The sequence below is a fragment of the Hordeum vulgare genome, chromosome 2H, assembly GCF_904849725.1.
Source record: "Hordeum vulgare subsp. vulgare chromosome 2H, MorexV3_pseudomolecules_assembly, whole genome shotgun sequence".
NCBI lineage: Eukaryota > Viridiplantae > Streptophyta > Magnoliopsida > Poales > Poaceae > Hordeum > Hordeum vulgare.
Window position 1 is genome coordinate 8,575,252 of NC_058519.1, and position 72,089 is coordinate 8,647,340.

Below are 72,089 nucleotides of genomic sequence, written 5' to 3' on the forward strand. Positions count from 1 at the left end.
TCAGAATTAGTGTCAAAGCTTGCATTGACCTAACCCTTTACGACGAACTCTTTTATCACCTCCATAATAGAGAAAATATTCCTTAGTTCACTAGTTACTAAGGATAACTTTGATCGCTGTCCGGTGATCCATCCCTGGATCACTCTTGTACCCGTTGACAAACTCATGGCAAGGCACTCATCAGGTGCGGTACACAGCATGGCATACTATAGAGCCTATGACTAAGGCATAGGGGACGACCTTCGTCCTTTCTCTTTATTCTGTCGTGGTCGGGCTTCGGGTCTTACTCAAATTTCACACTTTTACAACGCAGCCAAGAACTTCTTCTTTCACTGATCTATATTGAACTCCTTCAAAATCTTGTCACGGTGTGTATTCATTTGAAAATTCTATTAAGCGTTTTGATCTATCTCTATAGATCTTGATGCTCAATGTTCAAGTAGCTCAATCTAGGGTTTTCCTTTGAAAAACACTTTTCAAACAACCCTATATGCTTTCCTGAAATTCTACATCTATCATTTCCGATCAAAAACATGTCAATCACATATACTAATTAGAAATTCTATAGTGCTCCCACTCACTTGTTTGGAAATACAAGTTTCTCATAAACGTTGTATAAACCCAAAAGCTTTGATCATCTCATCAAAGTGTATATTCAAACTCCGAGATGCTTGCTCCAGTCCATAGAAGGATTGCTGGAGCTTGCATACTTGTTAGCATCCTTAGGATCGACAAAACCTTCTGGTTGTATCACAGACAACCTTTCCTCAAGGAAACCATCGAGGAAACAATGTTTTGACATCCTATCTGCAAGATTTCATAAATAATGCAGCAACTGCTAATATAATTCCAATAGGCTTTTAGCATCGCTACGAGTGAGGAAGTCTCGTCATAGTCAACTCTTTGAACTTGTCGGAAACATCTTTGCGACAAGTCGAGCTTTCTTAATGGTGACTTTTCATCATCATCGTATGTCTTTCCTTTAAAGATCTACCTATACTTAACGGTCTTACAACCATCAAGTAATTCTTCCAAAGTCCACACTTTGTTTTCATACATGGATACTCTCTCGAATTTCATGGCCTCCATCCATTTGTCTGAATCCAGGCCCACCATCGCTTCTTCATAGCTCGTAGATTCATTGTTGTCCAACAACATGACCTCCAAGGCAGGGTTACCATACCACTCTGGAGCAATACGTGACCTAGTCAACCTACGAGGTTTGTAGTAACTTGATCCGAAGCTTCATGATCACTATCATCAGCTTCCACTTCAATTGGTGTAGGCGCCACAGGAAAAACTTCCCGCGCCCTGCTACATACTGGTTGAAGTGACGGTTCAATATCCTCATATGGTTTCCACCATCCTCCCACTCAATTCTTTCGAGAGAAACTTTTTTTCAAGAAAGGACCCATTTTTGGAAACAAACACTTTGCTTTCGGATCTGAGATAGGAGGTATTCCCAACTGTTTTGGGTATCTTATGAAGATTCATTTATCCGCTTTGGGTTCGAGCTCATCAGGCTGAAACTTTTTCACATAAGGGTCGCAGCCCCAAACTTTTAAGAAACGACGGCTTAGGTTTCTCCAAACCATAGTTCATACGGTGTCATATCAATCGAATTACGTGGTGCCCTATTTAAAGTGAATGCGGTTGTCTCTAATGCCTAACCCAAAAATGATAGTGGTAATTCGACAAGAGACATCATAGTATGCACCATATCCAATAGGGCGCGGCTATGACGTTCGGACACACCATCACACCATGGTGTTCCAGGTAGCATTAGTTGTGAAACAATTACCACATTCTCTTAAATGTGTGTACCAATCTCGCAACTCAGATATTCATCTCTACAATCATATCGTAGAGATTTTATCCTCTTGTCGTGACGATCTTCAACTTTACTCTTAAATTATTTGAACCTTTCAATAATTCAGACTTGTGTTTCATCAAGTAAATATACCAGTATCTACTCAAATCATCTGTGAAGTAAGAACATAGCGATATCCACTGCGTGCCTCAGCACTCATTGGACCGCATACATTAAAATGTATTATTTCCAACAAGTCACTTACTCGTTCCATCTCATTGGAAACGAGGCATTTAGTCATCTTGCCCACGTGGCCTGGTTTTTGCATGTCTCAAGTGATTCAAAATTAAGCGAGTCTAAACAATCCATCTACATGGAGTTTCTTCATGCGTTTATACCAATAGGCATGTCCCTTATTTGTCCGTTCACGCAACCACGCTCCTTATTTTCTTTCTCATATGACCGATCATTCACACGTGATTGGTGGAGAAGAAGAGTGGGAAAGAAAATAATGAATAAAAAAAGAAAAGATGATCCGGGATGGGAACATGTCATACATGGCGGACTGACCGGACACATCCGGACGCTTCCACGGGTCCTCATATCCTTCCTATATTTGTCCTTAATATAAGGGTTCACGAACAAACCAGACATATAGGATTGATATACGAGAATTTTGGTTGAATTATTTTTTCCTTGTCTGATCATTGACCGGACACTTTCATAGACGTATGAAGAATCGTTTGGGGGCGTTTGGTTATAGATACTCTAACAAATAATTAACCAATTGTTTTGAAGGGAGCAAAGCAACCACTTGTTCACGACATGTTCTTTTGGTGGGAGACAATTGTGGTCCACGGACACGAGCCCTCGATCGAGAGCTTCGGTTGTAGACAAATATGTCTACATCTGTATGCATGCAGTCCTTAGTGAATGAAATCTCTAAAAAGATTTATATTTAAGAACGGAGGGATTAATAAATAAACTTGAATCAGATAAAAACATGCTGATATCTTCCTTTGCACGCGGGAGAAACGCGTTTCCTCCTCGCAGAGAAGATAGAGATGTCGGCATCGCGGAGTACAAGAGATTCCCCGCGGAGAAGAAAAAGTAGTATAGTACTCCCTCTGTAAACTAATATAAAAGCATTTAGATTATTAAAATAGTGATCTAAATGCTCTTATATTAGTTTACGGAGGGAGTAGTATAAGGGCATCTCCAATGGTTGTAAGATATTTGTTGGTAATTTTGACACATAGAATTTTTGATGATGTGTCATGCAATAAATAAGGAAAGAGAACAAGGTTGTATGTAAATTAACCAACACACTTGCACAAGCTCCAATGTAGAATGAGAGAGCACATTATTTATTACCTCGCATCTTATTGATCAAACTAGATACAATCGATTGAAGTAGTTGTATGTTAAGGCGTTGGCTGATGACATGGCATATTTTACCAACAAGCTAACCAACAACCTGTTGGAGATGCCCTAAAAGAGACTGGAGTCAAGTCAACGTCGTTTGCTTTGCTCTCTCTTGTCTGTCTGTGCAACAAGCAACGCGTTTACCTGACTGCAAGATGGTGCATCTTGCGCGCGCGTTACCTGCAGGTACGTACTCTACGCTCTCCATTAAAGGTTACAAGCTTTCGCTGGATGGATGGGATCCTCCTCCTGCACCCCACCTTCGCCGCCGACGAGCAAGCAAAGCAACCCTGCTCCATCATCGTCTTCCGTTCATTCCTTCAATTCTCCAGCTACACTGAGGTCAGTGCTACGACCCCATCATCTATCTTGCTTAATCCGTTGCTTTTTCCTACATACCTATAGGTAGGTTCTACAAAAAGTTGTATCCACTAGTTCACTCTAGCGATCGGTCGGCTAAAATCATGTTAAGAATAGGATTTTCCCTCCATGGCCGCCTGAATGTTTTTTTTTGGTTCCAGTCAAATCGCCCTCCTCCACTGTCGGCTAAAATCAAGATCCGACGGTCCAGCAGCCATCTTCTTCCCCAGCAACAACCCTCTCCTTCCTCTGTTTTTCTTGCTCTTGTGGGTGCTTGCCCCTTCCTCTCCACCTGCTCGCCTCCCAAGAGGTCTGTTTCTCAGGAAGAAGAAGAGGATCCTCCAGTAAGCCTGTTGGGTGGGAGATAGACGCAGCATGGATTTCATCAAACTCGAGGTGCTCCAAGACATCACAAACAACTTGGCAGATGACCGGAGAGTCGGAAGCGGTGGGTACGGAGTTGTTTACAGGGTATGATCCACTAATTCTCATATCTTCTATCTCTACCTTCTCACATAGTAGTATAACGTAATGAACTGGAGGATCTGTGCCATGACAAGTGATTGATTTCATCAGGCGACGCATGATGGGCAAGAGATTGCCGTGAAGAGGCTGCATCAATTGCACGGTCTCAACGACAAGCAATTCGACAGCGAGTTTCGTAACCTTCTTAATATACGCCACCAAAATGTTGTGCGGCTAATTGGCTACTGCCACGAGTCTCGGAACAAATACATGAAGCACAAGGGGGAGCTTATCCGCGCTAAAGAGATGGAGCGAGTGCTCTGCTTCGAATATATGCACGGCGGAAGCCTCGATAAACACATTCAAGGTAACACTACTCCCTCTCTCCCAAATTACTTGTCGCAGGAAATGATTTATCTAGTAATATTTTTAGCCGTAGATACGTCCATTTTTGTGACAAGTAATTCGGGTTGGAGGGAGTATTAGTGTGGATATAAGTATTCTGTATGCAATGGACTGAAGGTTATCTCTTTGGTAGTTGCTTCATCTTGATAGGACTCAAATAGTCCCCACTCCCCAAAAAAAAAATCTTAGAACATGTATGGTTGACAATTGTCTACATACTATATTAGCTTGCCTACGTACTATATTAGTTTGCCTATCAAGATGAATGATGGGAAAATCTAATGAGCTTCGTACGCACACATGCTCTCCCGTGCAGCGGTCGCGCGCATGTGTTATACTAGCTATTTGTATTTTAAAAATAATTTATCTTTCAAACTGTTATACCAATTAATGATCCGCTTTCACCACTGACTTTATCACGACGAGATCTTTAAAACTAGATCCCATGTTAACATGTTTCGATAATTTTTGCTTTCGTCGGTACTTGTCAGATTATTATGACTTACTTGTCATATTATTTGTTATATAGTTCTGACATTAAATTAACTTGGTTATCACATTCATGAATGAGTAAAAAACTTGGTTCATTATACTTGTGCTGATTCAAGCATTAGCTTTTTTGTTATTAGTGCTTTAATACCCATTTTTTAGCTTCACAGAACATTGTAATACTTAAAAAGTATAAAATTATTGTCATGGTAACTATGTATAATTTTTGTGACAACTGTACATCCGTAAGATGACAACTATGATGACATAAATGTGGCAACTAGGAACGACGAAAAAAAATCAACGAAACGTGTCAATAAGGGATCTTATTTTGAAGGTTTTGTCGAGACGAACCTAACCGTGAAGGCGAATCTCCAATCAAATCATTAATTTGTGAGATAAAACATTTTTAAGATTGACAATAAATATGCATAAGATGTTGACTAGGACTCCAAAACGTTTTGCATGCATGCGTTGTCAAAATGCTCATTTTTCGTCATTGAGATGCATCCAAGAGTACACGTTTTTGCCGTTAGTACATTCCTGAACCTAAGAGCCGTATTTATATAATTTTTTAATCCAAAAACATGCCCTTAAACGCGATTTGCACATTGATCAGCCAGCCGCCGCACGGGAAGGCAGCCGTGCGGCGCCGCTACGTAGCGAGCTCCATGAATGATTCAAGGCGAGAGAACTTGTTCCGAGAAAGAAAGCAAGTGTGCGAGAGGAGACACACGAGGCGACTAGGGTTCCCCTCCTTCACTTCCGCCGCCGGCCTAGCCCCCGCCCCGTCCCCTTCTGTCCACCTCCTTCCCCCGTCCAGATCCTCCCTCGCGCCGCCTCCCCGGGAGGTGGCCGGGGCGGGGTTCGAGCTCCTCTCCCGCGGGCTCCCTCCTCCCCCGTCTCCCCCGGCGCTGGCGGCGGCAGCGGGCCTTCTTGTCCCCCCGTGCGCGTGCTCCCTTCCCGGGGCAGGGAGGCGGCGGCGGTGCAGCCCGGTTTGGTTGTGGTCCGGCGGCGCTGCGGCGGCGGCCGGCGGCAGGTGTGGTGTTGGCACCGCTCCTTGGCGGCGGGGCGGCGCGGTGGTGCAGGGTGGCCGGCGTCGCACCCCCGCCCAGATATGGGCTCGGCGGGCCCCATCTGGGTCCTAGAGGGCCGCCCCCGGCATGCCTCGTTGTCTACTGTGTGGTGAGGAGGAGGAGCAGCTCGGATGTGGGGCGGCGGCACCCACGGTGTACCTGCAACAGCGTGAGGGCGGGAGCTTTACGGGCCTATGAGGGCTCGGCCGGGCCTGTGGGACCACGGGCCTGGTGTGCTCCTGCTATTGCGCCAGACGGTTATTGTCGCTGACGGTGGAGGTTGAGCCCTCCCGCGTGCCTACGGTGTTGTTGCCCTAGTCCCGGCTCCGAATCATCGTCGTGATGTCCTCACTTCACGGTGTCGTGGTGAGACGGCGTGGGGGTTGGTTTGGTGGCAGGCTCCGGAGTGCCCGAGGTGCGGGTTGGGATCAGGGGAAACCCCTGTCGGCATGGCCGACACCGGCGCGGTGGCGCCTGTGGGTGCCACCTGACCTTCCGGGAGGGCGTCGAGGGCTACCCTTCCTCTCGCCTCGTCGTGTACCGGGGGAAATCCTTGGCAGCAGCGTCGTCATCATCGCGATCCTTTTTTGAAGGTGTTAATTGGTGCCGGCGCTTCAGAGTCTTGGAGCCTAGTGGAGGATCCCCGGTGGATGCAGCGGTCACAAGGCTTCTTCTTTTTTGTTGATCCGCCGTTGTCGCCATTTATTTCTTTTGCTCTTTCTCTCTCGTTTTTTTTGGACATGACTGTGCTGCTTCCGCCCGAGCACCTATTCCTGAATGGTTCGGTTGGTTGCTTTGTAATACAAAACGGAGGGAAACCCTTTCTCAAAGATGAATGATTCAATACTTCATTTCAGATGTGTTTTTTGCTACTACTAATTGCAGATGAATCTTGTGGGCTTGAGTGGCCAACATGTTTCAAGATTATTAATGGGACCAGTGAGGAACTACATCACCTTCACACCTCGCAGGGAAAACCTATTTTCCATCTGGATTTAAAGCCTGGTAATATTTTGCTGGATGAAAGTATGACACCCAAAATTGGAGACCTTGGTTTGTCAAGGCTCGTTGCTTCAACAAAAACACGACAAACAGAGATGCGTGATGGAACGCTGTAAGTAGATCGATCGCACTCCATGGCATTTATTTATTCTAAATTATTTCCCATGTACTCCCTCCGTTCCTAAATATAAGTCTTTTTAGAGGTTTCACTAGAGGACTACGTACGGATGTATATAGACATACTTTAGAGTACAGATTCACTCATTTTGCTCCGTATGTAGTCCCTTAATAAAATCTCTTAAAAGACTTATATTTAGGAACAGAGGGAGTATGTCTTTGACCAATTAGCCATATCAATCCAGGGATTCATGCCACAGGAGTACGTTGACAGTGGCTTGATTTCAAAGAAGTTTGACGTGTTCAGTTTGGGCGTCATAATTATAAAAATGTTGGCCGGGGAGAAGAGCTACTATCGTCGTTCTGAAACGTCTCCCGAACAGTTTTTTTTTTTTTTTTTTTTTTTTTTTTTTTTTTGCGTAGGCCCGAACAGTTTATTGAGCGTGTAAGAAAAGTATTCTCTTCTTATGCCAATAACCCATATACATATCTTTCGATACGTATGTTAGCTCTATTTTTAGCTTTGCAAACTTTCTTGTATCTTTATGCCCCAATTATGGATGCAGGTAAGAGAAAACTGGATGAAGAAGTTGCAGGCAAAGCCTGGATATTCCTCGCAAGAAATAGACATACTAGGAGTGACTTCATGTGTTGAGGTTGCAGTAAAGTGTGTGGACATGGACCGAAGCAAAAGACCATGCATCCAGCAGATCGTCCATGAACTGGAGGAACTAGAAGCTAAGCTTAAAACAATTTCACTAGCTCCTGATGTGTCAAAAACTGTCCAGGTACGTTTCACCACTGGGAAGACATGGGAGCCACTCCTCTGCTTTGCAAGGTCCCTGCAACTTTTCCTTAATCTTTTGCAATCCTCTGTTTTGCATGGTCCCTGCAACTTTTCTTTAATCTTTTGCAATCATCTGTTTGTCAAAATTATGTTGAATTTGTATCTGCTTAACGATGTTTTCTCTAACTGGCCACACTAATTTACCACTTCTTCTTTCCCTTTGCAGCGAAGCTGTGACACGAACATTCTCTCGGTGGATCCAACCATGGAGGTGCGGTTCCTCTTTGAGCTAAGGAAGGAGGCGTCGTGCTGCCTGCAGCTGACCAACAAGACGGGTGGCTTCATCGCATTCAACATATTGATCAATGAGAACAATTACATTGTGCGGCCAAGCCAAGGGACCATCCCGCCGTGCTCCAGGCGTTATGTCGTCGTGATGCTACGGGCGAAGGAGGCGGCTCCGCCGTACATGCGGTGCGATGACATGCTCCTCGTGCAGAGCACTGGCGTTAGCCAAGATCTTGGTGATATGAACTATCGAGAATTGTTCAAGACGGCCATGGGGAATGAGGTGGTTGATGTGGTGAAGCTGCCGATCGCTTATGTTACATTGGACCAGTAGTAGAGCATTCTCCACCAGGAACTGAGAATAGCTCAGGTGGTAAAGCGCCGTGTTAGTAAATTCACACAGTTCTTGAGTTGTTGTTTGTTGATGGGTGTTCTCTTTTAGGTCTTGAGTCGATTGTTTGTTCTTCGATTATGCTGTCTTCGATTAGTTGATGTGGTGCAACTCCGATCGTTTGTTATTCGATTATATGTTATCGTCCATTGGTTGACGTGGTGCAGCTTCCGATCATTTATGTCATGTTGGACCAGTAGTTTCCTCCATCAGGAACAGAGAATAGCTCGGTTGGTAAAGCGCCGTGTTGGTAAATTCAGATAGCTCTTGAGTTGTTGCTTGCGTAAGGGTGTTCTTTTTAGTTCTAGTTGATAGTTTGTTTTGGGATCCCGACATTCACCACATACGTGGCATACTAGACATCCGTTCACATATCATGTGAGGCGTATGGAGGAGGCAGCCCACACGGGCTGTGTGTGGGCGAACAATAAAATTGCCCACATATGTGCGTGCAGCTACTTCATACCACCCGTTCAAATAGTATTCCCTTCGTCTCGTTTTATAAGTTATCTTACGAAAATCAAATAATCTCAGAACACTTAGGCAAGGTGCATTAACTGTCACCCCGTTTTTTGTTTTCTCACATGATTAAAGGAATCACCAATAAGAAATATGGGGCAATGTATGTTTTTGATGACTTAAGACTAATTAGCACGACATGCACTGGTCAATTCATTGCATGCAATGGTATTAATTAACAAATCAATATTAACTTCTCTCTTTTTCCTCTTCGTCTTGGTCGCGATGCACAACCTAAGATGACCTATACATCGAGACGGAGGGAGTACTACTCATCATCACCCACACGTGTGGCACGAAGCAAATCTGCCCACACATCCTGACGCAGCTATGTTAGTTATCTGCAGGATGACATTTTAGTTACCCTCAAGGATGACAACTCTAGTTACCCGAGATGGTAAATGTAGTTGTAAAAGCATGGCAACTCTTTCTGTTTTGGTTAAATATAGATACCCGTGGGATGGCACTTTAGTTATTAGTTTCGATGTGTGTTTACCTACTTGTTGCATGAAGTCCAATCATAGTTGCCATGTATGGTAGATCGTAGTTGCCATGTGTGTTTACCTGGTTGCCAGAAACGCTCAACTACAGTTGCCATCTAGCAAAGAATCATAGTTGCCATATGTGTTTACATAGTTCTCACATACGCGCAACTGTAGTTGCCATCTAGCAACGTACGAGCGTCATGTGAGTGAAGAATAGTTCGCCCACACGCATGGACCAGGTGGTCCCTGTGTGGGCAGAAACTGCTTCGCCCACACGGCGCAACTGGCAGCCGCGTGTTGTGGGTCGTGTGGGCGAATTCTCCAATGCCCACACACGATGATGCCTACGTGGCACTGAAATTTTAACAAATCCTTTAAGATACATTCAAAACAGAATCAACGTGCATGGACGCGTGTGGGCGAATTGCAAACTCATCCTTGTACTGTGTTTGTACGCGATAAGAATGATACTCTTCCACTCGTGATGAGCCCTTCCTTGCAGATATATCATTTAGGAGAGATTTGATTGCCCCCCGCCTTGTGCCATGGCAACATTTTCTATTTCATTTGGATTCTATTAACTTGACACAATGAAGGAATGTGTTTTGGTGAATCTTGCCACATCTGGATCCTTCATAGTTTACTCTATGTACCGCGCACTCTCATACAAAAAATTTCACTGGATAACAATAAACAAAACTGGAAATCAAAGATGTCACTAAAGTAAATAGTTTCATGTGATATCTTTGGAGAGTAGTTGTGCTAACTAAAGACAACCTCGCTCGACACAACTGGAAAGAAAGCAAGAAGTATGTATTCATGACGAGATAATCAAATATTCTTTTTAATGCAAGTTTGCCTGCTCTACATGGCCAGTCGTCCAAATAGGTAAAATTTGTATCCATCAACAAAGGTTGTCAATATATATGGCCACTGACTTGATGAAATATCAAATACGTTCAATACACTACTACTGGTGGGAACATCTGCCTTACTATGGTCTATGGTTGCTTTGTCTATGTCAAAATGATTGTGATTTTAATGACAGAATCTCTTCTCCTATTCAGGTTATTTACTATTGTACGCATTGGCTTTGTAGGTAGTATCAATTGATGTTCAAGACGGTGTGTGATTGGAATGGATGGCCAGTGAGGTTTTTACCCGACATGGGTGGTAGCATAATCCCTGAATCGGTCCATCTTCTCCGTCGACATAGGCATAGTTTCGGTCTGGTATGGCTTTACTGTTGCCGCTTTGTCATTTCTATATAACTAGTGGAAAACGGGCCTTTGGCCTGGACCCTTTAGTCCCGGCCTGCCTCTGGGCCGGGACTAAAGGCCCGGCCACGTCGCCCCAAATCGCAATGCCTCCCACGAGGCTTTAGTCCCGGCCCATAAGGAGCCTTTAGTCCTGGTTTGTGTCCCAAACCGGGACTAAAGGGCTACGCAGTGTGCAGCCCGCATGTGCGCCATCTTTCAAACCGGGACTAAAGTCCTCTGCCTATATATAGCACAGCCCCCCTCTCCCCTCTTCCTTGCATTTTTCTTGGATGAAAGAGTGTGGGTGTGCGCTAGCTCTCCATTTTTTTTATGCACTAGAGGTGTTTGTTGAAATGTGTGTTAGAGCGATGCCGCTTCAGTTCACCGAACACAACTACGATATGAGATGCCTGAGCCACGCTTAAACCTCTTCCTCTTTATTTCTACTTATTCTAAAATGTTAGCAACTATATTTCCTCGTTTAGACCGTGCGGTACTAATTTTTAGGATCGTGATTTTATTTGATATACTGTCGTATAACGCAGATGAGCCATCCATGGATGTACGGTGATCGACGCACATCCGCTTACAGAGAGGGCGTGCATTCTTTTCGAGATGCAGCCGATGCGAACAAGCATGGTGGTGGCTTTATGTTTTTTCCATGTGTTGAATGTCAGAATGAGAAGGATTACACTTCCTCAAGAGTCATTCAGAGCCACCTGCTTCGGTCCGGTTTTATGTCGGGCTATAATGTTTGGACCAAGCACGGAGAAAGAGGGGTTATGATGGAAGACGACGATGAAGAAGAAGAGAACGATGATGACAAGTACCGATCTATGTTCCCTGAGTATGCTGATACCGCAATGGAAGACAATGAAGAAGAAGATCAGGATGAAGAACGGGAACCAGATGAGCCCGCTGATGATCTTGGCCGGGTCATTTCTGATGCACGGCGAGGTTGCGACACAGAAAAGGAGAGGTTGCAGTTCGAGCAGATGTTACAGGACCACAACAAATTGTTGTACCCAACTTGTGAAGATGGCCAGAAGAAGCTGGGTAGCACACTGGAATTGCTGAAGTGGAAGGCAGAGACCGGTGTGACCGACTCGTCATTCAAAAAGTTGTTGGTACTGATGAAGATGCTTCCAAGAAAGAACGAATTGCCCGCCAGCACGTACGAAGCAAAGAAGCTTGTCTGCCCTCTAGGATTAGACGTGCAGAAGATACATGCATGCCCTAATGACTGCATCCTCTACCGCGGTGAGAAGTACGAGAATATGGATAAATGCCCGGTATGCACTGCATTGCGGTATAAGATCAGAGAAGATGAACCTGGTGATATTGAGGGCGAGCCACCCAGGAAGAGGGTTCCTGCCAAGGTGATGTGGTATGCTCCTATAATACCATGGTTGAAACGTCTGTTTAGAAATAAAGATCATGTGAAGTTGTTGCAATGGCACATGGAAGATCGTATGAAAGACGATAAGTTGAGGCACACCGCTGATGGTCGGCAGTGGAGAAAAATCGAGAGAGAGTTCCCGAGATTTGCAGCTGACGCAAGGAACTTATGGTTAGGTCTGAGTACAGATGGCATGAATCCTTTTGGGGAGCAGAGTTGCAGTCACAGCACCTGGCTCGTTACTCTATGTATCTACAACCTTCCTCCTTGGTTGTGCATGAAGCGGAAGTTCATTATGATGCCAATGCTTATCCAAGGTCCAAAGCAACCCAGCAACGATATTGATGTGTACCTAAGGCCATTAGTTGATGAACTTTTACAGCTGAGGGCCGAACCAGGTGTACGCGTGTGGGATGAGCACAAACAAGAGGAATTTGACCTTCGAGCGTTGCTTTTCGTAACCATCAATGATTGGCCTGCTCTTAGTAACATTTCAGGACAGTCAAACAAGGGATACAATGCATGCACGCACTGTTTGGATCAGACAGAAAGTATATATCTGGACAAATGTAGGAAGAATGTGTACCCGTACAATCGTCGTTTTCTTCCGCCCAAGCATCCCTTAAATAAAAAAGGCAAGCATTTCAATGGCAAGGCAGAACCCCGGGGAATCCTGTCATCCGTACTGGTGCTGAAGTATTTGATATGGTCAAAGATTTAAAAGTAATCTTTGGAAAGGGTCCTCGCAGCCAACCTGTTCCTAACGGCCCTGATAAGTGCGTACCCATGTGGAAGAAGAAATCTATATTTTGGGAGCTACCCTACTGGGAAGTCCATGAGGTCCGCTCGGCAATCGACGTGATGCACCTGACGAAGAATCTCTGCGTGAATATTCTAGGCTTCCTGGGCTTGTATGGGAAGTCAAAAGATACACCGGAAGCACGGGAGGACCAGGAACGTCATAAAGGAAGAGATGTCATGCATCCAGGGTAGTTTCAAGGGCGTGCCAGCTACGCTCTTACTAAGGAAGAGAAGGAAATCTTCTTTGAAGTCCTTTTCAGTATCAAGGTCCCGACTGGCTTCTCGTCGAATATAAAGGGAATCGTAAATATGAAAGACGAAAAATTCCAAAACCTAAAGTCTCATGACTGTCACGTGCTTATGACGCAATTGCTTCCAGTTGCATTGAGGGGAATTCTACCGGAAAATGTTCGCCTGGCAATTGTGAAGGTATGTGCATTCCTCAATGCAATTTCTCAGAAGGTAATCGATCGAGAAAGTCTATCAGGGTTACAGATTGATGTGGTCCAATGTTTGGTCAGCTTTGAGTTGTTGTTCCCGCCATCCTTCTTCAATATAATGACACACCTCCTAGTTCACCTAGTCGAAGAGATTAGAATTCTCGGTCCTTTGTTTCTACACAATATGTTCCCCTTCGAGAGGTTCATGGGAGTCTTAAAGAAATATGTTCGTAACCGTGCTAGGCCAGAAGGAAGCATCTCCAAGGGCTATGGAACAGAGGAGGTCATTGAGTTTTGTGTGGACTTTCTTCCTGACCTTAAACCGATTGGTGTTCCTGAATCTCAGTATGAAGGTAGGCTGACAGGAAAAGGCACACCAGGAAGGAAAGAAAAAGTATGTATGGACGGGCATTCTTTCTCTCAAACACACTACACAGTTCTACACAATTTCACCGTGGTGGCTCCATATATCGTGAGACACAAGAATATTCTACGCTCCGAAAACCCGGGGAAGGCTGACTCTTGGATTAAAGGGGAACACGAGAAGACTTTCGGCAGTTGGTTGCAGACACATCTCATGAATGACGACACCGTTGGAGATCAGCTGTACTGTTTGGCCAGGCCACCATCTTCGACTATATGTACTTTCCAAGGGTATGAGATAAATGGGAATACATTTTACACGGTTTCCTAAGATAAAACGAGCACCAACCAAAATAGTGGTGTCCGCTTTGATGCAACAGACGAGAATGGGCACTGTTTGGAAACATATTACGGGTACATAGAGGAGATATGGGAACTTGACTATGGACCTACTTTTAAGATCCCTTTGTTTTGGTGCAAATGGGTGAAGCTGACAGGAGGCGGGGTAGTTGTAGACCAAAAGTACGACATGACAACAGTGGATCTCAACAATCTTGCGTACATGGACGAACCATTTGTCCTAGCCAATGATGTCGCTCAGGTTTTCTATGTGAAGGACATGTCTACAAAAACGAGAAAAAGAAATCAACAAAAGAAGATATCGTCCGATGAGCCAAAACGCCACATAGTTCTTTCAGGGAAAAGAAACATTGTGGTAGTAGATGACAAGACAGACATGTCAGAAGATTATAATAAGTTTCATGAAATTCCGCCCTTCAAAGTGAAAACTGACCCAAGCATCCTACTGAATGATGAAGATTCTCCATGGCTACGACCGAGAAGAAAACAGAAATAATAGATAGGAATATTGGTGCAATAATGTAATAATGTATTAAACCTTTTATGTAATGCATGTATGGAATGTACTAAATTTCAAACACTTTTCATTTTCATAGTTTTGTCAAATTCCCAAATATGCAAAAAGAATTTTAATAAACCTTTGTAAGAGACGAGTTCTCGTTCGAAACGCTGATACTTCGAGAGAGATTGTCCGTTTTGTACACGAAGTGCATCCAGTTTTTGTCGTAGCCCTCTCAACTTTTTAACACATGCTATGTGGGTGAAATGATGATAGCATGCCAACTTTCAACATTTTCAGAGTCCATTTGTAGTGCTTTTCAATTTCAGGGTCAACTAGCTCAAAAAATAAGTAAATGCACGAAATATACCAAATGAAGTCAGAAATTGTTGAAATTTTGTGATGTGCCTTTGAATGGTGAATTTTGAACACACAAGAAGTATGGAGTTCAAATAAGTTCAAAAAAATGAAATCCCTTTGTAAGAGATGAGTTCTCGTTCGAAACCCTGATACTTCGAGAGAGATTGTCCGTTTTATACACGAAGTGCATCCAGTTTTTGTCGTAGCCATCTCAACTTTTTAACACATGCTATGTGGGTCAAATGATGATAGCATTCCAACTTTCAACATTTTCAGAGTTCATTTGTAGTGCTTTTCAATTTCAGGATCAACTAGCTCAAAACAAAATAAGTAAATGCACGAAGAATACCAAATGAAGTCAGAAATTGTTGAAATTTTGTGATGCGCCTTTGAATGGTGCATTTTGAATACACAAAAAGTTTGGAGTTCAAATAAGTTCAAAAAACTGAAATCCCTTTGTAAGAGATGAGTTCTCGTTCGAAACACTCATACTTCGAGAGAGATTGTCCGTTTTGTACACGAAGTGCATCCAGTTTTTGTCGTAGCCCTCTCAACTTTTTAACACATGCTATGTGTGTGAAATGATGATAGCATGCCAACTTTCAACATTTTCAGAGTTCATTTGTAGTGCTTTTCAATTTCAGGGTCAACTAGCTCAAAAAAAAAGTAAATGCACGAAGAATACCAAATGAAGTCAGAAATTGTTGAAATTTTGTGATGTGCCTTTGAATGGTGCATTTTGAACACACAAAAAGTATGGAGTTCAAATAAGTTCAAAAAAATGAAATCCCTTTGTAAGAGATGAGTTCTCGTTCGAAACCCTGCTAATTCGAAAAATGCGGATACTGACGATCGAATCTCGGGCAAGTAACATACCGAAGGACAAAGGGAATGACATACGGGTATCAGAGCTAGGTTTCCCATGCGATGTTACCCAACAGTGGTATCAGAGCTAGGTTCATGCGTAGATGTCTTCTCGAGTAGAACACAAAAGTTTTTATGGACGGTGATGTGCGTTTTGCTACCCTCCTTAGTCTTTTCTTGATTCCGCGGTATTGTTGGATTGAAGCGGCTTGGACCGACATTGCTCGTACACTTACGAGAGACTGGTTTCATCGCTACGAGTAACCCCGTTGCTCAAAGATGACTGGCAAGTGTCGGTTTCTCCAACTTTAGTTGAATCGGATTTGACCGAGGAGGTCCTTGGATAAGGTTTAATAGCAATTCATACATCGCCATTGTGGTGTTTGCGTAAGTAAGATGCGATCCTACTAGATACCCATGGTCACCACGTAAAACATGCAACAACAAAATTAGAGGACGTCTAACTTGTTTTTGCAGGGTATGCTTGTGATATGATATGGCCAACAATGTGATGTGATATATTGGATGTATGAGATGATCATGTTGTAATAGATAATATCGACTTGCACGTCGATGGTACGGCAACCGACCGGAGCCATAGGGTTGTCTTTAAACTAACGTTTGTGCTTGCAAATACATTTACTATTTTGCTATGATGTAGCTTTAGTAGTAATAGCATGAGTAGCACGACAACCCCGATGGCAACACGTTGATGGAGATCATGGTGTGGCGCCGGTGACAAGAAGATCGTGCCGGTGCTTTGGTGATGGAGATCAAGGAGCACGAGATGATGGCCATATCATGTCTCTTATGAATTGCATGTGATGTTAATCCTTTTATGCACCTTATTTTGCTTAGAACGACGGTAGCATTATGAGGTGATCTCTCACTAAAATTTCAAGACGAAATTGTGTTCTCCCCGACTGTGCACCGTTGCTACAGTTCGTCGTTTCGAGACACCACGTGATGATCGGGTGTGATAGACTCAACGTTCACATACAACGGGTGCAAAACAGTTGCACACGCGGAACACTCGGGTTAAGCTTGACGAGCCTAGCATGTGCAGACATGGCCTCGGAACACATGAGACCGAAAGGTCGATCATGAATCATATAGTTGATATGATTAGCATAGGGATGCTTACCACTGAAACTATACTCAACTCACGTGATGATCGGACTTGAGCTAGTGTAAGTGGGTCATGAACAACTCAAATGACTAGAGAGATGTACTTTTTGAGTGGGAGTTTAGCAAGTAATTTGATTAAGTTAAACTCTAATTATCTTGATCATAGTCTAAGTCCACTTTGAATATATTTGTGTTGTAGATCATGGCTCACGCGACAGTCATCCTGAATTTTAATGCGTTCTTAGAGAAAGCTAAGTTGAAAGATGATGGAAGCAACTTTGTAGACTGGGCTCGTAATCTTAAGTTGATCCTACAAGCTCGGAAGAAGGATTATGTCCTTAATGCTGCGCTAGGAGATGAACCACCCGCTACGGCTGACCAGGATGCTAAGAACGCTTGGTTAACATGTAAGGAGGACTACTCAGTAGTTCAATGTGCACTCTTGTATGGCTTAGAACCGGGACTTCAACGTCGTTTTGAGCGTCATGGAGCATATGAGATGTTCCAGGAGTTGAAGTTTATCTTTCAGAAGAATGCCCGGATCGAGAGGTATGAGACCTCCGATAAATTCTATGCTTGCAAGATGGAGGAGAATTCGTCTGTCAGTGAACATGTGCTCAAAATGTCTGGGTACTCAAACCATCTAGCTGAGCTGGGGATTGAACTCCCGCAAGAGGCTATCACTGACAGAATTCTTCAATCACTGCCGCCAAGCTATAAGGGCTTTGTGTTGAACTACAACATGCAAGGGATGAACAAGTCACCCGGCGAGTTGTTTGCGATGCTGAAAGTCGCAGAGTCTGAACTCCGTAAAGAGCATCAAGTGTTGATGGTGAATAAGACCACTAGTTTCAAGAGAAACGGCAAAGGCAAGAAGGGTAATTCAAAGAAGAGCGGCAAGCCTGTTGCCAATCCGACGAAGAAACCCAAAGCTGGACCTAAGCCTGAAACAGAGTGCTACTATTGCAAGGGTATGGGTCACTGGAAGCTCAACTGCCCCAAGTATCTGGCTAATAAGAAGGCGGCCAAAGAAAAATCAGGTATATTTGATATACATGTTATTGATGTGTACTTAACCATCTCTCGTAGTAGTGCCTGGCTATTCAATACCGGTTTTGTTGATCATATTTGCAACTCGAAACAGGAACTGCGGAATAGGCGAAGGCTGGCGAAAGATGAAATGACGATGCGCGTAGGAAATGGTTCCAAGGTTGATGCAATCGCCGTCGGCACAGTTTCACTTCAGTTACCATCGGGATTAGTTATGAACTTGAATAATTGTTATTTAGTGCCTGCGTTGAGCATGAACATTATATCTGGATCTTGTTTATTGCGAGACGGTTACTCTTTTAAGTCAGAGAATAATGGTTGTTCTATTTCTATGAGTAACATCTTTTATGGTCATGCACCCAATGTGAGAGGATTGTTCATATTGAATCTTGATAGTGATACACATATACATAACATTGAGACCAAAAGAGTTAGAGTTAACAATGATAGCGCCATGTTTTTGTGGCACTGCCACCTAGGTCATATTGGTGTAAAGCGCATGAAGAAACTCCATACCGATGGACTTTTGGAGTCACTTGACTTTGATTCACTTGACACGTGCGAACCATGCCTCATGGGCAAGATGACTAAAACTCCGTTCTCTGGAACAATGGAGCATGCCAGTGACTTATTGGAAAACATACATACCGATGTGTGCGGTCCGATGAACGTGGAGGCACGTGGCGGATATCATTATTTTCTCACCTTCACTGATGATTTGAGTAGATATGGTTATGTCTACTTAATGAAGCACAAGTCTGAAACATTTGAAAAGTTCAAGCAATTTCAGAGTGAAGTTGAAAATCATCGTAACAAGAAGATCAAGTTCCTACGGTCTGATCGTGGGGGTGAATATCTGAGTTTCGAGTTTGGTGCTCACTTAAGACAATGTGGAATTGTTTCGCAGTTAACACCGCCTGGAACACCACAGCGTAATGGTGTGTCCGAACGTCGTAATCGTACTTTGTTAGAGATGATGCGATCTATGATGTCTCTTACTGATTTGCCGTTATCATTTTGGGGTTATGCATTAGAAACAGCTGCATTCACTTTAAATAGGGCACCATCAAAATCTGTTGAGACGACACCATACGAACTGTGGTATGGCAAAAGGCCAAAGTTGTCGTTTCTTAAAGTTTGGGGATGTGATGCTTATGTCAAAAAGCTTCAGCCTGAAAAGCTGGAACCCAAAACGGAAAAGTGCATCTTCATAGGTTACCCAAAAGAGACAGTTGGGTACACCTTCTATCTCAAATCCAAGGGCAAAGTGTTTGTTGCTAAAAACAGAGCTTTTCTCGAGAAGGAGTTTCTCTCGAGAGAATTGAGTGGGAGGAAGATAGAACTTGATGAGGTTGTCGAACCTCTCATCCCTCTGGATGGTGGCGCAGGGCAAGGGGAAACCCCTGTCGTTGCGACACCGGTTGAGGAGGAAGTTAATGATGATGATCATGAAACTCCGGTTCAAGTTCCTATCGAACCACACAGGTCGACGAGACCACGTGCTGCTCCAGAGTGGTACGGTAATCCCGTTTTGTCAATCATGTTGTTAGACAACAATGAACCTGCAAATTATGAAGAAGCAATGCTGGGCCCAGATTCCAACAAATGGCTGGAGGCCATGAAGTCCGAGATAGGATCCATGTATGAAAACAAAGTGTGGACTTTAGAAGTACTACCTGAGGGCCTCAAGGCTATTCAGAACAAATGGATCTTTAAGAAGAAGACGGACGCTGACGGCAATGTGATCGTTTATAAAGCTCGACTTGTGGCAAAGGGTTTTTCACAAGTTCAAGGAGCTGACTACGATGAGACATTCTCACCCGTAGTGATGCTTAAGTCCGTCAGAATCATGTTAGCAATAGCTGCATTTTTCGATTATGAAATCTGGCAGATGGATGTCAAAACGGCGTTTCTTAACGGTTTCCTTAAGGAAGAGTTGTATATGATGCAACCCGAAGGTTTTGTCGATCCTAAGAATGCTAACAAGGTGTGCAAGCTCCAACGATCCATTTATGGACTAGTGCAAGCATCTCGGAGTTGGAACAAACGCTTTGATGAGGTGATCAAAGCATTTGGGTTTATACAAGTGGTTGGAGAATCTTGTATTTACAAGAAAGTGAGTGGGAGCTCTGTGGCGTTTTTAATATTATATGTGGATGACATATTGCTGATTGGAAACAACGTAGAGTTTTTGGGGAGCATAAAGGATTACTTGAATAAAAGTTTCTCTATGAAGGACCTAGGAGAAGCTGCTTACATTCTAGGCATTAAGATCTACAGGGATAGATCGAAACGCCTGATAGAACTTTCACAAAGCACATACCTTGATAAAGTTTTGAAGAGGTTCAAAATGGAACAGTCTAAGAAAGGGTTCTTGCCAGTTTTACAAGGTACGAGATTGAGTAAGACTCAGTGCCCAGCAACTGATAAAGATAGAGAGCATATGAGCACCGTCCCCTATGCTTCAGCCATAGGATCTATCATGTATGCAATGTTGTGCACTAGACCGGACGTTAGCCTGGCCATAAGTATGGCAGGCAGGTTCCAGAGTAATCCAGGATTGGCTCACTCGACGGCGGTCAAGAATATCCTGAAGTACCTAAAAAGGACTAAGGAGATGTTTCTCGTGTATGGAGGTGACGAAGAGCTCGCCGTAAAGGGTTACGTCGATGCAAGCTTTGACACAGATCCGGACGACTCTAAGTCACAGACCGGATATGTATTTATTCTTAATGGGGGTGCGGTAAGCTGATGCAGTTCCAAGCAAAGCATCGTAGCTGATTCTACATGTGAAGCGGAGCACATGGCTGCCTCGGAGGCGGCTAAGGAGGGTGTCTGGATGAAGCAGTTCATGACGGATCTTGGAGTGGTGCCAAGCGCACTGAATCCAATAACCTTGTTCTGTGACAACACGGGTGCCATTGCCTTAGCAAAGGAACCACGGTTTCACAAGAAGACCAGACACATCAAACGACGCTTCAACCTCATCCGCGACTACGTCGAAGGGGAGGACGTAAATATATGCAAAGTGCACATGGATCTGAATGTAGCAGACCCACTGACTAAACCTCTTCCACGGGCAAAGCATGATCAACAGCAGAACTGTATGGGTGTTAGATTTATTACAATATAATTCGCATGATGATGTGAGGGCTAGATTATTGACTCTAGTGCAAGTGGGAAACTGTTGGAATTATGCCCTAGAGGCAATAATAAATATAGTTATTATTATAATTCCTGTATCAAGATAAACGTTTATTATCCATGCTATAATTGTATTGAATGAAGACTTATATGCATGTGTGGATACATAGACAAAACACTGTCCCTAGCAAGCCTCTAGTTGGCTAGCCAGTTGATCAAAGATAGTCAGGGTCTTCTGATTATATACAAGGTGTTTTTGCTTGATAACTGGATCACGTCACTAGGAGAATCACGTGTTGGACTAGACCCAAACTAATAGACGTAGCATGTTGATCGTGTCATTTTGTTGCTACTTTTTTCTGCGTGTCTAGTATTTGTTCCTATGACCATGAGATCATATAACTGACTGACACCGGAGGAATGCTTTGTGTGTATCAAACGTCGCAACGTAACTGGGTGACTATAAAGATGCTCTACAGGTATCTCCGAAGGTGTTCATTGAGTTAGTATGGATCGAGACTGGGATTTGTCACTCCGTGTGACGGAGAGGTATCTCGGGGCCCACTCGGTAATACAACATCACACACAAGCCTTGCAAGCAATGTGACTTAGTGTAAGTTGCGGGATCTTGTATTACGGAACGAGTAAAGAGACTTGCCGGTAAACGAGACTGAAATAGGTATGCGGATACTGACGATCGAATCTTGGGCAAGTAACACACCGAAGGACAAAGGGAATGACATACGGGATTATATGAATCCTTGGCACTGAGGTTCAAACGATAAGATCTTCGTAGAATATGTGGGATCCAATATGGGCATCCAGGTCCCGCTATTGGATATTGACCGAGGAGTCGCTCGGGTCATGTCTACATAGTTCTCGAACCCGCAGGGTCTGCACACTTCAGGTTCGACGTTGTTTTATGCGTATTTGAGTTATATGGTTGGTTACCGAATGTTGTTCGGAGTCCCGGATGAGATTACGGACGTGACGAGCGTTTCCGTAATGGTCCGAAAACGAAGATTGATATATAGGATGACCTCATTTGATTACCGGAAGGTTTTCGGAGTTACCGGGAATGACGAATGGGTTCCGGGTGTTCACCGGGGGGGGGGGGGGGGCAACCCACCCCGGGGAAGCCCATAGGCCTTGGGGGTGGCGCACCAGCCCTTGGTGGGCTGGTGGGACAGCCCAAGAGGGCCCTATGCACCAAGGAGAGAAAATCAAAGAGAAAAGAAAAAAAAAGAGGTGGGAAAGGAGAGAAGGACTCCACTTTCCAATCCTAGTTGGACTAGGATTGGAGGAGGACGCCTCCTCCCCTTGGTGCGCAGCCCTTGGGGCTCCTTGAGCCTCAAGGCAAGCCTCCCCTCCCTCCTCCTATATATATGGAGCAATTAGGGTTGATTTGAGACAACTTTTCAAGGGCAGCCCGACCACATACCTCCACGGTTTTACCTCTAGATCGCGTTTCTGCGGAGCTCGGGCGGAGCCCTGCCGAGATCAGATCACCACCAACCTCCGGAGCGCCGTCACGTTGCCGGAGAACTCATCTACCTCTCCGTCTCTCTTGCTGGATCAAGAAGGTCGAGATCATCGTTGAGCTGTACGTGTGCTGAACGCGGAGGTGCCGTCCGTTCGGCACTAGATCGTGGGACGGATCGCGGGAAGGTTCGTGGGACGGTTCGCGGGGCGGATCGAGGGACGTGAGGACGTTCCACTACATCAACCGCGTTCACTAACGCTTCTGCTGTGCGATCTACAAGGATACGTAGATCGGAAATCCCCTCTCGTAGATGAACATCACCATGATAGGTCTTCGTGTGCGTAGGAAATTTTTTATTTCCCATGCGACGTTCCCCAACAGGCTGGTCCTGAGAATTTTGGGGCCAGGACGAAAATAGAACTCGGGGCCCTTATAATATATGTATATATGATACCGAGTCTCTCCCTAATAATAAAGCACCTATTGCTTCTGTCGCCCGTCATTAAAATTACCCCTAAATTTGATAAAAATTACCCATCAATGCCATCCGTAAGTATAAAAATGATTCACTTTTCGAATTTCAGAAAACGCCGCCCTGTGTTGTGTTTATAATGTACTGATATATAGATAGACCTGTACCAGAGGACTAGCGCTATGGTCAGAGGTGCGACCCTCCAGTCTAGAGACCAGGATTCGATCCCTGGTGCACCACTTTTTCTCTACCTTTTTCTCATTTTTTTCATGGACCGGCCCATGTGCAGCTCAGGGCATCCTGTTTAGTATTTTTTCTTTACTTTTTATTCCTGTTTTAGTTTTTTCTTCTCTAAATTAATTCCAGATTTCAAAAGAACAAAAAATTTAAAAGTTGTCAGTTTGAAATTAGAAAAATGATAAACTGTTTGTGTATTTACAAAATATTAAAACAAGTCATAAAACGTTCATGAGTTCAAAAATTGCTCACATATTATAAAACAAATCACGATTTCATATAAATTGTCATGAAATAAAAAATGTTCATGATTTTTTAAAATGATTCGATATTCAAAGCATATTCAGGAATTTAGAAAACATGTCTATCAACTTTTAGAAAATGTTTGTAAAAAATAATACACATATGTTAATAATGAACAAAACTAACTATGGCTTACATAAAGGTTTTATTAGGAAACCTCTAGAGATCATTTTATGATTTTATTTAGTCCCTCACGTTGGATAAAAAAAGGTTTCCGTGTTTTGTAGTTTGCTTAGCTAAAAAATATTTTTTTGTGACGCCTTAACAAATCAAGCTGTGATGAGCATCATATTTTTAGTTTTTGAAATTACATTTTAAAAGTGCCTTATCTCATCATTACATCACTCAAATATACTTTGTGAAATAACATTTTAAAAATCCTTATGCCATTATTGCATTGGATTCATACCTTTTTATATCTATCACACCTGCATAACCTGATAGTTTTTCTTCCGTTGCAACGCATGGGCACTTTTGCTAGTAGATAGAAATTTTTTAGAGATATACCATTTTTTGACGGGTGAGACATACCTTCTCTTGAATCGCTCCCCCGTGATAATCAGTCGGTACGGTGCGGCCTTCTCTTGACGACTTGGGGTTGCTCGGGGTGGCCGCTTGTGGGCAGTGATGAATCACAAGGATGCATCCATCGCAGGCAAAGGTAAGGATGCTATGTAGTGGTAACCTATGACGAAAACTTACGATAGGTCATGTTTCTTAACAATACCAACATAAGTATGGCACATATGTAAAAAATTGATGAATTGTCACGTCAAACCAACTATTTAGATGGAGTAATCTACAACAAATTCATGTTTAGACTCCAGGTTCATGCGGTGAAAATTAAAACTTTGATGTATGCTTTGTTTCTTTTTATTTTGCTGTAGTATGGCTGAACTGTATCGTGAACCGTTGTTACCTAATAAAAATCTTTTAGAGGGAATGTTGATTGGTTGAATTAAGTGATTAGTCAAGCATCTTAGTTTATCCCTAGGAGTGTAATAAGTCACAAAATTGCCAACCGGCACAAAACATGGTTTTGTAGTTGACAATAAAGTACGAATCTGTGGTGTTTTTCTTGATTCTTAACTGCAACAGGGCACCAAAGATTTTCTTTTTGAAACGAGAAATAGGAGGACTTAGGAGAATACAAGATAGGGTAAGAAAAAACAAAACTTGATATTTGATGAACCTTGTTTGATTTTGTTCTGGATAACCTGAGCAGAATCGAGCGCTTGCGTCACCTGTGCCGGAGACCTCAGCCGCCGACGGCCATGAGAGCCTACCTTGGACTTCGCGTGCGCAAATGCTTGGGCCTCCGCTGTATAAGGCCTACATGACATCGGTCGACGTGCTCGGATTTCTTTCCAATAACGTGGACGGGATAGGGCTGCCGCTATCCGTTTGCCACATATATTTAAATTTATTTATTTATTATTTACTTTTTCCTGTATTTATAAAAGATTCATTGCGTGTTACAAAAGTATCCAGCATATATTAAGGAAATGTTTACGGTATATTTACAAATAATTTGCTCGTGTATAAAAATGTTCGTCATATGTTAGAAATCTGTTCAGTGTATATAACACAAATGTTAAATATTTATTCAATATGTTACAAAAATGTTCAATGCATATTTTGGAAAATTACCCGATGCATATATTCATATTTTTTTTTTTGCAAAAATATATATTCATATTTGTTCAAAGTTTTTATCATATAATACAAAAGGTTCATTATGTATTATTTAAAATGTTCATCGTACAATAAGAAAAAAAATCATCATCTATGTACCTGGCTGTATGATTACGGCAGATGAACCGGCTCCTTTTCCGAAACGCTCCGCAGAAAAACGTGCTACCGCTTCTTTTTTTTTGTGTTTTGCCCTTTGTTTCTTTCCATGCACACTCCAGATCCCATCGATCAATGCATCGAGAAAATATTGGATAGCTAGCTATAGCGGGTATTCAAAGACGTATGCGTGCTTGCTAGCCGGTAAGCAAAATCGCGGTACCTTTCTTGCGTATATACTGTTAGAAAAACAAAGATAAACAGATGAAGGGGACCACAAAAAAAATTATGAAATCAACTTAGACGTGAGTTATTATCTCACATCTAAATATGATATAGTTGGACCATATATTCATGGCCATCGTATGTCAACGGGGCCACAGGAGCATCCAATCGGTGTCTCCCAGCCGTCTGATCTTTTTGACAGTGAGATCAGGTCCGTCAAGTCATTGCAAAGCAAAACTTCGGTGTATATATTTTTCACGCTTCTTGTTCCCGTTTTATGTTGGAAACATGTAGAAAAAATGTAGCAAACATTTTATGTTGCAGCTAATCGTTAAGAAAAACCATCGCGTAAATGCATCACCAAAGCCAACACTTGTAGTGTAAATAGTAAAAATGACCATGCACCATGAAGAGAATATATGCAACAAAGGTCTAAGACTAGAATGACGACTGCACCCTGTCACCCATGTGTTGCACCAAAACATGCATGAGCTTACAACGTTTTTCCGGCAAAAATAAAAATAAAAATAGCAACGATCTAGCTCGATGGAGCCCCACTATTAGTGAATCTACTCAGCCTGGACCCATCCAATCCTAACCAACTTCTTCCCCAAGCTCAATCGTGCAAAGAACTTTCATTTCTGGATCCAACATAAGCATGATAGATCATGATCTCAACCATGATGGCAAGCTTCATGACCCGCATTTGGAATATGGGAAAAGAAGCGATGGCGAATGAGCATGACCTGGACCCATGACATGGGACACTAACCTACATCCATAGAAAGCGACGACAGATGAAGATGAGCAAACATCGTGTGTTGGGTGCATCCCATGGGAGCGGTCTAGGAAAAGGTACGCCCAGAAGGAAGATGAAGTGGGAGGAGCAACGAGGAAGGAGGGCGAATTTCATCGTTGCAAACTAATAATGGGTGAGATTAGGCTCGCACGCGGGATGATTTGATCAACGGATTGGTCGAGTGGAGTGGATCGTTAACCTATATTCATGTCAATGCGTATCTCGTCCTTGGTGGGAAAGAATGCTAATAGAAGAGTGAAATTGATGCCCGCGCCCTTCCCCTTTCACTATGCCGTCTATCATTTTTTTCTGATTGGTTCTGGAATTCCTCAACCAATCAAGAATTCACAAGAACAACATGAAAAGGGCAATGCAATCGAAGTCGAGGACAAACTCACTATGGAGCTTAGTTTCAAGGTGTGGGTGATCATCGTTCTTAACGAACACATGTTGTCCAAGCATAGAGGGATTATTCTGGGTGCATCAGCAATGGCATGCAGAGGGAACAAGTTCAGTTATAAATACCCCTTTGGTAGGATTTTTCGTCCCGGCGATGGTGGTTGTATTGGCCCGTTGCTAGATGACTTTTTCTACCGTAGTGAGTGGTGGATGCGTGAAATGGCAGATTAACTGGGTAAATCTTATTCTGCGTACTTTTAGTTTATTGATGCCAATCACTTGGTCGGATCAAGGACGTGCCCAGCGAAGACGATGACCCCGGACCGTTCCTCCATGATGAGCAACGTGAACGGATGATCGGCGATGAACTCCACAATTTTCGGCGGCAGGCTGCCACCACGTAAGACTGCTATTCTCGCGGCTGGCTCCGTGCCTTCCTCGTTCACCTTGACCACCGCCCTGTGGACAACCTTGGTCAGAATGGCCCAGTTCGACTCCCGACTCACGACCTTAATTTTAGACTAGCAAAAGGACCCATGCGTTGCAACGGGAGAAAGAAATACCACACGCTCTTAATTTATAAAAAATGGTCTATAATCTGAGAATTTGCAGTTACGACACAAACAAAGATGGTCTTATCCTACAAAAATGCAGTTCAAAATTTCACATGTCTTCTATTTTAACACGGCTTGCATGTAGATTTAATACGTACAAAGAATCAGTCAAGTGACCTTCAGTTTCATCTTCAATCCTGATTTTGTTGATGTGTTCATCCCCAACCCGGATGAGTACCGGTATGAAAGAAAGACGAATAATGACTTATTTATTAAGATTGCATCCTAGATAGTATTTTTATTGAACGTTTAACAGATAAAATAATATCATATTTAAATTCTACATATTTTTCTAATCAAATTCCATATATAATATGTTAAATTTGGAGTTACGGTTTAAAAGATATGAGTATTTTAAAAACATTTAATATATACTATGAGTTTAATATCATAAACATCAAGGGCTTTTTTGTAAAATCACCTCGGTGGGTTTTCCGAGGGAAGTGATAGCCTCTTTATTATTAGGTAAAGATGTACTCCCTCCGGTCCTTTATAGTCTGCATATTAGCTTTGTCCGAAGTCAAAATATCTCTACTTTGACCAAATTTATAGAAACATATATCAACATTCACAGTGTCAAATTAATATTGTTAGATTCATTACGAAATGTAGTTTCATAAAATGTGTATTTGGTACTGTAGATGTTGATATTTTTTAATATATATTTGGTCAAACTTTTTAAAGTTTGACTTGATGCAATTCTAATATGCAGAGTAAAAAGGACCGAAGAAAGTACTAAAACTGCTGACTTGTGGGCATGGGATCCACGCACCTTTCCTTTCGTTACACAACACCCACCCCAACCCCACCACGTCCGTCCACCTTCCAATCGCATGAAAGGTTTAAATTTTCTTGTGAAGTCTGATTGTATTCAAAACACTAAACAATACTGCACAGTTTCATCCGTACAAGCACACCCGAACACACACAAATAACTAGAATAACAAAGAGCAACGTAAAACAATTAGTAAAACACGAAGATTTCCAGAGCTCTGTGTTATCATCCCTAACCTTCCGAGAAGACCCCTACAACACAAGCATGCAGTGGCGGAGGTAGAGGATGGCCAGGGTGGACCATGGCCAATCCCGAGGTTTTAAAATAGCTTTTATACCAAGAAAGGCTAAGAAAATGTATATGTACAGTATGACCCAACCTGACCCAATGGGCTAGGTCCGTCACTGCAAGAATGTGAAACCAGATCTACCAAGCAGATCATCATCTTGAACTACGGTATAATCACCTAGATAGGGTGGATAGGGCTACGCAAATCCTTATTTGTATGATTTAGATATAGTTCCTTGTATAATTTTCTTAATTGTATGATTGTTTGTTATAGGTAGTGTCATGGTTTTGATATCTGTGCACATTGGCCCTTGTTCGATATATGATTCGAATGTGGTATATTTTTTTTATAACTATCTGTTGCATTTCGTGTTTATGACAATCATGCCCATCAAGTTTACATAGATATTTTTATTTAGGAGGTATGTGAACCGAAAATTACAACAGACCCTCTTATCGAGAAATTAAATTTAATTGAAAAGGAAAACGAGTATTTGAAAGAAAAATTGAAAAGAATTGAAGAAGAAAAGATGGGACTAGAGTTGTATGTTGTCGATGTCGTCGATGATCACAAGATCAAAATGGATGCAATGCGTTTGAAAATTAGAAAGATTAGAAAATATACTGCACATCAACACATTTCTTGGGCAGTGCAGTTGTTGCAATGGTTACAGGCAACGATTAGCGATGCAATCGGGTCATCACAACAAGTGAACTTGGTAAGCCTACCACAGTGCTGGAGATGGCTGATCAGCGATAGCTGATTCTTGCATTAAACTTGGGGCTATGTCCTCTGCCAATTTTCGCTTCAATCTCACACCCGCCCGATTTGTCGCTAGAAGAATAATCGGCGTCGGAAATGATATACAAAATCTTCTCCAAGTTGTTTTGAAACCAGTCGACATCACTGATCCCACAGAAAGCCTGCACGTGTTAACAATAAAAGGGGTTATAAATTCATGACTTGCCTGAAATTTTCGTAAATCCCAGTTATATTTTAAGCCTTCAGATCAACATCCATCCATCCTCATCTCCAAGTCACTGCATATGTAACCTACTCCCTCCGTAAACTAATATAAAAGCATTTCGATTACTAATTAAAGTAGTGTTCTAAATGTTTTTATATTAGTTTACGGGGGAAGTACAAACTAAAAAGTTCCCTTGGCATTTGAGTAAATTTGCAATCATTCAGATACTGCAAAATTTAGGTGACGGACACTTGCAAAATTCCAAGCAACTAAGAATTAGAAAAACTGTGGGGGTGTCAAATCTCTGTTGATAGTAATTTCATTAAATCTCAAGTCTAGAAAGCAAGCCTTAGGATCTTTGAAGTAACGGGGGCTTTGGGATATCTAAGATAACATATGTTACTTCAGGTTTAATTACAATTGTGAAACTGTACGGTTGCACATTCCAAACACTAAAGTCACATACCATTTTTGAAATATTGAGGATGGACGATGGGCAACCAATCGATCTAGAAAGACAAATTTCCAGGTTGCTTAGAAACAGAAAAACGGCTGGAGTACTATATATGTACCTTATTGCGGTGCCAGAAACTACATGGTGTACTCCAGGCAACTATGTAATCCTTGTCTTGGCCATGTTTATTTTCCCCTCGGTAGACGACAGCGGCTACGGAGCCTGAGGACTCACCTGCCCGGTGGACGTGATGGAATGCTGCCCACTGTCCGTTGCCAATAGTAGCTGGGTAGGGTGCACTGCCTATGTGGCCAGCCCAGTCGTGGTTTGCGACTTGGTGGATGGTATCTCCGGTCTCATTATACAAACGGCACAACGTTGACTGTCCATTTCCATACAGGGACTTCAGACCCTTGACATACTTGGAAGCTTTGTTGTCCTTGTCATGCTCATCCACCAGGTTCCATGCCTCGCGTGCTCGATCTTCCCGTGCCTTGTGTTTGCCCATGTACCTTGCCATTTTATCCAACCTGTAGTTGTCGACTACTTCACCAAAGCAATTCTCTGTTTCGCGCACTTGTTCTCTCTCACGTTTTTCTTCTACTTCTGTTATATGAGTTTGCTGGCTTTCCTGCACATTTGGAGACACATATTTGACAACCACCCACTTTTTATGTAAACGTGTGTCTTGTGGATCACATAGTTCATTTGCGAGACCCAAGAGCCATAGCTTCCCACCAGGATAGGCTACTTGGTATGCTGACAAATTTTCTTTTTTATGAACGTGATTTTCTAGAAATAACATGTCAAGAAACTTTTAAATAATATTTTTCTGCGAGAAAAAATAGGTCGGAATAAAAACAAAGCTAATTGTTATACGAATGTTCAAAGGCACCTTCATTCGTGTGATTAAAGCTACCGCTGGATTGGAATACCCCCTCTGTTTGACAATGCAAGTCATTTTCCTCAAGAATTATTGTTTCACAATCTAACCCACTAAGGAATTGTAGGTTGGGTTTCCCTCAAATTTTAGAAGCTAAATATATATACCCAAAGGCATTACTTTATCAAATTAATAGTACTACAAAACATATAATGATTAGGTTAAACAAGGGTAATACATTATCGAGCATCCAATGACACACCAACAAAAACATGTATATTAGGGATTTAGAGTAAATAACTTTCATTTTATCCTTTTAATCATATTTTCCGTGGCTTAAATAATTTTACAGAACCAATCTTCCAAGCACATGTATTCCCAATGTTGCAAGTGTTCTTCTCTCTATTTATTTTTTCAGAATATCGTATGTCAGGATTAAACATATAAATTGTATGGACATTAGTCAAATATTTCTAGGCAGGAAATAATCATAGTAAAACACAGTTGTGCCGTTTAATGATCACACCTGGTTCGTTGTTGACTCAGGGTCCTTTAGTAATGCATCAGCAAATTGGCTTGCAGTTTCTGTCTCGTTTAGCTCATTAAGGATGTTTCCTATAGTCGGCCTTTTATGTCGGTCAACCTCCACACAACTTAAAGCCATTTCAATGCACCTCTTTACTTGTATGCAATAGGACTCGAGTGCATTCACTGATGCTGCCTGTAGCCTATTCCTCCAGTTTCTATGTACCTTGTGATTTTAAACATAAATGCAGTATATTAGCAATTTAGCATAATTAAGTATCATTTGTGAAACATATACAACCAATGACGATAAATGCAACTCCTTCTTACAAGCTCAGTGAATTGTTGGGAAGATATTTCAGCACTTTTTGAGTAGCCTGTGGGTCCTGCCATTATCTTTATGATTATAACACCCAAGCTGAATATGTCCAACTTATTAGAAATTACATGATGATTTATATATTCCGGCGGTAAGTACCCACTGCATGAAACATCATACATATTACTCATACCATGTGTCGAATGCAAACATAATTACTTGATTATAGAAGATTTCAATTGACATGGAGAACAACTTAGCTTACATTGTTCCTACAGAACTTGCAGTGATACGCGTTCGTTCGTCGATTAGCCTCGACAATCCAAAATCGCCAATCTTAGGCAACCAGTTCTCATCCAGCAATACATTGGCTGGTTTTAAGTCCAAATGAAACATCGGAGGTTCCAATTCCTCGTGAAGGTATTTCAAACCCTTGCAAATTCCTTTTATTATTGCATAGCGTGTGTGCCAATCATGTCCACTAGATTCGTCTATAACAACGAAGAGCGTCCATAGAAAGTTTATATTAAAATATGGTAGTACCTACTAATACAAGTAGAGCATTATGCATCATACCAGAGAGATAATCATTAAGGCTTCCATTTTGCATATATTCGAAGCAAAGCGCCCTATGTGTCACTTCACCAAGAACCTTTTTCCCATTGTATGGCACATATTCTCGTCGAGTTTCATGGCAATAGCCAACTAAACGCACGACATTCTGGTGTTGGAGACTTTCAAGGTTGTGATACTCCTTCTCAAATAGCTCATCATCAAGTCCTAGCATGGGATGAAGCATCTTCACAGCAATCTTCTCCCCACTTGTATGCAGTCCCTATTCAATGTCTTACATGCTTGGTCTAATTTTCGACTAATGTAGCGATATATATACAAGTGTAAAGCACAAACTGGTACTCATGTTTGAACATGTGGTGATGCAAACCATGTACTGCTATATGTTGTTTGTTGCACGACAGATGAGCACACAACAGTGCAAGATCAGGCACACATGTGAATACTAGTTACTAAGATCAAAAGAGAACAAAATAGTGCAGCCCGCAACTTGCACAATGTCTAATCTGTGTTGGCATGCGCCTGAATAAATAAGCATGGTTAATTTTCTACGTGATGGATGCAATTGCTCTTCTAGCGAGTAACAAACTACTCTCTTTTCCTCAATAGTAGACACAAATGAGAGCAATAATGATTTATAACCATATAATGTGCAGTGTGTCTTAATTCACATGCATGCTGCTACCGCCTGCGGTAACTGTATGAAATTGAGTTTGGAAACCATATTAATCGTACCAGATAGACTTTTCCGTATGTGCCTCTGCCAAGTTCCCGGTCCTCGGAGAAACCATTTGTCATCTGATCCAACAAATGGTATGCCAAACTCGGCACCACAGTTGCATGGTCCATGTTACCGTTTTTCCTGGGTAAAAAAAAGGGAAAATAAAGTGCTTCATGAGAGATAGTTCATGTTCATATTTACAGATACAATAAGCATTAGAAATTTGTGGCCATTTTAAATCCTCCTCTCCCTGATTGATCTTTATGGGCTATACCAGTACACAAGGGAGCTTGCAAAATCCGATCCATAAACAACACCAACAATATGTTATAAAGATGAAAAGATTGTGATGATCAAAATTGCCCCTGCTATTATTGTGCTATACAGCAGAAATAGGGCTACTTCCATCCATAATAAGTTCAGATTTGGCAATAAAACGCAAATCTGTGAAGATCAAATAGCAGTAGAAGGAAAGCAATGTCGAAGGCACAAACCTTGCAAAACAGGCCTGCAACGAGAGACGAAGGCGCTTGTAAACGTGCGTGCTTGAAGTGGAAGGAGAATGAGCAGCTAGCTCGGCCTTCTGTTAAAGATGGAACACGATCACATCACATCACATCACATCACATCACATCATGCAAACAGATTAAATTACGCAGTTGCATCCAAAACAGTCTACTTACCCGGCAGCCAAGTTGGGAGAGCAGGTGGCAGCTGAATCATGGTATATGCAAGTGGCTCTATTCATATGCTCCGCTACCAAGTCTCTGGTCCTCGAGGAAACCATTTATAATTTCTTTAAGAAATGCAATTGCAGAGACCATGGTGTCACAGATGCACGATCCATGTTTTTTTTTGAACTGGATGCATGATCCATGTTATTGCTTCTTCTCCTGGCGGGGAAAAAAGAAATAAATCTTGTATCAGACATGTTAACATTTTGGAGCTAGCATAAGCATTAAGAATTTTTATGGCCAGTTTAACTGCTCTTTCTACCTTGTTGAACTCTACCAACAGATCCATTCAGTATATAATAATGAATAGTTTGTGATGAACAATTATATTGCAAGCTACAGTACAATTTTTGAACACATATGTGATAACTAAAGGGGTATACTTAACCAGCAGGTTCTTAAACTTAGAGCCATCATGGAGTAAAAGGAGAGCAATGCCGAAACGATTAACTCGGCATCAACAGCGATGTTAGTCGTCAATGCCGCGTAGTTTGACAAAGTGGTCGATCATTGCAAGTAGGAAGATAAGGTGGACCCAACACTCGTAGTTGAGATGCATAATTGCATATGACAGGACGCAACCCCATTTAAATTAGCTAGTTGGCCGACACAAGGCTTAATTATACAGCTGCCCACAGGGTGGTCATTACACAATTTGCATCTTTGAGATCATGGTGAGCACTTGGAATCCAATGTGAAGTTTGCATGTTGAAATGAGGAGTAAGAGCATCTCCAGCCGTTCGGCCCCCCAGGGGGGAGAAATAGCGCCCCCTGGGCCCGTGCCGGCGATAAAATCGGCGTGGGAGCTCGGGTTCCCCGTCGCCCCTTCAAGGTCGCCCCCACCCGCCGATTTCGGCCCACTTTCAGAGAAAAATTGTACCAATTTTGACCCATATTTGGCATGCTTCGGCACAAATTCAACATATGCTTATTTTTTATCACATAGTTCATCACAGAAAATCAATACAAATCAAGAGAATTCAACAAGTCAAAATAGTTCACCAAATAAAACTCATAATTCATCACACATATCAAGCTAGGCGTTGACCTTGAGCCTCCATAGGTGCTCCACCAAATCGTGCTACGGTTGTTGATGCACCTGTGGGTCTCGGATCTCCTGACGCATGTTTAGGAAGGCAGTTCAGGTTGCCGGTAGCTGGTGATCAACTTGGGCAAGAGGACCCTTCTTGTAATATGGTTTAGTGTCAAACAGTGGCTCTTCGTGCTCGATCTCAATGATCATGTTGTGCAAGATGACACAGCAAGTCATGACTTCCTATGCTTGACAAAGTAGGAGTTCTTGCCTCCTGGCACAACGTTTGAGATAGTCTTCACAAATTTGGACCATCTCGGATAGATTCCATCTGCTAGGTACTATCCCTTGTTGTAGTGGCACCCATTGACCTCGTAATTAACCGGATGAGCGTGATATTCAATAAACTTGGCAAAGATATTCGAGCACTGCAGTACGTTGATGTCATTATGAGTTCCTAGCATACCAAAGAAGAAGTGCAAAATTCAGAGGTCTTGTGTGGCCATTGTCTTAAGTACCACACTGCAACCGCCTTTGGCGCCTTTGTACATCTCCTGCCAAGCAAATGGGCAGTTTTTCCATTTCCAATGCATAAGTACTGGTGGAAAAACAGGCTTCCGTCCAGCCCCATAAGTCGCGAAGCTGTAGGAACCGCGACTAATGGGACCTTTAGTCGCGGTTCTGGAGGTGAACCGCGACCAAAGGCCTGGGCCCAGGGCGCTCGGTGGCCAGCTGGTGCACGTGAGGGGCTTTAGTCGCGGTTGGCCAGGACAACCGCGACTAAAGGCCTTCGGGCACCTTTAGTCACGGTTTGCCATGCCAACCGCAACTAAAGCCCCTCCCCTATATATACCCATCCAGCAGCCAACACTTAGCCATTTGGAGCCATTCTCTTCACAAGTGGGTGTAGGTTTGCTTTTGGTTCCTCTTATGCACATAAGGTGTTTGATGAAATGCCCCAAGAGCATGAAACAAACATGACATGAAGTGTTGGAGCCACACTCCTCGATCGCGGTTAGCAACTTGATGAACCTTTGATGTGTCATTGATAAAATATGCATGTGTGTAGTTCATTGTTTAATTTATATTGTTTGTAGCTAGTTAGTTTAACAAATGCATGATGGTTAATTATATATTTTATATTATAATAATGCAGATGAATCGGCAATGGATGTACGTTAACCGACTCTCCGGCGAGTTCACTACGGGTTTGAAAGATTTCCTCGTAGTGGCTAATGCGAACAAGCGGGGGGGTTTTGTTATCTGTCCATGTGTTAACTGTAAGAATCAGAAGGGTTACTCTTCCTCAAGAGATGTTCACATGCATCTGCTTCGGCACGGTTTCATGCCAAGCTATAATTGTTGGACCAAGCATGGAGAAAGAGGGGTTATAATGGAAGAAGATGAAGAAGGGGATGATTTCATCGATGAAAGCTATCTTGCTCATTTCGGTGATACTTTCATGGAGGATGCTGAAGGTGAAGGGGAAGGTGAAGAAGAGGCACGTGATGATCCCGTTGATGATCTTGGTCGGACCATTGCTGATGCACGGAGACGCTGCGAAACTGAAAAGGAGAGGGAGAATTTGGATCGCATGTTAGAGGATCACAGAAAGGCGCTGTACCCCGGATGCGATGATGGTCTGAAAAAGCTGGGCTGCACACTGGATTTGCTGAAATGGAAGGCAGAGGCAGGTGTAGCTGACTCGGCATTTGAAAACTTGCTGAAAATGTTGAAGAATATGTTTCCAAAGGATAACGAGTTGCCCACCAGTACGTACGAAGCAAAGAAGGTTGTCTGCCCTCTAGGTTTAGAGGTTCTAAAGATACATGCATGCATCAACGACTGCATCCTCTACCGCGGTGAATACGAGAATTTGAATGAATGCCCGGTATGCACTGCATTGCGTTATAAGATCAGAGGCGATGACCCTGGTGACGATGTTGAGGGCCAGAAACCCAGGAAGAGGGTTCCCGCCAAGGTGATGTGGTATGCTCCTATAATACCACGGTTGAAACGTCTGTTCAGGAACAAAGAGCATGCCAAGTTGTTGCGATGGCACAAAGAGGACCGTAAGTCGGACGGGGAGTTGAGACACACCGCAGATGGAACGCAATGGAGAAAGATCGACAGATGGTTCAAAGATTTTGCAGCTGACGCAAGGAACATAAGATTTGCTCTAAGTACGGATGGCATGAATCCTTTTGGCGAGCAGAGCTCCAGCCATAGCACCTGGCCCGTGACTCTATGCATCTACAACCTTCCTCCTTGGTTGTGCATGAAGCGGAAGTTCATTATGATGCCAGTGCTCATCCAAGGTCCGAAGCAACCCGGCAACGACATCGATGTGTACCTAAGGCCATTAGTTGATGAACTTTTACAGCTGTGGGGTGGTGTCCGTGTGTGGGATGAGCACAAACAAGAGGAATTTGACCTACGAGCGTTGCTTTTCGTAACCATCAACGATTGGCCTGCTCTTAGTAACCTTTCGGGACTGTCAAATAAGGGATACAATGCATGCACGCACTGCTTACATGAGACTGAAAGTGTACATTTGCCAAATTGTAAGAAGAACGTGTACCTTGGGCATCGTCGATTTCTTTCGAAAATTCATCCAGTAAGAAAGAAAGGCAAGCATTACAACGGCAAGGCAGATCACCGGCCGAAGCCTGCGGAACGCACTGGTGCTGAGGTATTTGATATGGTCAAGGATTTGAAAGTCATCTTTGGAAAGGGTCCTGGCGGACAATCAGTTCCGAAGGGAGAAAAAGTTCCAAAACCTGAAGTCTCACGACTGCCACGTGATTATGACGCAATTGCTTGCGATTGCTTTGAGGGGGCTCCTGCCGGAAAATGTTCGAGTAGCCATTGTGAAGCTATGTGCATTCCTCAATGCAATCTCTCAGAAGGTAATCAATCCAGAAGTTCTACCACGGTTACAGAACGATGTGATCCAATGTCTTGTCAGTTTCGAGCTGGTGTTCCCGCCATCCTTCTTCAATATTATGACGCACCTCCTGGTTCACCTAGTCGAAGAGATTTTCGTTCTCGGTCCTGTATTTCTACACAATATGTTCCCCTTCGAGAGGTTCATGGGAGTATTAAAGAAATATGTTCGTAACCGTGCTAGGCCAGAAGGAAGCATCGCCAAGGGCTATGGAAATGAGGAGGTAATTGAGTTTTGTGTTGACTTTGTTCCTGACCTTAAGCCGATTGGTCTTCCTCGATCGCGGCACGAGGGGAGACTAAGTGGAAAAGGCACGATCGGAAGGAAATCAACGATATGTATGGACGGCCATTCTCTGACTGAAGCACACCACACTGTACTGACCAATTCCAGCTTGGTGGCTCCGTACTTTGAGAAACACAAGAATATTTTACGCTCGGACAACCCGGGGAAGCCTGAATCCTGGATTAGGAAGGCCCACATGGAGACTTTCGGCAGTTGGTTGAGAAAACATTTAATGAATGACAATGATGTTGTAGATCAGCTGTACATGTTGGCCAAGACACCATCTTCGACTATAACGACTTTCCAAGGGTACGAGATAAATGGGAATACATTTTACACGATCGCCCAAGATAAAAAGAGCACCAACCAAAACAGTGGTGTCCGCTTTGATGCAGCAACCGAGAATGGGCAAGAGGTCACATATTATGGTTACATAGAGGAGATATGGGAACTTGACTATGGACCCTCCTTTAAGGTCCCTTTGTTCCGGTGCAAATGGTTCAAGCTAACAGGAGGTGGGGTAAAGGTGGACCAGCAATACGGAATGACAATGGTGGATTTCAACAATCTTGGTTACCTTGACGAACCATTCGTCCTAGCGAAAGATGTCGCTCAGGTTTTCTATGTGAAGGACATGAGTAGCAAACCGAGGAAACGGAAAGATAAGAAAACGATCAGTACATCATGCGATGATCCAAAGCGCCACATTGTTCTTTCAGGGAAAAGAAACATCGTGGGAGTGGAGGACAAGACAGACATGTCAGAAGATTATAATATGTTTGCTGAAATTCCGCCCTTCAAAGTGAACACCGACCCAAGCATTAAGTTAAATGATGAGGATGCTCCATGGATACGGCACAATCGTAAGCAAGCAGGGACACAAGGGAAGAAATGATGTGTAATAATTTATTGTACCAAACTTTGTTGAATGGATCATGTGAATTATATTACCCGTGATGTGTTTGGTGTCCATTTTCGAATGATTCGAGATACCACTGATGATACATGAAATTTGGAGTGATTTAGTCATACTCCTGCCTAGGCGTATAATATGCATACTCGTAGTCTTCATAGCCGCCGTCGTCGTTGTACTGGTAGTCGTCGCCTTCTAAGTTGCCGCCGTCGTCGTCGCTGCTGTCGTCGCTGTCGTCGGGCGGCGCTCGTGGCTCGAACTGAGGGTAGCGCAGGCGGGGGATATCGCCGTCCGTGATGTAGTCCATGACGCTCTGCAGAGTCCGGCCGTACCACCATAGCCGACGGCCGGCCTCGTGGAAGTTCCCAGGAGGCAGACCGTCCTCCTCATACCTGGCGAGCGCCCTCTCACGCCGATTGATGAAGAAGGCGTCCCAAGTATGCTGGTTATCGGGATGCCAGCGGGGATTCATCCGCTGCTCCGGCGTGAGGTCGAGGTAGTAGTGGTTCGTGATGGCCGCCCGGCGCGCAGTACCCTGAGGGACGGGAGGGACCGGCACGCCGCCGGCGCTTAGGCTCCAGCCGGTGGGGACGCGGTAGCCCGGTGGACAAGGGTAGTTCGAGGCGCAAAGCTCCTCCACCTGCTGGTAGGTTAGAGTGGGTGCGGTGGAAGCCATGAGAGAGTGATGAGAGATTGTAGAGATGTGATAATGCTGGCCAAGCCGGGCTACATATATGTAGTGAGAAATGGCGGGAAAAATGGGAGCGGGAAGACAGGAGGCGGGAAGAAAGTGGCGGGAAGAAAGAGGCGGGAAGACAGGGAAGAAATGGCGGGAAGAAGAGGAATCCAGAGCTGGTCATCTAACCTTTAGTCCCGGCTGGTTGGTGCAACCGGGACTAAAGGCCAGACCAACCGCGACTAAAGGTCGTTGCGCGCGGGGAACGCAAAAACGAACTCTCAGCGGGCGGATAGGAGAAGAAAGGGGCGGCGCGCTCACGGCTCGGGCGAGAGGCCTCTCAGCGGGGCATCACAGCCACCGCACCAGGCTGGCGTGAGCAAGATGGGTCGAGGCCGAAGGCCGGCCCAGGCCGGGGGGGAGAGAGGCTGTGGCCAATGTTCCCTTTAAATGGATTCTCTTTTTTCTGTCCCGTTTTAGGGAGATTAAATGTATTGTCTCTATGCATATTTTTCCTACGAAAATATGCTTAGAAAACAGAAAATAAAATGTTTGAAGTTTCTATAAAAGCAATGATGATTTTTCTGAAAAGAAAAAGATAAAAGGTTCTGAAAATAAAAGAAGATTTGGGGGGGCCTTTAGTCGCGGTTGGTCTGGCGACCCGCGACTAAAGGTTACCCTTTAGTCGCGGGTCGCCTCCCCAACCGTGACTAAAGGGGGGGGGGGGCGCGGGAACGCAAAAAACCCGCCAAAAACCCTTTAGTCGCGGTTGGGGAGGCGACCCGCGACTAAAGGGTACCTTTAGTCGCGGGTCGCGTCCCCAACCGCGACTAAAGGGGGGGGCTATAAATACAAGTGCGGGTCGCCTCCCCTGCCGCTGTCTTCTCCATCTCTCTCGTCTTCTCCGATTCTCTGCCGCGCGCGCCGAAGGCCTGCCGCCGCCGTCGCCCTCGCCCTCGTCGACGCCGCCCGCCGTCGCCCTCGCCCTCGTCGCCGCCCGCCGTCGCCCTCGCCCGCGACTAAAGGGTTCACCCCTATCCTTTCATCTTTCCCGCGCCGCGCCCGCCTTCCTCGCTTCCTGTCGCCGCCTACTGCCCCCTCCGCTCGAAGCATTGCGCTCGTCGCTGCGCTCATAGCCGCCCTCGTCCCCGCGCCCATCGATGCCGACAGGGCTCGCAGAAATCAAGAACGAACATCTCATCCCGACGTCCCGTGGGTAGTTCGTCTTGGAAGAACGTCTTGGAAGAAAAAGAACAGAGACTATCTATTTAAAAGTTTCATCGAATATAAAAAGTTTCATCGAATATGAAAAAGAACAGAGACTATCAAATATGAAAAAGTTTCATCGAATATAAAAAAGATCATCGAGTTAAAAAATCATCAATTTAAATAATTAATCAATCTAAATTGAAAAAAATTAGCGAATTTGGAAAAGTTCACCATTTTTGGTTGAGTTTAAGACTATCTATTTTGGTTGAGTTATTGCAGGACATGATTTTGGGAATGTATCAATTATCTTTTAGATTATTTCAAGTTACTTTATTTGTGTAGTTTAAATTATGTGTGGGATCAATTGTGAGTATCAAAAAATCAACAGAAAACCAAGAAGAGAGGGAGTCATGGGACGAAAAAACAAAGGGAGTAGGAGAGGCAACGGAACCAACTCCTCTTTTAATAATGAGATACTTACATAATATTTACTCCCTCCGTTTTTAAATAATTATAGTCAAAAAAAGATAGTCTAGTTTTTTTAACTACAATTATTTAGGAACAAAGAAAGTATTTTCTTTTATGATTAAAAACTAGCAAATGAACCAGCGAATCGGCGGTCGGCCAGTGCAAAGCTGAAGCAGCAGGTTCACGGTCAAAAACTCTAGTTAAAACTTTTTCATGTGTCGGATATTCAGCCACAGCCGTCGGGAAGACTATGCAAGAACAAAGAAAAAGAAATAAAGAAAGGGAGGTCATCACTTCATCTTGAGAATAGAAGACGTCGGGAAGAAAACGCTCAGTTGATGCGACCGCTAGCATCCCACGAAGAGAAAACATATTGTCGAGCCCTATGATTTCTCGATGCACCTGCACAGTCCCGGGTCTCATACTCGTGTGGTTAGTACACACGGCAGTGATGAGAAAAAAAGTATGGTCCCGGGTCTCCCTCTCCGTGGCGCCGTCGTCTGCCGCCCCGTCTCGCGCTCTACCGCGACACCCTCTCCCACCCCTTCCTCGCCCCCTCCTTTTGCCACCGCCCTTTCGCCACCGCCACCGCCACCGCCCCCCTTCTTCACTTAATTAATTTGTTTTTACTACATGTTTTCAGGACTGACATAATGGCGGACGATAGAGCTGACCCGATTATGGACAACTATGATCCGGACGGTGAAGCACATATGTTCGGCATCATAAACGGCGATATTCTATATGTGCCGACCGGAGAAGAAGAAGATGATATCTCTTCTTATCTGAACCTTGACGGTGAAGATGAAGGGCGCCGTCAGCAAGATGATGCCGAACAAACGTCGATAAACGACGATCTTCAAATGGAAGTAGCAACCACCTCCGGCGCCGAGGTATATATATACATTGAGCCTCTGGTGATACAAACTAACTGATTTGAATAAATATGTGTGTACTAACGCGCGCGACTCTCTTTCTTATTTTAGCCCTCGGCCGGATCGTCGAAACAATCGAGTACGTCGTCAAAGCGTGGCGCAACCAAGACGATGAAACAAGGAGAAACATGCACCATCGAGGTTGTCGACAGTGCAACCGGTAGGCCGCTGGAGCCCCGCAAGAACGCCACCAAGTTTGTCAGCCAATGCGGAGCCGTTGTTAGAGACAACGTCTCGATCACCGTCCAGGAGTGGAATGAGCCAAAGAAGGCACGAATTGCTGCAGGTTTCACTTTTGTCGATAAGAGAACAAAAAAAGATTGCTTCAAGAAGCTTATGGAACATTTCGTTCTACCTCCGGAATACAACAAATTCGATGAGGAGGGTAACAAGATTGAGGAAAACAAGGAGAGGAGGAGGCTAGTCAAACAGTTCGCTCTTCATAAGATGGCCGACGCATTCCGGAAATTCAAGCAAAATCTAGCCCATGACTTTGTCAAGCAGAACAAGACTCCGGATTTCAAAGGACAATATGAGAAACTGAAACATGATTGGCCAGAATTTGTGAAGCAAAAGAAATCGGAGCAGTTCATTCAAATATCGAAAAAAAATAAGGAAAATGCGGCTAAGAAGGAGTACAATCATATTATGGGGCCAGGAGGGTATCGCATTTTGTTGCCTAGGTTGGAGAAGATGGAGAACGAGCTGAGGGCGCGAGGAATCCGTCCAGGTACGGCCATAATATGATTCAAAAAACCCGCCAAAAACCCTTTAGTCGCGGTTGGGGAGGCGACCCGCGACTAAAGGGTACCTTTAGTCGCGGGTCGCGTCCCCAACCGCGACTAATGGGGGGGGCTATAAATACAAGTGCGGGTCGCCTCCCCTGCCGCCGTCTTCTCCATCTCTCTCGTCTTCTCCGATTCTCTGCCGCGCGCGCCGAAGGCCTGCCGCCGCCGTCGCCCTCGCCCTCGTTGACGCCGCCCGCCGTCGCCCTCGCCCTCGTCGCCGCCCGCCGTCGCCCTCGCCCGCGACTAAAGGGTTCACCCCTATCCTTTCATCTTTCCCGCGCCGCGCCCGCCTTCCTCGCTTCCTGTCGCCGCCTACTGCCCCCTCCGCTCGAAGCATTGCGCTCGTCGCTGCGCTCATAGCCGCCCTCGTCCCCGCGCCCATCGATGCCGACAGGGCTCGCAGAAATCAAGAACGAACATCTCATCCCGACGTCCCGTGGGTAGTTCGTCTTGGAAGAAACGTCTTGGAAGAAAAAGAACAGAGACTATCTATTTAAAAGTTTCATCGAATATAAAAAGTTTCATCGAATATGAAAAAGAACAGAGACTATCAAATATGAAAAAGTTTCATCGAATATAAAAAAGATCATCGAGTTAAAAAATCATCAATTTAAATAATTAATCAATCTAAATTGAAAAAAATTAGCGAATTTGGAAAAGTTCACCATTTTTGGTTGAGTTTAAGACTATCTATTTTGGTTGAGTTATTGCAGGACATGATTTTGGGAATGTATCAATTATCTTTTAGATTATTTCAAGTTACTTTATTTGTGTAGTTTAAATTATGTGTGGGATCAATTGTGAGTATCAAAAAATCAACAGAAAACCAAGAAGAGAGGGAGTCATGGGACGAAAAAACAAAGGGAGTAGGAGAGGCAACGGAACCAACTCCTCTTTTAATAATGAGATACTTACATAATATTTACTCCCTCCGTTTTTAAATAATTATAGTCAAAAAAAGATAGTCTAGTTTTTTTAACTACAATTATTTAGGAACAAAGAAAGTATTTTCTTTTATGATTAAAAACTAGCAAATGAACCAGCGAATCGGCGGTCGGCCAGTGCAAAGCTGAAGCAGCAGGTTCACGGTCAAAAACTCTAGTTAAAACTTTTTCATGTGTCGGATATTCAGCCACAGCCGTCGGGAAGACTATGCAAGAACAAAGAAAAAGAAATAAAGAAAGGGAGGTCATCACTTCATCTTGAGAATAGAAGACGTCGGGAAGAAAACGCTCAGTTGATGCGACCGCTAGCATCCCACGAAGAGAAAACATATTGTCGAGCCCTATGATTTCTCGATGCACCTGCACAGTCCCGGGTCTCATACTCGTGTGGTTAGTACACACGGCAGTGATGAGAAAAAAAGTATGGTCCCGGGTCTCCCTCTCCGTGGCGCCGTCGTCTGCCGCCCCGTCTCGCGCTCTACCGCGACACCCTCTCCCACCCCTTCCTCGCCCCCTCCTTTTGCCACCGCCCTTTCGCCACCGCCACCGCCACCGCCCCCCTTCTTCACTTAATTAATTTGTTTTTACTACATGTTTTCAGGACTGACATAATGGCGGACGATAGAGCTGACCCGATTATGGACAACTATGATCCGGACGGTGAAGCACATATGTTCGGCATCATAAACGGCGATATTCTATATGTGCCGACCGGAGAAGAAGAAGATGATATCTCTTCTTATCTGAACCTTGACGGTGAAGATGAAGGGCGCCGTCAGCAAGATGATGCCGAACAAACGTCGATAAACGACGATCTTCAAATGGAAGTAGCAACCACCTCCGGCGCCGAGGTATATATATACATTGAGCCTCTGGTGATACAAACTAACTGATTTGAATAAATATGTGTGTACTAACGCGCGCGACTCTCTTTCTTATTTTAGCCCTCGGCCGGATCGTCGAAACAATCGAGTACGTCGTCAAAGCGTGGCGCAACCAAGACGATGAAACAAGGAGAAACATGCACCATCGAGGTTGTCGACAGTGCAACCGGTAGGCCGCTGGAGCCCCGCAAGAACGCCACCAAGTTTGTCAGCCAATGCGGAGCCGTTGTTAGAGACAACGTCTCGATCACCGTCCAGGAGTGGAATGAGCCAAAGAAGGCACGAATTGCTGCAGGTTTCACTTTTGTCGATAAGAGAACAAAAAAAGATTGCTTCAAGAAGCTTATGGAACATTTCGTTCTACCTCCGGAATACAACAAATTCGATGAGGAGGGTAACAAGATTGAGGAAAACAAGGAGAGGAGGAGGCTAGTCAAACAGTTCGCTCTTCATAAGATGGCCGACGCATTCCGGAAATTCAAGCAAAATCTAGCCCATGACTTTGTCAAGCAGAACAAGACTCCGGATTTCAAAGGACAATATGAGAAACTGAAACATGATTGGCCAGAATTTGTGAAGCAAAAGAAATCGGAGCAGTTCATTCAAATATCGAAAAAAAATAAGGAAAATGCGGCTAAGAAGGAGTACAATCATATTATGGGGCCAGGAGGGTATCGCATTTTGTTGCCTAGGTTGGAGAAGATGGAGAACGAGCTGAGGGCGCGAGGAATCCGTCCAGGTACGGCCATAATATGATTCAAAAAACCCGCCAAAAACCCTTTAGTCGCGGTTGGGGAGGCGACCCGCGACTAAAGGGTACCTTTAGTCGCGGGTCGCGTCCCCAACCGCGACTAATGGGGGGGGCTATAAATACAAGTGCGGGTCGCCTCCCCTGCCGCCGTCTTCTCCATCTCTCTCGTCTTCTCCGATTCTCTGCCGCGCGCGCCGAAGGCCTGCCGCCGCCGTCGCCCTCGCCCTCGTTGACGCCGCCCGCCGTCGCCCTCGCCCTCGTCGCCGCCCGCCGTCGCCCTCGCCCGCGACTAAAGGGTTCACCCCTATCCTTTCATCTTTCCCGCGCCGCGCCCGCCTTCCTCGCTTCCTGTCGCCGCCTACTGCCCCCTCCGCTCGAAGCATTGCGCTCGTCGCTGCGCTCATAGCCGCCCTCGTCCCCGCGCCCATCGATGCCGACAGGGCTCGCAGAAATCAAGAACGAACATCTCATCCCGACGTCCCGTGGGTAGTTCGTCTTGGAAGAAACGTCTTGGAAGAAAAAGAACAGAGACTATCTATTTAAAAGTTTCATCGAATATAAAAAGTTTCATCGAATATGAAAAAGAACAGAGACTATCAAATATGAAAAAGTTTCATCGAATATAAAAAAGATCATCGAGTTAAAAAATCATCAATTTAAATAATTAATCAATCTAAATTGAAAAAAATTAGCGAATTTGGAAAAGTTCACCATTTTTGGTTGAGTTTAAGACTATCTATTTTGGTTGAGTTATTGCAGGACATGATTTTGGGAATGTATCAATTATCTTTTAGATTATTTCAAGTTACTTTATTTGTGTAGTTTAAATTATGTGTGGGATCAATTGTGAGTATCAAAAAATCAACAGAAAACCAAGAAGAGAGGGAGTCATGGGACGAAAAAACAAAGGGAGTAGGAGAGGCAACGGAACCAACTCCTCTTTTAATAATGAGATACTTACATAATATTTACTCCCTCCGTTTTTAAATAATTATAGTCAAAAAAAGATAGTCTAGTTTTTTTAACTACAATTATTTAGGAACAAAGAAAGTATTTTCTTTTATGATTAAAAACTAGCAAATGAACCAGCGAATCGGCGGTCGGCCAGTGCAAAGCTGAAGCAGCAGGTTCACGGTCAAAAACTCTAGTTAAAACTTTTTCATGTGTCGGATATTCAGCCACAGCCGTCGGGAAGACTATGCAAGAACAAAGAAAAAGAAATAAAGAAAGGGAGGTCATCACTTCATCTTGAGAATAGAAGACGTCGGGAAGAAAACGCTCAGTTGATGCGACCGCTAGCATCCCACGAAGAGAAAACATATTGTCGAGCCCTATGATTTCTCGATGCACCTGCACAGTCCCGGGTCTCATACTCGTGTGGTTAGTACACACGGCAGTGATGAGAAAAAAAGTATGGTCCCGGGTCTCCCTCTCCGTGGCGCCGTCGTCTGCCGCCCCGTCTCGCGCTCTACCGCGACACCCTCTCCCACCCCTTCCTCGCCCCCTCCTTTTGCCACCGCCCTTTCGCCACCGCCACCGCCACCGCCCCCCTTCTTCACTTAATTAATTTGTTTTTACTACATGTTTTCAGGACTGACATAATGGCGGACGATAGAGCTGACCCGATTATGGACAACTATGATCCGGACGGTGAAGCACATATGTTCGGCATCATAAACGGCGATATTCTATATGTGCCGACCGGAGAAGAAGAAGATGATATCTCTTCTTATCTGAACCTTGACGGTGAAGATGAAGGGCGCCGTCAGCAAGATGATGCCGAACAAACGTCGATAAACGACGATCTTCAAATGGAAGTAGCAACCACCTCCGGCGCCGAGGTATATATATACATTGAGCCTCTGGTGATACAAACTAACTGATTTGAATAAATATGTGTGTACTAACGCGCGCGACTCTCTTTCTTATTTTAGCCCTCGGCCGGATCGTCGAAACAATCGAGTACGTCGTCAAAGCGTGGCGCAACCAAGACGATGAAACAAGGAGAAACATGCACCATCGAGGTTGTCGACAGTGCAACCGGCAGGCCGCTGGAGCCCCGCAAGAACGCCACCAAGTTTGTCAGCCAATGCGGAGCCGTTGTTAGAGACAACGTCTCGATCACCGTCCAGGAGTGGAATGAGCCAAAGAAGGCACGAATTGCTGCAGGTTTCACTTTTGTCGATAAGAGAACAAAAAAAGATTGCTTCAAGAAGCTTATGGAACATTTCGTTCTACCTCCGGAATACAACAAATTCGATGAGGAGGGTAACAAGATTGAGGAAAACAAGGAGAGGAGGAGGCTAGTCAAACAGTTCGCTCTTCATAAGATGGCCGACGCATTCCGGAAATTCAAGCAAAATCTAGCCCATGACTTTGTCAAGCAGAACAAGACTCCGGATTTCAAAGGACAATATGAGAAACTGAAACATGATTGGCCAGAATTTGTGAAGCAAAAGAAATCGGAGCAGTTCATTCAAATATCGAAAAAAAATAAGGAAAATGCGGCTAAGAAGGAGTACAATCATATTATGGGGCCAGGAGGGTATCACATTTTGTTGCCTAGGTTGGAGAAGATGGAGAACGAGCTGAGGGCGCGAGGAATCCGTCCAGGTACGGCCATAATATGATTCAAAAAACCCGCCAAAAACCCTTTAGTCGCGGTTGGGGAGGCGACCCGCGACTAAAGGGTACCTTTAGTCGCGGGTCGCGTCCCCAACCGCGACTAAAGGGGGGGGCTATAAATACAAGTGCGGGTCGCCTCCCCTGCCGCCGTCTTCTCCATCTCTCTCGTCTTCTCCGATTCTCTGCCGCGCGCGCCGAAGGCCTGCCGCCGCCGTCGCCCTCGCCCTCGTTGACGCCGCCCGCCGTCGCCCTCGCCCTCGTCGCCGCCCGCCGTCGCCCTCGCCCGCGACTAAAGGGTTCACCCCTATCCTTTCATCTTTCCCGCGCCGCGCCCGCCTTCCTCGCTTCCTGTCGCCGCCTACTGCCCCCTCCGCTCGAAGCATTGCGCTCGTCGCTGCGCTCATAGCCGCCCTCGTCCCCGCGCCCATCGATGCCGACAGGGCTCGCAGAAATCAAGAACGAACATCTCATCCCGACGTCCCGTGGGTAGTTCGTCTTGGAAGAACGTCTTGGAAGAAAAAGAACAGAGACTATCTATTTAAAAGTTTCATCGAATATAAAAAGTTTCATCGAATATGAAAAAGAACAGAGACTATCAAATATGAAAAAGTTTCATCGAATATAAAAAAGATCATCGAGTTAAAAAATCATCAATTTAAATAATTAATCAATCTAAATTGAAAAAAATTAGCGAATTTGGAAAAGTTCACCATTTTTGGTTGAGTTTAAGACTATCTATTTTGGTTGAGTTATTGCAGGACATGATTTTGGGAATGTATCAATTATCTTTTAGATTATTTCAAGTTACTTTATTTGTGTAGTTTAAATTATGTGTGGGATCAATTGTGAGTATCAAAAAATCAACAGAAAACCAAGAAGAGAGGGAGTCATGGGACGAAAAAACAAAGGGAGTAGGAGAGGCAACGGAACCAACTCCTCTTTTAATAATGAGATACTTACATAATATTTACTCCCTCCGTTTTTAAATAATTATAGTCAAAAAAAGATAGTCTAGTTTTTTTAACTACAATTATTTAGGAACAAAGAAAGTATTTTCTTTTATGATTAAAAACTAGCAAATGAACCAGCGAATCGGCGGTCGGCCAGTGCAAAGCTGAAGCAGCAGGTTCACGGTCAAAAACTCTAGTTAAAACTTTTTCATGTGTCGGATATTCAGCCACAGCCGTCGGGAAGACTATGCAAGAACAAAGAAAAAGAAATAAAGAAAGGGAGGTCATCACTTCATCTTGAGAATAGAAGACGTCGGGAAGAAAACGCTCAGTTGATGCGACCGCTAGCATCCCACGAAGAGAAAACATATTGTCGAGCCCTATGATTTCTCGATGCACCTGCACAGTCCCGGGTCTCATACTCGTGTGGTTAGTACACACGGCAGTGATGAGAAAAAAAAGTATGGTCCCGGGTCTCCCTCTCCGTGGCGCCGTCGTCTGCCGCCCCGTCTCGCGCTCTACCGCGACACCCTCTCCCACCCCTTCCTCGCCCCCTCCTTTTGCCACCGCCCTTTCGCCACCGCCACCGCCACCGCCCCCCTTCTTCACTTAATTAATTTGTTTTTACTACATGTTTTCAGGACTGACATAATGGCGGACGATAGAGCTGACCCGATTATGGACAACTATGATCCGGACGGTGAAGCACATATGTTCGGCATCATAAACGGCGATATTCTATATGTGCCGACCGGAGAAGAAGAAGATGATATCTCTTCTTATCTGAACCTTGACGGTGAAGATGAAGGGCGCCGTCAGCAAGATGATGCCGAACAAACGTCGATAAACGACGATCTTCAAATGGAAGTAGCAACCACCTCCGGCGCCGAGGTATATATATACATTGAGCCTCTGGTGATACAAACTAACTGATTTGAATAAATATGTGTGTACTAACGCGCGCGACTCTCTTTCTTATTTTAGCCCTCGGCCGGATCGTCGAAACAATCGAGTACGTCGTCAAAGCGTGGCGCAACCAAGACGATGAAACAAGGAGAAACATGCACCATCGAGGTTGTCGACAGTGCAACCGGCAGGCCGCTGGAGCCCCGCAAGAACGCCACCAAGTTTGTCAGCCAATGCGGAGCCGTTGTTAGAGACAACGTCTCGATCACCGTCCAGGAGTGGAATGAGCCAAAGAAGGCACGAATTGCTGCAGGTTTCACTTTTGTCGATAAGAGAACAAAAAAAGATTGCTTCAAGAAGCTTATGGAACATTTCGTTCTACCTCCGGAATACAACAAATTCGATGAGGAGGGTAACAAGATTGAGGAAAACAAGGAGAGGAGGAGGCTAGTCAAACAGTTCGCTCTTCATAAGATGGCCGACGCATTCCGGAAATTCAAGCAAAATCTAGCCCATGACTTTGTCAAGCAGAACAAGACTCCGGATTTCAAAGGACAATATGAGAAACTGAAACATGATTGGCCAGAATTTGTGAAGCAAAAGAAATCGGAGCAGTTCATTCAAATATCGAAAAAAAATAAGGAAAATGCGGCTAAGAAGGAGTACAATCATATTATGGGGCCAGGAGGGTATCGCATTTTGTTGCCTAGGTTGGAGAAGATGGAGAACGAGCTGAGGGCGCGAGGAATCCGTCCAGGTACGGAGGGATGGGACCCAAGGGCCAAAAGCTGGTGGTACGGGCATGGGGGAACGCTGAACCCGGAGACAGGGGAGTGTGTTTACCGGGGCAAATTAATTAAACCCACCCAAGCCCTTATTGACGCAATGAGGGATGCTCAAGAGGGGAAGATCAAGTTCAACAGAGAGAACGACGCGCTGACAAAAGCCCTCGGGAATCCTGAACACGGAGGACGTGTACGAGGCATGGGGCACATTCCGTGGAAAATAGGGTTCCCCCAGAACGATGACCCGTACGGTTACAGAAGCCGTAAGAGAAAGATGGATCGGGAAGCAGATGTTGTGGCGCGGTTGGCATCGGAAATGGATGTGATGAAGAAAACCATGAGTGTACTAGTAGCCGAAAGAGATGCAGCTCGGGTGCAGCATGAAGATCATCCAGCGGATCTCGGAAGCCAGCAGCGGAGAAGCAGCGTGGCTTCCACGGAGGCCCCACCGGCTGGTGCAGATGCACCGACGATCGAAATTAATGCACCGGAGCCTCTGGTGGTCGAAATTACTGCACCGGAGCCTCTGGTGGTCGAAATTACTGCACCGGAGCCTCCTCGCTACCCCGTGGACGATATAAAGGAGATGAAAGAATGTCATCTGTATTATCCTATCGGGAACATGTCCATGAAGGTAGCCATCGGCAGTGCTTTACCATGTTTACCTGGAGCACTCCACCACAACAACCCCATTCAAGATGGCTATGCTCGTGTCACGGTGGAGGACATAGTCCAAGGGTTTGAGGACCTGGAGATTGACATTGCTACACCTGAAGGGGAGAAAAGACTTGGAGATGTCAAGCGCCATTTCATTCTATGGCAAAAGAAGTTTATCAAGTTTCCAGGCGAGGCGCCAAGGACAACAAGTCCACCCCCCTACGGTGGTGGTGGTGGCGGTGGCGGTGGTGGTGGTGGTGGTGGTGGTGGCGGTTCACCTACACCTCCGTCACGTCAGCCGACGCCCCCCAGTCCACAACGTCCGGCGGGTGATCAGACGCCGCCCCCAGTCCTCGTCCGGCGGGTGATCAGACGCCGCCCCCCAATCCACCTCCGGCAAAGAAGCAGAAGCAGAAGCAGTCCTGGATTATTAACCCGGACCCTTATGTACCTAAGACCACAAAGGTACCGGAGCCATCACTGAAGCCTCTCCCCACAAGGCCTTGGGAACGTAGTGCCGAGGAAGTTGACGCGGCCGCGGCTGCTGATTTGGAGAAATGGAAGGCGGACTGCAAGAAGAAAAGAGAGCCCGAGCCCAAGCCAGTATTTTCTGATGAGCAAAAGAAGTGGGCTAAGTCATTTTTGAGCACACCGTCCCAAGCCGCGAAGAATCTGCCTGACGACTATGCACGTGAACTTCGCAGGCAGGCACTCATGTTCAAGGAGAACAAAGAGCGGGAGAAGGCCGAAAGTAAAAAAAGCGGGAAACAAGTTGCCCAGCTCGGGGAACAAAGTAAACAATCGATTGCCCCGCTTATAGTGGAAGCCGCCGGTCCGGATGCCCCCGAGATCATACAAGCTGCGGCAGCACAGGGATTGACTGCAACGAGTGCCAGAGAACAAGCGGCCAACTTAGGTATTACTCTTCGTGAACTGTTAGGCCTTGATGAGGCGCCAGTGAAGGAGGTAGTAATTACATATGTCAAGAATGGGCCTCTCGTCGAGCCTGCGCAGGAAAAGGATCTACCTCCACAAATGAAAGGTCTGCTGAAATGGTACAAGGGTTACATAAAAAATAAAAACGCCAAAGATTATATTTATGCGGAAGTTAGACATGAGCATCACTTCAAACATTACTATGTACAAATTGAACTGAGTGAATTGTTCCAGCTTTTCAATCTGCGCGATCTCGACAAATCTATCATCAGTTGCTACGTTCTGTAAGTGATTTATTTCTACCCCATCTCGTTCATATTGCCTGCACTATATATATGTCCTAACTATATTGTTGTGTCCGCTATTATACATGCAGAATGAAGATTAAGGAATGCAGAGTAAGGAACATCCATGATGTTGGGTTCATTGACCCACACATCGTTAATGGACATGTGTTGGAGCATCACCCCGCCGACATGGAGGCAGACCTGTGGCAGTTTCTTACAAAGCAGGAACTCAAAAGTGATATTCTATTTCCTTACCATTTTGGGTGAGTGTTTCTGTCTTGAGCACATTCTCTTTTGTTTACTCCATGCATGGTATGTGGCCGGCTAATCGATGAGTTATGCATGACGTACTGTGCATGTATCGTGTCCGCAGGTTCCACTGGATTCTGCTAGTAATTAAAGTTAACACCTCAGAATGTCTCGTCCACGACTCTCTGAATATGGATCCAAAGCTTTGGGGCGGCATGAGAAGAATGCTGCAGAAGTAATTATTTTCATTCATTTGCGCTCTATATCGATCGGCCTATTTCGTTCATTTCCTAATATCAAGTAACTAATAACTCTCTTGTTCATTTAATTTTCTTTGCCTCGTAGGGTTTGGAGACGGTTCGTAGATACAAAGGTCGGTGAATTCAAAAAAGAGCTAGAATTCAAAAGGTCAAAGCCTAAGAATGTTGGGGATATTCAGCCAGCGGGGACCAATCTATGTGGATACTATGTCTGTGAGATGATCCGGAGATACACCTCTGAGCGGGTTCCGAGTGATACCAATGCTCAGAGGAATAACCTCCGGATGATGCTTAGTCCAGAAGCTCGCTTCCGACCACTTCAAGAGGAACTAGCTGGATGGTTCAGCAGGGAAGTCCTCCATCCTAAAGGAGAACACCATTACGAGGACGTAGAACTTTATATGCATTAAATTATGTATGGAAACTTGTTCAAAATTGTATATGGTCATCCGATGATATTGAATATATATTGTATATTCCTCTTGAATTCTTTTTGGTTCTAATTTCAAATTTGTTTGAAATTGTACATTCATATGCATGTATGTAGTACCGTAGAATATATGAAATTCCTTCAAAATTAAAATAAAGCACAAAAGAAATAAAACAATACAAATTAAACAGAAAACAGGTTTAGGGGGGGGGGCGCTAAAACCCTAAACCTGTGGCGGCCTTTAGTCGTGGTTGGCCAGAAGAACCGCGACTAAAGGTCCTCCGCCCCGACGGCCGCCTGGCGCCCACGTGGACGGGCCTTTAGTCGCGGTTCTTAAGAAACCGCGACTAAAGGTGGGGGGCTTTAGTCGCGCTTAGTTGGTCGCGGTTGCGCAACCGCGACTAATGGCAGTTGCGAACCGCGACCAAAGGCCTTTTTTCCACCAGTGACAGATGCATGATCCATGTTTTTTTTTGAACTGGATGCATGATCCATGTTATTGCTTCTTCTCCTGGCGGGGAAAAAAGAAATAAATCTTGTATCAGACATGTTAACATTTTGGAGCTAGCATAAGCATTAAGACTTTTTATGGCCAGTTTAACTGCTCTCTCTACCTTGTTGAACTCTACCAACAGATCCATTCAGTATATAATAATGAATAGTTTGTGATGAACAATTATATTGCAAGCTACAGTACAATTTTTGAACACATATGTGATAACTAAAGGGGTATACTTAACCAGCAGGTTCTTAAACTTAGAGCCATCATGGAGTAAAAGGAGAGCAATGCCGAAACGATTAACTCGGCATCAACAGCGATGTTAGTCGTCAATGCCGCGTAGTTTGACAAAGTGGTCGATCATTGCAAGTAGGAAGATAAGGTGGACCCAACACTCGTAGTTGAGATGCATAATTGCATATGACAGGACGCAACCCCATTTAAATTAGCTAGTTGGCCGACACAAGGCTTAATTATACAGCTGCCCACAGGGTGGTCATTACACAATTTGCATCTTTGAGATCATGGTGAGCACTTGGAATCCAATGTGAAGTTTGCATGTTGAAATGAGGAGTAAGAGCATCTCCAGCCGTTCGGCCCTCCAGGGGGAGAAATAGCGCCCCTGGGCCCGTGCCGGCGATAAAATCGGCGTGGGAGCTCGGGTTCCCCGTCGCCCCTTCAAGGTCGCCCCCACCCGCCGATTTCGGCCCACTTTCAGAGAAAAATTGTACCAATTTTGACCCATATTTGGCATGCTTCGGCACAAATTCAACATATGCTTATTTTTTATCACATGGTTCATCACAGAAAATCAATACAAATCAAGAGAATTCAACAAGTCAAAATAGTTCACCAAATAAAACTCATAATTCATCACACATATCAAGCTAGGCGTTGACCTTGAGCCTCCATAGGTGCTCCACCAAATCGTGCTACGGTTGTTGATGCACCTGTGGGTCTCGGATCTCCTGACGCATGTTCAGGAAGGCAGTTCAGGTTGCCGGTAGCTGGTGATCAACTTGGGCAAGAGGACCCTTCTTGTAATATGGTTTAGTGTCAAACAGTGGCTCTTCGTGCTCGATCTCAATGATCATGTTGTGCAAGATGACACAGCAAGTCATGACTTCCTATGCTTGACAAAGTAGGAGTTCTTGCCTCCTGGCACAACGTTTGAGATAGTCTTCACAAATTTGGACCATCTCGGATAGATTCCATCTGCTAGGTACTATCCCTTGTTGTAGTGGCACCCATTGACCTCGTAATTAACCGGATGAGCGTGATATTCAATAAACTTGGCAAAGATATTCGAGCACTGCAGTACGTTGATGTCATTATGAGTTCCTAGCATACCAAAGAAGAAGTGCAAAATTCAGAGGTCTTGTGTGGCCATTGTCTTAAGTACCACACTGCAACCGCCTTTGGCGCCTTTGTACATCTCCTGCCAAGCAAATGGGTAGTTTTTCCATTTCCAATGCATGCAGTTGGTACTTCTTAGCATCCCAGGAAAATCCTCTTGCTGCATTATGTGCTAGGATCTGAGAAATGTCTTCATCATTAGATGATCGCAACTCTTGAGATCCATACACTTCTACCACTGCCCTGTGGAACTTGTACAAACACTCAATGATGGTGAACTCGGCCATGCGTCAACAGTCTTTCAGTATATCATTGGGAGCTCTGAATGCAAGCATCCTCATAGATGTCATGCACTTCTAGAGTGAGGTGAATCCAAATGTGCCGGTGCAATCCTTCTTGTACTTGAAGTAGCCGTCGAACTCCCTAATGGAATTCACAATCCCCAGTCAGGCTCATTCAATAACGGTGCCGAAATAATTTGTCGCCGTGCAGAGGAGCGTCGGCAAAGTAATCGGTGTAGAGCAAGCAATAACCTTCTAGTCGATGCCTCTGCTTTACCTTCAGTCGGCCCGACACTGAGCCACCTACCGCGAATTTGTGTTGCTTGCGAACAGGCCGGCAGTGATATACTGGAAGGACCATGAGGTGATCTTCATCCTGGGCGTCGGCATCGACTTATTCCTCTAGTAGCGCCGCGAATGCCTCCTCGTCGTCGGTGTCCATCCCAAAGACAAATTACCGAACACATGGCGGGCGTGGCAGACATGCAGCCGCTTGCGTGGCCGGAGGGTCGGAATAGTTCGCCCAGAAGCAGGGGGACGAAGGCGCGGTGAACCCTCCCTTTCTCGACGGGGGGATGGACTTTCTAGCGGCAGTAGGCAGGTGGACGGCACCGGGATCGGCACGGCGGCAAAAGGTGTAGTGCGCGCGGGGGGAGGGGGGTGAATTTGGAGGTGGAAAACCATTTTTCGCATGACAATGGTGGCCCACGCGCCGTTTTCCCTTCCGCCGGAGCCTCCAAGCGCACTCGGTTTGTCATGGGATCGCCGTGCTTAAAAATGGGCCCAATCGATGAAAATCAGCGTCCTGGAGGCACGACTGAAAGGATTTTTCGGCGTCGGCTGAAAAAAACACGCCCTGGAGGCATGTTGGGGATGCGGCTGGAGATGCTCTAAGAGATTAGGAATACAACAGTAGATTAAACTTCTTGGACAACTAAACTAAGTACTAATTTGGAGATGAAAAAAAATGGTAGAGACCAAATTTTGCACAAAGACCAAATGATTGGACCTAATGGAAATCGGGGGGGGGGGGGGGGGGAGCACCTCTACCGACACTGTCCTTGCCCCATATTCCACACCTACTCGAGTGTAATCTGCTATTGGAAATGAGTGAAAAATATGTCTATTTCAAACATATGAAAATGATTATTTCAATGCGTGAAATTGAATATTTCATACATATGAAATGTTATTTTTTAAACTATATGAAACATATTTCAAACTTATTTCGATTTCAGGAGAATCATTTTTTTGGAACAAAGTGAAATTGGATTTTGAATGTAAATATAACTTAACTTTTCATTGAAATGAGTGAAATCATTTGAAAAAAGGAAAAAAATCAAGTATGTGAATTATGGGTTTTCCAATGAGTACAATTATTTTCCTAAATGATTAAATTGAGTTTTTTATAATGCGTGAAATATGTTTTTTCAAATGAATGAAATCGGTTTTTAAAATGTGTGAATTATGTTTCTTATGAAACGTATTTTCATGTGTTTGTCAAGTTTGCTTATTCTGGTGTACATGTTAGAAGATGTGAAACTTATTATTTACAAAATGTGTTTTTTGTTTTGTGTTTAATCTGTTTATTGTTTTCTATCATAACCCCTCTTTCTCCGAGCTTGGTCTAACAATTATAGTGGGGCACGAAACCCTTCTCAAGCTGGTGGAAGAGAAGGGTTTTCGAGGAAGAGTAATCCTTCGTATTCTTACAAACAACACATGGAGAGTATATAAAACTATTTTGCTTGTTTGCCTCGGCTACATAAAAAAAGTTATGCACACCCGTAATGTACTCGGAAGTGCGTCGGTCACCGTACATCCATTGTCGATTCATCTACATTATGAAATTAAGTATATCGAAAACCATTACAGAATATCATGAATAGAAAAGTAACAAAATAATAAAAGATCATCATCACATTAAAATCAAAGTACAGTAGTTATTACTGCAAAAATAAATACATAAAGTTCATACATAGTTCTCATAAAACAATATACAACTATGTATAACATTTAAATGCAACAACAAATGCGATCAATATCGCAACTGGATGAAGTTGCTAACCTTTTAGAACACTTGGATAGTTGGTGCATCGCCAAATCTTGGGGAAAATGAAGCTTGGACGTCGAGATTGGAGGAAGAAAAGAGGAGAAAGCTTAAGTGCGGCTTGGACATTTCATTGAACACCTCATATGCCCATATAGGCAGAACAAAGCAGCAGCACACACATCCACCTTCTACAGCCAAAAAATAAAGGAAATGGGTATAGGCATTTTATTAGTCCAGGTTGGTGTCTTCGACCGGGACGAAAGGTGTTGTGCCAGGACCGAGGCCCTTTAGTCACGGTTGGTGTGTGGAACCGGGACTAAATGTTCCAGTCGAACCGGGACTGATGGTTGCCGAGGCGCGGCCGATGTCCTAGCCACTCGAACTGGGACTGATGCTCACATTAGTCTTGGTTCGTAACAAAACCGGGACTAATGCTCTGATCTGGTCAGAACCAAAGCCCTGTTTTCTATTAGTGTACGTGCAAGTGTTTGCTTCTTTGTGTGCAATCGCTGAAGCCGAGGGTTGGTTGTTACTCCTATTGTTTTGGTAAACCCTGGTTCTATACTGAGGGAAATACTTATCTATACTGTGTTGCATCGCTCGTTTCTCTTCATGAAAAACCCAACGCAGATCACAAGTATCACCAAGCCATCAGGGCGCCATACCCCCCCACCCCCCCCCAAAGCATGCCATGATGGCTTAGCAGGTGGTGGCCCCCTCCGGTGGTAATTCGCGCCAGTATTGGTCATATGTTCAAAAATATCGTTAAAAAGTTTCGGGCAATTCCGAAAACTTTTATTTTCTGTAAAAAACAACACCACGATAATTCTGCTGAAAAGACGTCAGTTCGGGTTAGTTCTAATTAAATCATATAAATTGCATCGAAACCATATAAAATATTTGTAAACATAGGTGGATATGACATGAATTCTTCATACATTATCGATACGTTGAAGACGTATTAATGTCTCGTTGGCTCAAACGGCTGGGCTTCCAGAGGCACTTGTAGTAGCATGAGACTGCGGGCGGCGGATTGGCGTGCGCGCACAGAGAGCACGGAGCCACACACTGACCACGCTTCTGGCCGGTGCACACACGGCGCCCTCGCGCTCCATGCTCCTGCACTTGGCTGAACTTATTGGTGGTAGTGACTCAATTCAGGTCGGCCGGTGGCAGTGGTTGTATATTGTGCTGCATCGTCCTCCTACACCTCCACGATGGCCGTACTCGTTGAAATTTCTTCGGAAGGGTCAATCTCTCTAGAGGTAATTGTTGAATTCAGCGGTGAGATGTCACTAGTAGAAAAATGGCCTTTTGTCCCGGTTCGTAAGGGTCTTCTGTATCCGTTTTGGAACCGGGACAAAAAGGTCGTTACTAATGCCCTTTGCCTTTAGTCCTGGTTCTTACACGAACCGGGACAGATGGGCCTCCACGTAGCCGCTGCGGCCAGGCCAGGCAGGGGAACAAAAGGCATCCACGCGTCAGCACCTGGCTGGAGCTGAGGTTTTTTATGGAAAGGGGCTGGTTTAGGGGTTAATTTAGGTTGTTATTAGCTAGCTAATAGAGAAAAGTGTCCTCTCTTATATATCTCCGTGCTTGGTCATCCTTCGTGCTTTGTCGAACATATTTACAAAATGTAGACACGAGTTACATGCACATATATGCATATTTTTTACACTATATCATTTCATATCATTTCCGTCGAATGGCAATAGTATTCTAATCGATCATCTAACTACTCATCATCAACTTAATCATATACCAAGTTATCATATGATACACATAAAATAAAACAGAGAAACATCATAATGTATATATAGTCATCATATGCATATCATGCATCCTAATTAATCGATCATGTCAAGTAATAATATAAACAAGAATAACTTGTCTCTCATAAGCCATAGACCTCGATCTTATATATAATGTCATAAAACAGAATAAGACATATGGCTCCATGATGAATCACGGAGATCCAACTGTCTCCAGCTTGTGGCTTGCGAACCTTCTTTATTTCTCTCCATGCTTTAATTTGGAGTCTTATTTATCTTGATTTGAAGTTAATCAAGTATGAAGCATAGAACTCAGCCCTCAGCGGGCTTCTAATTCTCATTTGATCTTCTGGGTCCATTAACGGAGGCACTACATCATGTGGGAGTTGCTGTTGAAGAACATAATAATAACCTAGTTAGCAATGTAATCAACACCATTTATGTAATAGTGGAGCGTACTTAATTAGGAAACTCTTACCATGACATTTCGGCGAATGTCATCTGAACTCAACCTATGCACTAGTGGCATGTAAAATGAATAATTTTGGCCAATTCCAAAATGATACGGGAAGGTATCCCTAGAAGCCAGAACACTAGCAACAAGAAAGTGGAGAAGATCATCCTTCTCATCCCAAGTTAGATGTGATCCATACGTGTAGTGTGTCGTGTCAATTAATTTCCGTAATTCATTTGAAGCAACGAAATAAGCTGTAAATTATAATTTAACAAATTTAGTATATAGATGAACACCAACTATTTTTAAATATAAATGGAAATTACTTCACATAGAGGTAAAACAGGAAGCATATCATCGACAACCACCCAAATTTTGTAATAATTTAATATTTCAAAAATACTTAGAAATTTTGTAATTGTCCACAAGATATGAGTATAACTTGTTAAAACATCAAATTCAATTTAATATATATATATATATATATATATATATATAGTCATCATATGCATCATGCATCCTAATTAATCAATCATGTCAAGTAATAATATAAACAAGAATAACTTGTCTCTAATAAGACCTAGACCTCGCTCTTAGATATAATGTTATAAAACAGAATAAGACCTATGGCTCCATGATGAATCACGGAGATCCAACGGTCTCCAGCTTGTGGCTTGCGAACCTTCTTTATTTCTCTCCATGCTTCAGCTTGGAGTTTTTTTGATCTTGATTTGAAGTTAATCAAGTATGAAGCAGAGAACTCAGCCCTCAGCAGGCTTCTAATTCTCACTTGACCTTCTGGGTTCATTAATGGAGGCACTACATCATGTGGCAGTTGCTGTTGAAGAACATAATAATAACCTAGTTAGCAATGTAATCAACACCATTTATGCAATAGTGGAGCGTACTTAATTAGGAAACTCATACCAAGACATTTCGGTGAATGTCATCTGGACTCAACCTATGCACTAGTGGCATGTAAAATGAATAATTTTGGCCAATTCCAAAATGATGTGGGAAGGTATCCCTAGAAGCCAGAATACGAGCAACAAGAAAGTGAAGAAGATCATCCTTCTCCTCCGAAGTTAGATGTGATCCATACGTTTAGTGTTTCGTGTCAATTAATTTTCGTAATTCAGTCGAAATAACGAAATAAGCTGTAAATTATAATTTAACAAATTTAGTATATAGATGAACACCAACTATTTTTAAATATAAATGCAAATTACTTCACATAGAGGTAAAACAGGAAGCATATCGTCGACAACCACCCATATTTTGTAATAATTTAATGTTTCAAAAATACTTAGAAATTATGTAATTGTCCACAAGATATGAGTATAACTTGTTAAAACATCAAATTCAATTTTGTAACAGTACACCTTGAGCTCTAAATAGTTCCACACAATGTGGGCATTATATAAACCATTTAAAATGATCACATGTGCTACGATCATTCAAAGGACAATTTGGGTTGTTGTTGTTGTTTGTACAACATGTAACATGAGACAATTATAACTATGGCCCAATAACTAGGAACCTGCAATCGTGTGGCCAAAGTTTTAATAGACGATGAACACCACATGCCATGTAAATTGCGAGAGGAAAACAGGTTGACTACACCAACTATTTCTAAATATAAATGCAAATTACTTGACAAATATGGTTGAGAAACTCACATGGAAAAACAGGAAGCATATCATCGACAACCACCCAAATGTCGATGTTGTCTGGCATATTATCTTCAGGACGAAGATCGAAGGTGATTTCCATTCCCTTCTGAAATCCATATGCCTTGCAAAGATCTTCCCACTTTGGGCACCCAAATTCTGTTTGAAAAACTGAATTAAATATTTGGATAACAAATGTGTGACCATGTATAGTCCTCAGCTTAGCGCTCCTCGTCTCAATTCTCTCGTGGTCTTCGAAACCGAGCCTCTCCAACACATATCTTCTTGCATGGCAAGGGAGGCACATATCGCCGTTCTCGTCAAGCTTCATGCTGAAGAACCTATCGTCTCGCAGGTGAGGCATGTCGGAGGGATCGAAGAACTGACGAATTTTTCACAAGTGTTGGCTTATATAGCAAAGCCATTGGCACCGGTTGGTGCCACCAACCGATACCAATGCCCCCGTTAGTCCCGGTTGGTGCCACCAACCGGGACCAAAGGTCACTTTTCAGCAGCCCAAAGGGCGGGAAGCGGCGGCCTTTGGTCCCGGTTGGTGGCACCAACCGGGACTAAAGGTCACTTTTCAGCAGCCCAAAGGGCGGGAAGCGGCGGCCTTTAGTCCCAGTTGGTGCCACGAATTGGTACCAATGCACCCCCTTTAGTCCCGGTTGGTGCCACCAACCGGGACCAAATGCCCCTGTGCTGCCCGCGTCGCGGCCAAAGTTTAGTCCCACCTCGCTAGTTGAGAGGGGCGCGCAGTGGTTTATAAGCCCCACTGCCGCACCCCTCTCGAGCTCCTCTCCACTGCAGAATTACGGGCCTACTTGCTACTGCTTTGCCTGATGGGCCTTCTGGGCCTACTGCAGGTCTGAATCCTGGCCCATGGATGGGTTTCTAGTCGTATTCAAACCGTGGTGGCCGAGTTGGTGGCAATTTTTTTTATTTTTTCCCTGTTTTTTTTCGTTTTTGCTTTATTTATTTTGTTTTGTTTCTACTTACAACAAAATACTTATTTATTTTATTTTATTTTGTTTATAATTACTTATTTCTTTTTGCTATTAAAGTTTCTAACAAAAAAAGTTCTTTATGAAAATTCTTTTTGCTTTTAATGATTTTGAACAGAAAATACTTTGATAATCTTAGTTGCATGAATTTTATATAATTTTAGTTTCAATAATACTAGAAGTTGCTTAAAATGTTTTGAACAGAAAATACTTTGATAATTTTAGTTTCAAAATTTTTATTTATGTTATTAAAGTTTTTTTTGTTTCTACTTATCTATTTTATTAAAGTTTATATTATTTTATTTCAAATTACTTATTTATTTTATTTTATTTTGTTTCTGACTTCATTTGTTATTTTGCATGCATTTACTGATTATTTTGAGCTATAAGACCATGAAATTGAAAAGCATTTGAAATAAACTCTGAAAAGGTTTCAAGTTGGCATGGTATCATCATTTCACCCACATAGCATGTGCAAAAAAGTAGAGAGGCTTACGGCAAAAACTGGATGCACTTCGTGTACAAAACAGACAATCTCCTTTGAAGTACCAGGGTTTCATATGGAAACTCGTGTGTTACAAAGGGATTTCAATTTTTTTGAACTTATTTGAACCCCCTTGTTTTTCTGTATTCAAAATGCACCATTCAAAGCCACGTCGTCAATTTACAACCCTTTCTGACTTCATTTGTTATTTTTCATGCATTTACTGATTATTTTGAACTATAAGACCGTGAAATTGAAAAGCATTTGAAATGAACTCTGAAAAGGTTCCAAGTCGGCATGGTATCATCATTTCACCCACATAGCATGTGCAAGAAAGTAGAGAGGCTTACGCCAAAAACTGGATGCAATTCGTGTACAAAACAGACAATCTCCTTCGAAGTATGAGGGTTTCATACGGAAACTCGTTCGTTACGAAGGGATTTCAATTTTTTTGAACTTATTTGAACCCCCTTGTTTTTATGTGTTCAAAATGCACCATTCAAAGCCACATCATCAATTTACAACCCTTTCTGACTTTATTTGTTATTTTTCATGCATTTACTGATTATTTTGAGCTATAAGACCATGAAATTGAAAAGCATTTGAAATGTACTCTCAAAAGGTTCCAAGTTGGCATGGTATCATCATTTCACCCACAGAGCATGTGCAAGAATGTATAGAGGCTTACGGCAAAAACTGGATGCACTTCGTGTACAAAACCATCGCACTATATAATAACAAGGAATAATAAAAGTAAGAAAATTAGACAAGTATCTATCTGAAGTCAGAATTTTTTTCTTTCAGAGAGAAGATAAGAACAACAGGCTCACCACGGTGGTGCCGACGACGAGATCGGCGCGGGCGATCGACGACGGTGAAGACGGGGCGGGGACGGGGCGTGACGGACCGCTAAATCTAGACAAATCTCGTTAAAAATGGAGCTCGGAGGTCGAGTTTCGAGAGGAGAAAGCTTAACTAGTGTGGCTCGGGCATTTCATCGAACACCTCATGTGCATAGGAGGTGAACTAGAGCACCCAAATGCCCTCCACTCGCCGGCTTGACAAAAACAGAGCATTGTGGAGTGCTCTGCCGCGGCGGTGGGTATATGTAGGCAAGTTATTTGTCCCGGTTCGTGGCATGAACCGGGACTAAAGCCAATCCTTCTGTCCCGGTTCAAGCCACGAACCGGGACCAATGGTTGTGGCCAGCAGCGAGGACCATTGGTCCCGGTTCGTGGCTCGAACCGGGACAAATGGTTCCACACGAACCGGGACCAATGCCCACGAGGCCCCGGCCGGCCCCCTGGGCTCACGAACCGGGTCTAATACCCCCCATTGGTCCTGTTTCTTGAAGAACCGGGACTAATGGGATGGCTAGGGCCGAACGGTAGCCATGTTTTCTACTAGTGTGCAAACTATATATGGATGATGACTTGAGGAAGAGGGACAATTGTGCAGCGACGACGGTCGCACATCACATGTTACTGCTGATCGTGGAAAAGTGGTGGCGAAAACACATGAATGTCTTTGATGGTGTCGTTCTTGGAGCACTCAGTCTTGTTCTCCAGGGAGAAAGTCTAGATCCGACTTGAATTGCTTATACCTGGCAATGACGTTGTTTTCTTATGTCGTTACTTTGTTGAAGGTATTGCTTGGATATATGGTTGGATTGATTCTTCATGGTGAAAACCCAGAGCCTAGGTGAGCGATACACCCTTCCTAAAAGTGTTGTTTTTAAAGAATCTCATCGTCCATGTAGCGACATGAGATGGTTGATGCGGATATGGTCATTACTACCACCACATAGAACTACGCCCCCCCCCCCCACACACACCTTTGCATCTGCACGCTCCTCGTCACCGACGCCGATGTACCCTTCGGCCGCTGCAGATGTACCCTCCGGCCGTTGCTCAAGCATTTTAGGACTTCCGCATATTGGGATTAAACTCAATGCCCACGTACACACCATGTACATATCTAAGTAGAAACCGACTAGGGTTAGCTCGTGGGCTGTTTAGCTCCTTTATGTACCCATGTAACCCATGATGTAAACACAACCAAATCAGAAAAAAATAAAAAAGCAATACAAAGTTATACAACAGGCTCGATACGAGCCTGTGGCCATCAAACGATTCAGTACCTTCGCGTTTGTTCGTTCTTGTCGAGGGAGTCGAGTTGATTCGTTTCCGTCGTGATTTATCCGATCAGTCGAAGATAGCCAGCTGAGGCGTATCATACGCAAGTCTCCGGCTAGTTGCATGTAGCCAGTGCTTCTTCGACTTAGCTTTGCAGGTACACATACGTGGTGCTTCTCGGTGATTTGATCTAGGGATTGGAAACCAGGAATTGGTATCTAGAGCCTTTACGATCTATGATGATGGACAGTGACGCTGAGTCGGTCAAGTACGACAACGCAGGAATCCTATATTTCTACTCACCCCGTTCCTAAATATAAGTCTTTTTAGATATTTTACTACAAACTACATACGAAGCAAACTGAGTAAATCTATATTCTAAAATATGTCTATATGCATCCATATGTAGTTTTTAATGAAATCTCTAAAATGACTTATGTTTAAAAAAACGGAGGGAGTAATCAACATGATCAAATCAAAGTTAAAGCATGTGAAAAGGTAAATATACACGAGAGAGGGTTGAAGAACACAAGTTTTGTGCATACTTATGTGTTTGGTTTGATAGAGGAGGCATAACAAACGAATCATCAATTTCTAATAACCAGGGTGAAATTAAGCTCAAACCAGATGCAGGAGTAAAAGTGAAATGGGTTATCACCATGTGCTAAAGTTTCGGAAAAGGGCCGCATCTGTCTACTTAATTTCACCCCGAGTTACTCTGTTCACAAGAATTGCACCGAGAATATCTCAAAGAGAACAGTTTGTATTTTCATTTGCAGGATAATGAAATTCATAAGAATAAGGAAAACACAAAAATATATTCTTTTGCAATTTTGATTCCTCATGCCGCGATTCTCCAGAATCAACCTAAAAGAACGGCCCCTTAAGGGTTGAAGAACACAAGAATTTTGCAGACTTGTGTATTTAATTTGCTAGAAGAGGGAGAAGACACCAATATTAAATACAATACTCCATTCCAAAATAAGTGTCATGGTATTAGAAAAAAACAGAGGAAGTATCTAATAAACACAGTCAAGTCAGAGTATAAGAACAAAATTGCGATGTTTTTACTACGTCACTGAATTTTCTCATGTCATTCTTCAGTCTTCATCATAATTCCCATGTTCATACGACGTTTAGTTCAAAAGGAATTTTCCCCTTATTCCTCGTATTTTATTCTTTTTTTAGTCAAATCTGTAAATGATCTTATCAAAAGAACAACATTCTCAAGATATTCCTTTTTTTTCTGTAACTAATGTCTATCTTGAGTGTTGTGATGCAGATCCCTGGACTGTTTATAGAATTGGCAAGCTGCTAGATGCAATTACAGATGTGCACTATGAATCCGTGAAGCCTAGTTGCCTTGAGAGATGTCTGGAGATGCAGTTTCAACATGATATAATTATATGACTCCCAATAACGTCCCTAGGAATTGACAAGCGAGGCTCTAAATGCTCATAGTGTAGATCAATCAATTTCTTCGAGAAGGCAGCTGTTGCAACAACTGCAAACAACAAGTACATGCACTACCAATATTAATTAGCAAAGGGCAGGGGGCAACAATGCACAAGTTTTCAGAACATAGAGACCAATTAATCTATAGCTCATCCAGGGAACTTGTGACAGGTTCGATAACAGGAAGTAGTAGTACTCCCTCCGTTTCGGTGCATTAGGCATATTAAAAGGTGCACTGCAACCTAGGTATGTAGAGATTTTGGGTAGGAGAAGAAATTAAATTGTAGAGGAAGTCAATCACACTATTCCTTTCTTAACTAAAAACATGCTATTAATTAGAAGACCTCTTCAAACCCAAAAAACATGACGCATAAATTGCATGCATTGGTCCTTCAATTAATAGATGGGATCTAATTAATATGCATGCAACTAGTACTACTGTAATGTGTCTTAGTGTTTTGGGATTATTTGATTTTCATAAGATGTCTAATGCACCGAGACTGAGGAAGTACGTGGAATGTCGAAAAGGGAAAATTAAAATAATGAGGAAATAGGCTCTCGTGTACGGGCCCGCCTCTATATGTGCTCCGAGGAAAACATAATAAATATTCCTTCCGTTTCTAAATATAAGTCTTTTTAGAGGTTTCACTAGGGGACCATATACGGATGTATATGAACATATTTTAGATTATAAATTTATTTATTTTGCTTCGTATGTAGACTATTAGTGAAATGCCTTAAAAGACTTATATTTAGGAATGAAGGGAGTAGGTAGCAAAAAAGGTTATAAGATGAAAAAAGGGTAATCCAATCATAGTCAAACTCATTATATGCGTTATAATAATTACATATTCAAATGACATCTTATATATACTATTAAAGGGAGTTGGTACGTTCGCCTCGACTTCTCCCTCAGTTCTTCTCTGTTATTTTTTTCCTCTCCACGCCCCCAATAACAAGTTATTTTGTTTAATCAATTAACCGGCCAACATATCAGTCAATCGTTTACTCGGCAACCCTACAAGGATGGATTAATAGGCAAGTTAACTGGTTAATCAAACAAATTTTTAAACATGTTATTAGCCATGCGCTAAAATCTCTTGTTTTTTTCTTATAGGTGTCTGATGATCACATATTTCAAGTTATCTAGTTTGGGCGAGTTATTTTTAAAATAGAAACTGATAAATTATTTATAATCCATCTTTGTTCTGAAACTGACACCTAATGCACTGTCCATGCCAAGCCACAACATTCTAAAATAAATTGTCGTTGGATTTATTGAAGATCAATAATATGTGTTAGATATTAGCACTTGGGGCATCCAAACAGACATGTTCATTGGTAGAACGACACATCCTTTGTTGAAGGAAGTCTCTTTGTGAAAACATAAATCCCTTACCAAAAGTTGTCTCTCCGGGGAGATAATTTTCTTTGTGGAAAGGATGTGTCTTTATGAAATATTACATTACGAGGAAAAAAATGAAAGAAACACAAAGTTGCCAAATTAACATGTAATTAAATTCAGTTTGTAACTTTTGAAAAGCCATGACCATTTAAATTGTGTGAATTGTGCCAGAAATAAAAATATAGAAAAATTTAGCATTTCCGATTCCCTTAGGCACTTCAACAACATTTGAACTTCGCAACTATATGCTTAGAAAATAAATTTTATATACAAATATTTCAAAATAAGTAAACTCACTAAAAAATCTAATAATAATTGCAATAAAGAGTGTGATTCACACTAGTAAGAAACTAAAATAAGTCTAACATGTGCATGCTAGAATGCACTATAATCCAAATGATTTGACTGTAAAATACTTTCAAACATTAGTCTAAGAAAAAGAGCAAATGGTAATATTGTTGTTCACAACTTTGGATCATTAATTTTGTGAAATCACAAATAAAATATTTTTCCTAAGAGTCTCCTCAACTATAGAGTGCTTTGAAAAAAAAGCCTAAAGTGAGCTCTCTGGCAACATGTGTCCTTATTGAGTCCAACCCATATGCACACCAATAATAATAGATAGGGACTATTCGGCAACACAACAGAACAATTGTTAAATAGGAGGACTCTTCACACGCTCAAACCTTATATATTCCTTATTTCCATACATGGGAGCGCTTGCGTGCATAGTGTCGCATGTCCCATGGGCCCAATATCGTAGCCTTTCTTTTTTTAATTTTCATATTTATGTTTTCATTTGCTACTTTTATGTTTGTCTTCTTTCTTTATTTTTTTACTACAACATATTCATATTTGTTTCAATGAGTGATGTGAACAATTGATGAAGACCTTGGTGAGGAAGTGTTGGCGATGACATAGCAACGTCTCATGCAATGATGCAACGATTGAAGGCTACCTTTCAGCAACGAAATGTTGATGCCGTGTCGAGCCTCGGAAGTAAAAATTTGTTTGTTGTATTAATATGACCCTCGTAAAAATCATTTCCTGCCATCCAGTGGTAGTTGTCCCCATTTGAATTTCGCGTGTTAAATGTAGTATCTATCAAAACCGGAAGTATGTACGTATAGTATATAGTAGTATATAAGATATTTGGGTAGTATATATCCTAGTTTTTAATTAGTATGTACTATTTTTGGAGTATTGTTTATGCATTCAAATATGAAGGTATTATTAAAATAAGATAAAAATTATGAACTCACATGATTTTTTTTTCATATAACTTGCTTTGAAATATCTTAGATGTCTTATATGAAGATACTTAGAATGATAAAATACTACTCGCTTTGTACCTAAATAATTGTAGTTGACGAGAACTAGACTAGTTCTTCTCAACCACAATTATTTAGGTACAAAGTTAGTATATATACAACTACATGGTAGGATATAGCCATATAGGAGTATAGGACATAAGGGTAATTACCCCCAATGGTATTATATAATATACAATGTGGGAAGAGGATTATAATATAGAGCAAGTAATTGTTCGATCGTCTGAACCAAATTTATCTCTACCTCCAAGGGTAACAAAGTTTTTTACAGAGGACATGCAGTCTGCCATCTTCCAGGCCATGATCCACTTCATCTACATAGACTCCTTACCCACCATGAATGATGCTATAGAAGATGACATGAGTGATATGATCCAGCATCTGCTCGTCGCCACAGATAGGTATGGTGTCGAGAGGCTAAAATTGATCCGTGAAGGCATGCTTTGCGAGAGCTTGGGTCCGGAGACATTGCGACCTAGCCTAGCCTTAGCTGATCGGTGCATTGCAACCGGCTTAAATATGCTTGCGTTGAGTTTCGAATTTCTTCAAAACAATCATGTGTACCTGTCGATCTTGAGAGACCCATTAATTGTTGGTATGGAATGTGAAGGATAAGTGATTCTTTCTAAGAAAGGCCATTATGGCTAGTTTTATTAACTTGGTACAATGTTTACATCCTTGGCAAGAAAAGTAAGTAAGGACCGGTTCTTTTGAGGTGTAGCTTATGCATATGCTGCGATACGAATAAGCCTTGGAGAAGTTGTTGTGGAAATAAGTCCATGAAAATAAGTCATCCAGTTCTTTTTAGATCCTGTTTGTTCAGCTTAATTTGTGATGTATGTAGTGAAAGTGTGAAATGCCCACGACCAGATCTATGACCATGGCCCGACGACAGAGGTTGACCACAAATGAGCTCATCGGTGCCCATGGTCTGATCCAGCTGACAACACCACTGTGATGCCTAGGAACACGAGGATGGCAAGGATTCGTCCAGATTCGGCATTGGAGCACGCGCTCCTTCGTCTCCTCGCATGGATCAGGCCTAGTAAGGACCTCCATGCCGCGCTGCGAAGGAGGGAGGGAAGGAACGAAGGGATGGGACGGGGTGGGGTGGGGGGCTAGAACCGCGGGATGGGAACGACAGGTGCGGAGGGGATTGGTGAAGGTAGCGCGAGCAGCTCCAGCTCCGGCTCGGGAGGACGGCGGAGGAACGACGGGGAAGGGCAGTGGCGGCGGGCGGCGGGGAAACCCCATCGATGGGGCGGAGTGAGAGGGCACGGGATCGATTCATTTCCTTTTTTCGGGTAAGGAGGTAGTACCGTGCGGTGGCATTTTCTTTGTAAATAACGAGAAGGTTAGTGGCATACGTTTTCAAGTTTGCTTCTGTAGGAAGCATCCCTACCCCAAGCTTATTTTCATTGTGAAGGACGTCCATATAAAAATAAGTTGAGCTAGCTTCTCTAAATGAGTTCTTTTTTATTTCTGCAATAAGCTGCTAGAAGCAACAAAAGAACTGGCCCTAAACAACTAGGCGGCATCATCCCAACTACAAGAGAGATTATTATGGAAGTTAGAACTAGCTAGCTCACTGGCCACACTATAGCTATATTGCACGTGTAAAAGAACTCCAAAAGAAACGAGCTATAGCTATATTCCGTCTAGAAGGTGGAGTACTATAAGAGAAAGGCAACTGGATTCTCTGGTTCTCCCCCTTAATAACTCACGTATCACACGAGCTATATATATGCATGTATGTCAATTAGCGAGCAGTATTGCACGTGTAATAACTCGTCGTGCATCATGTGCTACCTGCAGCTATAGCTAGTGCGTGTGTGTGGAGTAGAATGGCTCCGGACAGTGGACAGTGAACGTACGGGTCGACCGACACCCACCACAGAAACCCGGCCAGCATCAGTGCAAGATTCCAAAGCAACAGCGAACTGACTAAGAACCTCGGGTTGGCTCCCATGAATAACACGTTTTAAGGCGTTTCCACTGTTACCTAGTCAACCTCTAAATCGCGCGGGATACTTTGAGGACTGCAAGCATGCAGCGCTGCTGTTACCTAACTGGGCAAATGAAGTATAATTGACAGTAAAACAGGAGAGTGGTGGAAGAAAAATATGGAAAAAGGATAGGCAATGTATCACTGTTTTTTTTGGAATAGATGAATCACTGTTAGGTGGGCCCATTTTCCAGCTGAGCATTTTGTCCACGCACACATTCCATATCAGCCCGACAAATGAGTCCCACCAGCCAACTTTGTTGTTAGAAGACGTTTATTGTCATATACACCTGCCCAAACAGGAGAGTCGTGGTGTTTTTATTGTGATTTTTGGCAAAAGTGCGTAGTGTATGTGATATCCAAGCCCAAATGTATTGGCTTTTGTAATTTACTTGCATTATGTTTCTTCTTTTCCTGA

The 72,089-nt window shown here is 43.4% G+C and overlaps 1 protein-coding gene and 1 pseudogene across 2 annotated transcripts; one reads left to right on the top strand and one right to left on the bottom strand.

Annotated features, from left to right (window-relative positions):
• Positions 1–3,359: 3,359 nt before the first annotated feature.
• LOC123424356 lies at positions 3,360–8,770 on the top strand (annotated as a pseudogene). The gene is made up of 8 exons (XR_006621669.1): positions 3,360–3,577; positions 3,757–4,066; positions 4,172–4,427; positions 6,916–7,148; positions 7,395–7,519; positions 7,573–7,594; positions 7,716–7,937; positions 8,163–8,770. The product of XR_006621669.1 is annotated as a putative receptor-like protein kinase At4g00960 (transcript).
• Positions 8,771–29,254: 20,484 nt separating this feature from the next.
• On the bottom strand, positions 29,255–33,803 carry LOC123424357 (cysteine-rich receptor-like protein kinase 41). The gene is made up of 9 exons (XM_045107961.1): positions 33,799–33,803; positions 33,610–33,698; positions 33,130–33,256; positions 32,398–32,656; positions 32,087–32,312; positions 31,833–31,983; positions 31,504–31,728; positions 30,213–30,725; positions 29,255–29,596 (listed from the first exon to the last, which is right to left on the bottom strand). The coding sequence occupies exons 3-9, from the start codon at positions 33,241–33,243 to the stop codon at positions 29,423–29,425; spliced, it is 1,662 nt and encodes a 553-aa protein (XP_044963896.1). The 5' UTR covers positions 33,244–33,256; positions 33,610–33,698; positions 33,799–33,803; the 3' UTR covers positions 29,255–29,422.
• Positions 33,804–72,089: the final 38,286 nt, after the last annotated feature.

What these genes read in the sequence shown, in the direction of transcription:
- LOC123424357 (XM_045107961.1), bottom strand. Translation starts at nt 33,243, where the DNA reads ATGGACCATGCAACTGTGGTGCCGAGTTTGGCATACCATTTGTTGGAT. An exon ending in CATACGGAAAAGTCTATCTG is followed by an intron (nt 32,657 to 33,129) that starts GTACGATTAATA and finishes GACATTGAATAG; the next exon opens with GGACTGCATACAAGTGGGGA. An exon ending in CTGAGTCAACAACGAACCAG is followed by an intron (nt 30,726 to 31,503) that starts GTGTGATCATTA and finishes CCAAATGTGCAG; the next exon opens with GAAAGCCAGCAAACTCATAT.